The sequence below is a fragment of the Heloderma suspectum genome, chromosome 7 (genome assembly GCF_057233095.1).
Source record: "Heloderma suspectum isolate Gila_16-S chromosome 7, 16-S_ref, whole genome shotgun sequence".
NCBI classification, from domain to species: Eukaryota; Metazoa; Chordata; class Lepidosauria; order Squamata; family Helodermatidae; genus Heloderma; species Heloderma suspectum.
Window position 1 is genome coordinate 4,185,818 of NC_139464.1, and position 56,493 is coordinate 4,242,310.

General features: G+C 50.3%; 1 protein-coding gene and 1 non-coding gene across 6 annotated transcripts; both read right to left on the reverse strand.

Moving 5' to 3' along the window:
- Positions 1–488: 488 nt before the first annotated feature.
- Positions 489–44,748, reverse strand: CCDC136 (coiled-coil domain containing 136). 5 transcript variants are annotated; one of them, XM_084808909.1, is made up of 10 exons: positions 44,669–44,748; positions 36,980–37,204; positions 36,044–36,118; positions 21,174–21,551; positions 19,070–19,187; positions 12,930–13,212; positions 9,717–9,848; positions 9,291–9,434; positions 6,073–6,184; positions 1,421–1,620 (listed from the first exon to the last, which is right to left on the reverse strand). In XM_084808909.1, exons 1-9 carry the CDS (start codon positions 44,724–44,726, stop codon positions 6,083–6,085), a joined length of 1,515 nt encoding a protein of 504 aa, XP_084665035.1. In that variant the 5' UTR covers positions 44,727–44,748; the 3' UTR covers positions 1,421–1,620; positions 6,073–6,082. The 5 variants fall into 5 exon arrangements, with proteins under 5 accessions (XP_084665037.1, XP_084665039.1, XP_084665038.1 ...); XM_084808914.1 differs by lacking the exon at positions 44,669–44,748 and adding an exon at positions 38,328–38,613 and having other exon boundaries at positions 12,930–13,194; XM_084808911.1 differs by lacking the exon at positions 6,073–6,184 and having other exon boundaries at positions 489–1,620.
- Positions 44,749–54,207: 9,459 nt separating this feature from the next.
- On the reverse strand, positions 54,208–54,279 carry TRNAP-AGG (transfer RNA proline (anticodon AGG)). Its single transcript has one exon. It is a non-coding gene; the product is annotated as a tRNA-Pro (tRNA).
- Positions 54,280–56,493: the final 2,214 nt, after the last annotated feature.

The window sequence follows — 56,493 nt, forward strand, 5'->3', positions numbered from 1 at the left end:
GGACTGCAAGGAGGTCAAATCAGTCCATACTAAAGGAAATCAACCCTGAATGCTCATTGGAAGGACAGATACTGAAGCTGAAGCTCCAATATTTTGGCCACCTAATGCGAAGAGAAAACTCTCTGGAAAAGACCCTGATGCTGGGAAAGACTGAAGACAAAAGGAGAACGGGACGGCAGAGAATGAGATGGCTAGATAGCATCACTGATGCAATGAATATGAACTTGAGCACACTCCGGGAAAGAGCGCAGGACAGGAAGGCCTGGCGTGCTATGGTCCATGGGGTCACGAAGAGTCAGACACGACTGAACGACTGAACAACAACCACCACCTCTATTTGTGGGGACAGTTCCAGAAAGTAGCACTGGGTGACCATGCAATGGCACCCTGGCAGCTGTGCTGTGGGATACTGCAGGGCGCCGTCTTGTCCCCAGTGCTATTTGTCATCTATATGAAGCTGCTGGAGGTGGTCATGAGATCTGGGGTGACGCCCAGCTCTGTTTCTGAATCGGGAGCGGCCATGCATGTTCTGAACCGGAGCCTGGATGCAGTGATAGCTTGGACGAAGGCCAAGAAACTGAGACTGGATCCTGGCAAGACAGAGACTCTATGGGTGGCTGGCTCCTGGGTATGGGAACTGGGGGACTTGCCTGCCCTAGGCGGCTTGCACTCCCTCAGAAAGAACAAGCGCATGGTTTGGGGTGCTCCTGGTTTTATTGCTGTCATTAAACGTGAGGTCTGTGGAGAGGAGCACCTAGTACCAGCTTCGGTTGGTGTGCCAACTGTGCCCCTTCCTGGGCAGGGGCAGCTGGGCCACTGCAGTTCATGCACCGGTAACCTCATGTTTAGATTACTGCAATGCACTTGAAATGGGGCTGCCGTTGTGCGTGGCCTGGAAGCTGCAGCTGGTGCGGAATGCAGCAGCCAGGATGCTGAGTGGGGTGCCTGGCCGTGCAGGTATGACACCGGTGTGGAAGCAACTGCGCTAGCTCCCTATTGGCTACCGAGCCAGGGTCAAGGTCTTGTTGCTGGCATACGAAGCCCTGAACAGCTTGGGGCCGAGTTACCAGGCGGATCACCTTCCCCAATATAGTCCCTTACAATCACTAAGATGATCAATAAATCAACAAAGGAGGACTTGCTGGCTGAACCACAGCCAGCAGATTGCCATCTGGCGGCAACCCGGAAACAGGCCTTCTCTGTGGTGGTGCCCACCTTGCGCTGTTCCCTCCCCCTTGGTATGCAGGAGGTGCCAACTGTGACATGTCCTAGATGCCAGCTGGACTCATCTCTTCACCCAGAGCTTTCGTGATTGATTCTGCTGCCCAGTTTGTTTGCTGTTCCAATTTTAAATCTTTTAACTGGTTTGTATTATATTTTTTCTATGGTAAACCGCTATATATACCTTTTTAGACATGGTAAGCGGTCTAAAGGATTTATTGATTAAATAATGAAATAAAATAATAATATGTGGTCCTCTCTGCAAGGGGGCAGGGCAGGCAGGCAATCTCCTCCGGCCGACATCTAACTGCTGCTGAATCTTTTCAGCCATGGGTACAGAAGCAAGCCCCCGGCCAACGCGACAAACAAAGCAAAGGGCTTCATTCCTCCAACTGGAACCTGCATGAAAGTGGGGGTGGGGTGGGGAGAGAGACCGGGGTCAATGATGGAGTCCTGAAATCCTCTCCGCTCCATTCCCCTCTGTGCATTAGAGTTAACTGAACCACATTAACAGCCATTGAAGTGCATTGTGAAGTTATTTCTTTAACCATAGCTGTGCTCCTGAAAAGATGGTGGCGTTTAATCAGAAGGGGGCCTTCCCATTTTAGTTAGAACAGGTTGAGAAAGTTCTTCTCCAGTGGATTCATGCAAACTGAGCAACTGATCTTCCCACATATGTGCACACATACACAAACACAGGCCTTGAGCGAGTCTCTCTCTCTCTCTTTCTCTCTCTGCCTCGATTTCTCATCTGTAAGATAGGAAACCCATAAGAGCGCACAACTTGGGTGTGAGGAATTGGTCTTTTGCTGTGCGGTGACATGCCTCCAGTACCATGAGACCGGCCAAGCATTTTGGTTAGGGGATGGCTTTTGAAACCAGGCGTTTCCCAGTTCAAATCTCACCTCAGCCACCAACTCACCGGGCAGCCTTGCCCAGGCCAGCCTTTCTCAGACTTGGCTCCCCGCCTGCAAGATGAGGCCTGTCTTGCAGGACTGATCTCAGGATGACCGAGCCCATGTACAAGAAGCCATTGGAGCACTTCTGGCACCAGAGAAATACAACGCTATGAAGTTACGCATCCAAAATGTGACTCATCTACAGGAAGACCTTTGAAATGACCTCCTGGGTGCCAATGCCGGAGGGCAGGGCGGGCGGATGGGACACGTGTCTCCTTGGGCAACCCCACTGGTTCAACTCAGGCAATGCCTATTGTTCTGAACAATTCAGTGGGTCTCTGCACCATGAAAAGGCATAAATCCTTTTGCTCCTACGGCTGCTTGACCTGTGTCGTTGTCTATAGCGATGACAGAGGTATAAAAAGAGATATACCAACTTGTTGTAATCTCTTTCTGTACCTTTTTCTTAGATACTTCTGCACGTGGCCCTAAGCTATCTTGGATTCAATCTTAGATACATCTGCGTGTGACCCTTTAAACGTTGTCAAGGATCTACATCTTCTCTGCCTCCCGCCCTCATGACTGATATGGCACCTACTGTTTTGGGCCAATAAATTATTGGTTTAAGACAGGTTATGCACAAGATCAATGCACCAACACAGGGAAGCTTCTATTATGAAACCACCAGGTCAAGATCCATCACATGAACCAGCCCTAAGGCCACAACCTAACTGCCATTCAACTCCCTACTGGTTTGTCTCCTACCTATCCACAAGGAGCTATTTTAAATTTGCATGCATTTAAATTATGTTCTGCATGCTCCTGAAGAGACTGAGGACAAAACTAGATGTGATGTGGGCTCTGTGATAAGGGATCTCCTGCAGTTTCACAAAGTGCTGCTGGTGGCTGCTGGAGGGCTCAGACTGGATCAGGACCAAGGGTATGTCACTGGATAGGATTTCCATCCTATCCAATATCCAAAGCTCTCTGTGTGGACAACAAAAACTAAAACATGATAAACACAACCTATAGGATACCTGTATGTTTCCCCCGCAGGGCTAATAGCAGCTTTGGGAGGAGGGAGCAATTTTAAGCAAGGAAAACGGCATGGGGAGCAAAGGGTTAATCCCCTTGTGCCTCAAGGGGGAAGGAGCGTGGAAGGAGACGGTGGGAGCTTTTGGGTACTGCTGGGTGGCAGAGAAGGTCTCCCTTCTCTCCCTCACCGTGTATTTTACGCAGAGCCTGGGAGCTGCGGGCAAGCAGTTCTAGAGGCAAATGCTGCTTTCTTGAAAACAGGGGTCATTATTATGGGCTTTCCCAAAGGACTTAAAGAAACTTTCAAGAGAGATGAACAGAAGGAAGGGACCAAGGACAGTCTGTTTCAACCTCCTTTCTGAAAGGAGGGGCATCCACGGACCCATCAGCCTGTACCACCCATATCCCATGGGTGGCCCACAAAAAGCTGTCTCCAAAGCAAACAGCTCCAGAGGTCTCAGGCAAGCGAATCAAGCCACATGCTACAGGCCCTCAGAATCATCAATCAGTGGGGGGGACAACTCGTCCCTGACCTCAAACATGGCCTTGAAACAAGACCCAGGCACAAGCCAACCCTACACTGACCAATATCGGCAACAGAGGGCAGGGTTCAGCTGCCTTTGAGAATCAGGGGGAAGAGAACTAACCAGCTGTTGAAGGCAAAGAAGTACCAATCTTCAAACAGTACAGAGTTTAAATTATCATATATATTATCCTGTTGTGATCTTTACAAAGGTAGGTCAGTATTATTCCTAACGGGTAGGAAGCTGAGAGAGGGTGTGTGTGTTGCTGGTTAATTAACCCAAAATTTGCTGGGCACAGGCAAAGCGAGAGTGCTGCCTCCAGTGTGCTCCTCACGCCTGCTTTTGTTTTACAACCTACGATTGCCCCAATCATAGGTTGCTCTTGTGATGTCCGAACCCAGGCACTCTGGGTTGTTTGGGGCAATCATGGGTTAATTAACCCATCATTTGCCATTACATATAAACTGGGTCAGAGACAGGCTAAGAAAGGATGTTACCTAACACCAAATGGCCAAGGTGAGATTTGGATTGTCCTGATTTCCAACTCGGTCCCTTACCCACAACACTCCCCCTGCTGCTCTAGGATCCTGTTCCACCTCTGTTGCATCTGGTCACCCCAGCATAGCACCATACAGCCAGCCAGCCAGCCCCAAAGGAAACTGTATTGGGCCCAACTCTGTGCTATTCAACATCTGTCTCTAGTTCTGGAAGCTAATTAGAGGAATCTGAAGCACCTGGAAAACAAACAACACACCACATGCACAACTCCCTGGTCCCCACAGTAGTAGAGAATAGTCTGTCCAAAGGTTTCTGCTGAAGCTACAACCCAGACAGGGCCTGAGCGGGATTTGCAAGAGCTAGGAAGCAGGTCTCCTTCACCCTTCGCTCCTCTTCATGGCCCCTGAACTGCGGCTTCTACTCATTTGTTCTGCTTCAGCATTCTATGCTTTCAACCCTCCCCTGCTATTCCCAAAATACTAGTTTCCAAATGTGAAAATTATCCCACCCCCCATTGCCACCACAACTCCCACATTTTGAAACCAGAATAAAACATGCAGATTAACTACATGTGCAAATCTGCTGCATTTAAGATCAATCTGGTTGTGAAAGTAGATTTATTTTAAATAAACAGAATTCTAGAACCCACTAAGAAGTGTCAAGAACCCCACAGGTGGTAATAATAGGGGCAGCCCCTCTGCATCACAGAATGATGCACATAATGGAAGAATCCCTTCCTTCCTGCAAAGCTTCAAGGACCCTGGGAAATACTGATGCTTCCTCCAGAGCAATTTGCCCATTACTGGCCAACCTCTCTGATGTCATTCAAAGTGCATTAAGCATAACTGAACCACATTAAAGGCCATTTAAGTGCATGGTATAATTATTTCCACAGCACTCAGCAGGTGGCACTTATAACTTCATTTCAGTGCAGCATTCAAAAGCTCTACTTAAGAAATAGCAAGCCCTAGAGGCAGGGAGGGGAGGAATGCCCCATATGGGATGAAAAAATGGGGGAGACATGCTTAATCACACCTGCTCTATAGCAATAACGGCTACGAATACACTGACCCTCTTCAACAGTAAACATTTTCCTCTGCTAACGAGATGAAAAAGCATGTATATTTAAAACAGGTGCATTTGTTACATTTAAAGAAATATAATATTGTTTTGTTTTGTTTTTTAATCAGGATGCTGATTTTTTATTTTATATATTGGGTTGGATCCAAACTAGGTTACTTGAACTTACGTTCTAGTGAAATCAATGGGACAAATTAGTCATGACTTAAGTTAAATCCCTTTGATTTCTATAGGATCTAACCTGCTGTTTTTAACATCGGTTCTGTTAGCCTAGGCCTGAAAAGCAGAATATAAATATTTTAAATACAGTTAAATGGGTAGTTCTTAGCTCCCAGGGCAGATAGGGAGGGCCAGTCTGGGGCACAGTTCAGAATGCAGGGGGTCAGAGATGCTCTGGAATGCATCCAGTGAGGTTTTCAGATGCTGTCACTTGATCCCGGTAGGAGGGCGATTCCGGGCGTTAACTGACAGGTAGGCTGGCAAGCGCAGTACCCGAAGGAGGCTCTGTCACCTGTAAGGACAGTACAGAAGGTACCCAACCCATCCACACACTTCATTGCTTTTAGAAATTGGCTCATCCCTGCCCTGCCTCTGCCTCAGCCAGGAAGTTAATGCAACCGTCTACAAGTAATAATTGTGGGAAGGGGTGAGGCAGGAGGAGATTGGGGGGCGGGGTGAAAGATCACAGGAGCAGGGAGGACGTGACTGCAAGAGGTGGACAGAAAGCAACAAAAGTTGGGGAGAGGATAGGAGAAGTCTGGCATGCAAGTGGCCAAGGCAAAGCACAGCCCAGCGGAAGAAGCAGATATCAATACCTGATCAGGATTAGGAAGAGGTCTCGGCCCACCAGCACCAGAGCAGAGCCACTATAACAACCAGTCCTATGAGAGGGAGTGAGATCGTGGGAGGGTCAGGTGAATGTGGGACCTGGGAGGGGGGAAGCGTGGAATGGAGTGTGGAGGTGATGCCACAAATGCCACAAAAGGGAGATGAGCCGAGGCGGGGAAGGAGAAAAAAGAGAGAGAGAGATTAAATCACAGGGTCTCTCATCGGTTGCAAATTTAGGGGAGGGGCTCTCCAAGTTAGGACACACCCATGCTATAAACTGAGACCATTTTCAAACCTGCTTATGTGCTATGACTCCCAACTACAGAATTTGGGTGTTGTAGTTCTGGGAAGATGCCGACAGGGAATTCCCAGCACCCTCAGGATATGAAAATGCCCCAGGATTCTTTCGGACCATGTTTGGGAGCAATCACAGAAGTGCCCCTACATGAAAACATCTTGTAGCGACTGCAGTGTTTCCAAGCAGGATCCTAGATTCACAGGTCCAGCTCCAGAACGGCTGCATGCATGGCGTACCCTCATGTAATACCTCCATGCGGCAGCATGCACATGATCTGTTTTAAAAGCTCGTCTGGGAGCTTTTAATGTCATCTCTGAAGCAGCCTTGGGACATCTTCGCCCTGGCTCCTATTCCCCTTCCTGCCACAAGAGGGAGACACTAGGCACTCAGTAGATAGTGGGTATTCAATTTCCATATATCGGGAAAACAGAAGCTTTCCAAATGTTTAAAGATACAGCGATATTCCCTACTTTCATGTCACATCTTCCTTTTTGATTTCAAGAATGCAGGATAGGGCCTGCTAGATCAGACCTGCCCACTAGATGTTTTTGGGGAGCTCACAAGTGGGACTTGAAGGCAACAGAGCTCTCCTGTCTCTGCTCCTCAGCAAGTGGCATTCCGAGGCAGGCTGCTCCTAAACATCCAGGCTCCACGAAGCCTTCATCACCAGTAGCCAGCGACAGACCTTTGGTCCTCCGTGGATTTGCCTACTCCCCTTCTAAAGCCACCTGAGGTAGCTGCCACAGCCACGCCTTGTGGCAGCAAATGTCATAAAGGGATCATGCATTTTGCAAGCAGCGCAAATAAACTACACAAGAGTGCACCGTGCACAGATCTGTAGGTCATTCTATGGGAAACTGTAGCTCATCCCCACTTCTAGGTCTTTCAGTGACTGGCCATCTAATACAGTCAGGGCCAGAAATATTGGAACAAGGATAACTGTTTTGGCAGTTGGCCTCTGTACACCACCACATTGAAGTTGAAAGGAAACACACTCACATGAGAGCGAAGTCAGGACTTTCAGCTGTAATTCAAGGGGTGTGACAAAAGTGGGGCACTAACCATTCAGGAAGGACAGCCAGTGACATACACACGCCCCCATCATTGGTGGCTCATAAGTAATGGAACAAACCAACATCATTTCAAACTTAAGGATCACCTTTAATACCTGGATGAAAATCATTTGCTGTCAATGACTGCCTGAAGTCTGGAACCCATGGACATGACCAAATGCTGAGTTTCCTCCCTCAAGATGCTTTGCCAGGCCTTCACTGCAGTTGCTTTCAGCTGCTGCTTGTTTGTGGGTCTTTCTGCCTTCAGTCTTGTCTTCAGTAAGTGAGAAGCATGCTCTGTTGGGTTGAGATCAGGTGACTGACTTGGCCATTGGAGAACATCCCACTTCTTTGCCTTGAGAAACTCTTGGGTAGCTTTTGCTGTATGTTTTGGGTCATTATCCATCTGCAATATGAAGAGGTGTCCTGTCAGTTTGGCAGCATTTGGCTGAATATGAGCAGAAAGTATAGCCCTATGCACTTCAGAATTCATGCTGCTGCTTTTAGCAGCAGTCAGGTCATCAATAAACACCAGTGACCCGGTACCATTGGCAGCCATACATGCCCAGGCCATAACACTGCCTCCACCATGTTTGACCGATGAGGTGGTATGCTTTGGATCATGAGCTGTTCCTTTCCTTCTCCATACTTTTCCCATCATTCTGGCACAAGTTAATCTTGGTTTCATCAGTCCAAAGAATCTTATTCCAGAACTGGGCAGACTTTTTCAGGTATTTGCTGGCAAAGGCTAATCTGGCCTGTCTGTTCTTGAGCGTTACCAGTGGTTTGCACCTTGTTGTGAAGCCTCTGTATTTACATTCATAAAGCCGTCTCTTGACTGCAGATGTTGACAATGACATGCCTACCTCCGCAAGAGCATTTTTGACCTGGCTAGATGTTGTGAAAGGGTTCCTCTTCACTATGAGCAGCATTCTGCAGTCATCCACTTTAGTTGTCTTCTGTGGTCTTCCAGGCCTTTTGCTGTTGCTGAGCTTGCCAGGTGATTCCTTCTTTTTCAGGATGTTCCAAACTGTTGTGTTGGCCACTCCCACTGTTTTTGCTATCTTTCTGTTGGGTTTATGTTGTTTCCTCAGCCTAATGATGGCCTCCTTCACTCACATGGACAGCTCTTTGGACCTCATGTGGGGAGTTCCAGTGAACAGCTACCAAATGCAAATGTAACACTAAGAACCATCTCCAGGCCTTTTCTCTGCTTGCTTGGTCATGGGGTACCCAGGAAACAGGCCACCCCTGGCCATGCAGCTGCTTGTCAGCCATTCGTTCCATTACTTAGGAGCCCCCAACGATGGGTGTGTGTGTATGCCACTGGCTGTCCTTCCTGAATGGTTAGTGCCCCACTTTTGTCAAACCCCTTTAATTACAGCTGGAAGTCCTGACTTCGCTCCCATGTGGGTGTGTTTCCTTTCAACTTCAATGTGGTGGTGTACAGAGGCCAACTGCCAAAACAGTTATCCTTGTTCCAATATTTCTGGCCCTGACTGTAGGCCCTCCCGCTCCCTGGGCCCTCTGGACTTCATGGCACTCTGCTCCTGGACCAGCAGCTCACCCCCTTCAAGCTTTTGTTCTGGGCTTCTTCCTGTCCCCCTGTTCAACCAGTGTGATGACACCGAGACCAATTGATCTGGACTACCCTTGCCCAACTCTTGTGGCCCGACCCTGTGTGCACTCACGCAGAAGTGCGTCCTGCTCGGTTCAACAGGACACCTGTTCCAGTAGGGTTGCCCAGGATTGTAGCTGTGGTGAAATGGCCACCCAAGTCCCCCTGCCAGCTGCCTGCTGAGATGAGCAGCCTACGCCGCCTCCCGCCCCAGGCCGAACCGCTCTGTGGGATTACCCGTCCACCAGGCGGGATGTTGCCATTGAGCCTCCGGATCTCCTCCTTGCACAGACGCAGCTCCTCATGCAGCTCTTCCCACTCAGTGTGGCTGGTCTGGTCCTTGCTCTCTGTTTCGCGCAGATTGTGCTGGGATTCGTGGTACTGCCGGGGTGAGAAGAAGCCACAGAGGGTCAGCGTCAAGAAGTGCTCATTATCACCTTAGTCCAGCCGCCCCCAAGCTGGTACTCTCCAGTCGCCCCCAAGCTGGTACTCTGGGCTGCAACTTCCATCATCCCCAGCCAGCCCAGTCATGGGCGATGCTGGCTGTGAATGATGGGAGTTGCATCCAACACATCTGGAGGGCAGCAGGTTGGGGTCACTGAAGAACACCTCTTCCTTCTCCTAGGGCTTTTGCCCAATTCGTTATCAACAAAATGTTCATACCTCAATTCCATCTTTCTCCCCTGCTCTTGCAGTTTCTCCCACCTTTAGCTCACTTTCCCTATTTTCCCAGTCATTGTAGCTGGGCTGGTCCTTGCTCTCCGTTTCATGCAGGTTGCACGGGGCTTGCTTGCACTGCCAGGACAAGAAGAAGTCACAGAGGGTCAGCATCAGGCAGTCCCCATCATAAACATTCCTTGGCCCATCTTTCTGACACAGAGGAACCTCTCCTCTCGGGTCTCCTCTGCTACTACTCCTTTCTCTTTTCACCATGTTCCTTTATTCTTTCTGAGATCAACAGATCTGATTTACCTTACCTTCTCTGCCTCACATCTTTAAGCCCTCCTTCTGCCTGGGGTTTGTTTCCTTCCTGTTTTAAGCCTGCCCTTTTCCAATTTCTAATGGCAACAACATCTTTCCCTTGAGCGAGCCCCTTCAACTTGCTGATTATTGTCATCTCTCTTTCCTTCCTTTTCTTTCTAAAGTTCCTGAATGTTATCCTTTCTCCTTAAATGTATCTTGGATTTATCTCCTCAATCCCTAGCAGCATAGTTTGCAATCTGCTCATTCAACCAGATTTGATCTTCTATGATCCTCCAGGGTCCTTGACTTTTTCTTGCCATCACAATTATTTCATTGCTCTTTCTACATTTCTGTTCTCTTTCTTCCCTTTCCACTATCTGTCAGCATTCCACAAGTTTCATTGATCCCTCTTGGCTCTATCTATGATTAGCTCTTCTGATCTCAAGTATTGTTTCTGTGTTGGAGACCCTCAGCTCTACTGTTCTTCACCTGACCTTAGTCCTCCTTGCTTATCTAGGATTTCTCTGCTATTTCCTCCTGGATGATTTCTCATTTTTGAAGAAAGTAACAACTTGGATAAAACTGAGCTTCTGCCTATTCTCCTCTTCCCCTCTTTGTGCTAGGCAATTATATGGTTTCTTCACCCCTCAGTCTCATAACCTCACTGTTACACTTTCTTTCTCCCCATACCTCCACCCAATTTCACACCACCTCTTGTTCTTACCTTGGTAATATATAAATTTGCCCCTCTCTCCCTTTTGCTGCAACCCAACATCTTGTCCATCCTCTCATTATCTCTCCCATTGACTTTTGCATTGGCCTTCCTGCCTCTTCTCCCAACCATCTCCCCCTCCATCCTGAAGCCTGCAACTTGCCTCATCCGTTCTGTTCATCACTGTGACCAGGTTATTCCTCCTTTTTTCTGTTCCTGCCTTCATCTCATATGCTGTTTAAACTTTCCCTCCCCACATCTGCTCCCCTCTCTACCCTCTCTGCCCCTTGTGTTCTTTGGTCCTCTGGTCCCCCTTTCTTCCATATGCCCCTCCTCTGTCCACCCATTCTCCCGTTGCTGCTTCCTGCCATCAGAACTCGCTAGCTCCCAACTTCCATTGGGCTCCTTCTGCTGCAGTATTCTAAACTCACCTCTTCACACTGGCATTCTCCTCCAGTCAATCCCACACAGTTGCCTTTTCTCTCTGTTCCCCTTCCCCACCCCCTTTGTGGATCTTGCCCTACTTTGATTGTGAGCCTGAGCCAAGGTCCCTGTCTTATCTCTGATGGAGGAACCTAGTCCCAGCGGCAGGGCTGGCGTCAAGGGTAGGCATGGCTGGGCAATTGCCAAGGACTCGCACCCCAGCAAGGGGCCACTGACAAGAACTTCCTGGAGTTGCTCCTCCTCTTCCCCATGGCAAGCTGCTTATTCCCCTGCCTCTTGCTCTGGCCCAGACAATGGTGCTCAGGAGACGGAGGAGCAGGAGATGCCGCGGCCTCCTTGCTCCCTGGATCTCTGCTTGTCAAGCAAGCAAGCAGGAACCATGATGAGAAACAGGAGGAGGGCTTATGGAGTGTCTTGTCCAAGGGCCCTCAGAAACCTGGAGCTGGCACTGCTCAGTAGGGACTCTAGAAATCAGGGGTGCTCAACCTTTTTCGGGTGGGGGCCACATCAGCTGTTGGGATCTACTGGGGGCCACACATGAAAATGGAGCATGCCCAGCGACACGCAGGGTCTGGATTAAAATTCAGTTTGCAAATATACTTTTTCATTAGCATCCCTCCACCTTTAACTCTAATTAGCAGTTTGCATTTCATTTGAAAAGTTCTTTACTCTGAGAGCATTTCTACACCAGCCTAAAATCCCGCATTTAAAACGGGGCTTTCTGCTTCCATTTTAAATGCAGGATCACAATGGACTCCCTTTACACGTGCTTCCTTTCCCCCCCTTTCCCCCTTATCTGAGTCTTCCATATGTTTCAATATAGAGCTGCTAGATGGCGCTGTGGTCTAGCTCCTCTTATTGCGGGTTTTCCTTTTTCATGAGGGAACTCCAGCAGAACTCAAGCGCTGTAATTTGATAGCTCATTATCTCTGATCTTTTCGACAATGGAATAAAGGTCATTTAGTGTGGGAGACGCCCTGGAGGTTGACGGCATCATCTAAAGGACCCACAAACGTCTGTGAGTAATCAATCTCAATAGCAGGATAAAAGCTCTGTGTGAAGATGGCCTTAGTCATTCCATCCCTTATCTTTGTTATCATCTATGTTTTTTATCCCGTTTTATTTTTCTTTCTTTCTTTACGCCTTTCTCTCAGTTTGGAAAGCTGCATTTTGCTTTGCCTCCTGGTGGAAGCAGGAGCCGCAAGTGCCGGCAACTGCAGTCAGCCTGTGGCAGACTGTCTTCCAGAGACAATCTGGAAGATGCTTTTGGAGGGCTGTAGGGTTCCTGCCAGAGAAACCCTCTTCTGAGAGTGTTCCTAGAACCAAATGAGCCACACATGCGCCCCACAAATTAACCATCATATGCAGTCAGAAACGGATCCCTGGGGATGGCAGGGTTGCTAGGCAAGACTTGGGGGGCTGCTGGGGCCTCATAGCCCATGCTTTTTGCACCCCGGCTATAAATAATAACTGGGCTTTGAATTCAGGACATCCTGATTCACAGATCATGCCCTTAATGAGAGTGCTGAATGAGCTGTTAGAATTCCCCTGACCCTTCACAGGGCAGCCCTTCCCAGGTTCCTTGGAGGAAAACAGTTTAAAAACAGCTGAGGTTGGTGGTGCAGCAGAGCCCTGAGCCACTTCCCCAGGGAGTGTGAGAGCTCTCGATGGCACCCCATACCAGGCGACCTTAAGAAGGTGCCACCTTTATGGGGGCCTAAACATAATTTTAAATAAATTGAAATAAAAAATAATACTTGGGCCTGGTCCAGCTCCACCTCCTCCTCTTCCTCCTCCTCCTCCACCCTCTTCAGCTGGTCCCGCACTTCACATGCACTTTCTTCCATCAGCTTTTCCATCCTGTCATCTTCATAGTCGCAGGCCGTGCCCACGATCTCCACGGACTTGAAGGAGACGCTGCCGGTTGAGTGGAGGGTGTTTCGCCTTATGGAACAGCGGCGGTCTGTGCTCCACTCCACATCAAAGTCTAGGGACGGTGAATTATCCAACTTGCTTCTGGATCTGTCAGGGGGAAATGCACTGAGAGGGAGATGGATGCAAAACTGCTTAGGGAAGAGGGGTGATACAGGATACGTAGATGTGAGGGAGAAAGATTCAGGATTTGACCTTTAAAACCCTATATGGTTCCGGCCCAGCCTATCTCAAGGAGCGCCTCCAGCAACACCAGACAGGCCGCTTAACAAGATCAGCCTCAGATGGCCTTCTCTCTGTCCCATCAGCCAGGACAGCTAGACTGGTGGGGACGAGGGAGAGGGCCTTCTCTGTGGTGGCCCCCACTCTGTGGAACTCCCTCCCTAGGGAACTCCGTCATGCCCCCTCTTTAATGAGCTTCCGTCGTGCATTAAAAACGTGGTTGTTCAGGCAGGCATTTGGGGTGGGTTAGGGTATTTAAAAAAAAAAAATTATGGTAAAATTTTATTGTTTTAAATTGTTTTATGGTGGGTTGTACATCGCCCAGAGTGGCTGGGTGACCAGTCAGATGGGCGATTAATAAATTCAATAAATAAATAAATATAGGACATGTCAGGAACTGCTTTGTCTTGGAAAATCTGCTGCTGCCAGTCAGGGTGGGCACTACCAGACTCTCACAGAGCATCCACAGAACCTCACAGTTGGAAGGAGCTTATCTAATCTAACCCCCTGCTCAATGCAGACTGGTTGGATCTCACTTAGTAGAAGGCAGCTTCAGAGATGCCTGGAGACCCCAGAGAAGCTGCTGCAAGTCACAGCAGACTGACTGGGCTAGATGGACCAATGCTCTAAGGCAGCTTCACATGTCCCTACCCTCACATGTATCCTGCATTTTAACAAACTGAAGTTCTCCACTGAGAAAAGCTCAATCTTGCAACCTGTGTATATGATGCAACTCAGCCTTCCCCAACCTGTTGCCCTCCAGATGTTTTGGGCTACAACTCCCAGTGTTCCTGACCATTGGCCATGTTAGCTGGGGCTGATGGGAGTTGAATTAAGCAAGCTTACATAATTTTTCTTTTTTTGCACAATTTATTCTGCCATGTTTCTACAATGTTTTATATAATTTATTCTTGTTTTGCTAGTCATGGTGGAGGGGAAAACAAGGAGCTACGCAAGGAAATTTTGCCCTAACTAGTGGAAATTTTGTTTAGCTACCTCTCTGGCTTCTGAGATTTCAGCTTTGTATCCTTGAGGGCTAGAAACTTGCTCTTAAAAATAAAAATTTAAATAAGGAAAGCTTAGATTCTCAAGAAAGTGAATTCTGCACCCCATACCCCATTCTGCACATTTTTTGTGCTACCTGAAAATGAGACAAGCAAAATGGTTTCCACCCCTAGCTAGTATCCCAAAACACACACACATACCTCCAGGGGCCAGTTTGAGCCCAGTTTGAGAACATTAATCTGCCATTATCCCCCACCCCTCACAGCCTGCCTCCAAGTCATGCCAGTGCCTGACACCCAAGGAGCAAAGAAAGCCTGGGATCTCAGGAGGAGGGAAAAGGCTCAACCCGTTTCCTAAATCATCCAATCCCATTTTGAACCTAGTGAGGCTCTTTGCTCCCACAACTTATACAGCAGGGGTGGAGAACCTATATTTAATTAATTAATTAATTAATTAATTAATTACATTTCTTAATGGCCCATCTGGCTGGTCACCCAGCCACTCTGGGCAATTGTATCTAAATCTAATTGTTTTAGATTGTACAATAATTGTTTTAGATTGTACAAACAATCTAAAACAGTAACATTAAACATTAAAACATCATATTCTAAAAATACCCTAACCCACCCCAAATGCCTGCCTGAACAACCACGTTTTTAATGCACAACGGAAGCTCATTAAAGAGGGGGCATGGCGGAGTTCCCTAGGGAGGGAGTTGCACAGAGTGGGGGCTACCACAGAGAAGGCCCTCTCCCTCATCCTTACCAGCTTAGCTGTCCTGGCTGATGGGACAGAGAGAAGGCCATCCGAGGCTGATCTTGTTGAGCAGCCTGTCTGGTGTTGCTGGAGGCACTCCTTGAGATAGGCTGGGCCGGAACCATATAGGATTTTAAAGGTCAAAACCAACACCTTGAATTTGGCCCAGAAAACATCTGGTAGCCAGTGCAACTCCTTCAGTACCAGAGTGATGTGATCATGCCGGTGGCTGCCTTTAATCAGGCAAGCTGCCACGTTCTGTACCAGCTGCAGCTTCCCAACCATCTTCAAGGGTAACCCCACATAGAGTGCATTACAGTAGTCTAGACGAGAGGAGACCAGGGCATGTACTATCGATGGGAGCAGACGGTTGGGAAGGCAGGGGTGCAGCCGCCGTATCAGATGGAGTTGGTACAGCGCTGTCCGGCTCACAGCTGACACCTGAGCCTCCATGGACAGCTGGGAGTCTAAAATGACTCCCAAACTGCGGACCTGCTCTTTCAAGGGTATTCATACCCCATTCAACACCAGGTCAACATCCCCCAACCTCCTCTTGTCTCTCACCAAAAGTACCTCGGTCTTGTCAGGGTTCAGCTTCACCTTATTCCTCCCCATCCAGCCACTCACTGTCTCCGGACATTTGGACAGGGATTCTACGGCCAACCTTGATGAGGATGTGAATGAGAGGTAGAGCTGCGTGTCATCCGCATATTGATGACACTGCACCCCAAACCTCCTGATGATAGCCCCCAGCGGCTTCACATAGATGTTAAATAGCATCGGGAAGAGGATGGAACCCTGTGGCACCCCACAAGTGAGCGGGCATGGGTCCGAAACCTCCTCTCCCAGTGCTACCCTCTGGTACCTGCTGGAGAGGAAGGACCGGAACCACCGCAATACAGTCTCTCCAATGCCCAACCCCTCCAGGTGGTCCAGGAGGATACCGTGGTCAATGGTATCAAAAGCCGCTGAGGTCAGGAGAACAAGGAAGGAGCATTCGCCCCTATCCAGAGCCCTCCTCATGTCATCCACCAAGGCGACCAAGGCCATTTCTGTCCCATGCCCAGGCCTGAAGCCCGACTGAAATGGATCTAGATAATCGGCTTCTTCCAAGTGTGCCTTCAACTGCATCGCCACCACCCGCTCAATCATCTAGCCCCAAAATGGCAGATTTGAGACTGGGCGAAAGTTGTTCAAAACTTGGGGATCCAAGGAGGGCTTTTTTAAGAGCGGTCTTATCACTGCCCCTTGAGGGCTGATGGCATCACTCCCTCCTCAAGGGAGGCGTTCACCACTGCCCTGATCCCCTCACCCAAACTCTCTCTGCAGCTCATAATGAGCCAAGATGGGCAAGGATAAAGCAAGCAGATGGTCAGCTTTACAGGTGAAAGCCCTTGTCCACTTCATCAGAAGGAAGAAGCTGGAACCGATCCCACAAAACCGGTTTGCCACAGGCTGCCTCTCGATCACTAACTGTATCCACAGTGCACGGAATAATACTCCTGATCCGATCAATTTTATCTGCAAAGTGCCTTGCCAAGGCTTCACAGGAGGCCTTGCAATGCTCCAGCGGTTCCGCAGCAACTGGACCAACCAGGATCCGGACCACTTGGAACAGCCTCCTGGGACAGCACTCTGCAGACGCGATAGAGGCAGCATAATATCCCTTTTTTTGCTGCCTTCATCGCCACATGATGGGCTGAAGTTACAACTCTAGCCAGTGTCTGATTGTCTTTGGAGTGAGGCTTCCACCACTGGCCTTCTAAACGTCTCACCTCCTGTTTCAGAGCTCATAAGCGCGGATTGAACCATGGTGCAGTCTAAGCCCTGTTCAGGGGGAGTGGGCATTTCAGAGCCACACGATCTAATGCCCCAATGATTGCGGCATTCCAGCCACCCACCAGGATCTCAACCGAGTGGCCATTTGCGTGCTCCAGGGAATCCCCAAGCGCGTTCAGGAATCCATTTGGATCCATAAGACGCCTGGGGCAGACCATTTTAATGGGTCCTCCACCCCTGCAAAGGGGTTGTGGAACCAAGAAGTCCAACGTCACCAGATCTGACCATGACAAGGGGGTGCTGAATATACCCCCGACTTCCAGATCACTCCCCGCTTCTCCAGAAACCAACACAAGGTCTAGCACATGACTGGCTACATGGGTGGGCTCAGTTGGAATAGCGTACAGCTCCCCGGAAACCATGGTCTCCATGAAGTCCCAAGATGCCCCCATGAGGACAGCCTCTGAACATACATTGAAGTCCCCCAATATTGGTCCAGGGACCAAATTATCCCCCCAGACCAAGCTGGTGGGCCAGATGGTGTGAAGAGGGCAGGGCCCCACCCTGAAGCCCTGCCCATGACATCCTCCTTGCCCAACTGGGACATGAGCAGTACACAAAGAAGGGGTCCCCTTGTCATCTCCCACTTGCAACTGGAGTTAACAAAGGGATTCTTCTCCCCACTGCCGCCTTCTCAAGCACTCTGTTGCCTCCAGGTCAGGGGACAGGACATGGGGAGGGGCCCACAGATGGTGCCCAACCCTCTGGAGGCCAGATTGGGAACTTCTATGGGCCAGGGCAAGCCCATAGGTTGGTACAGCTCCTATGGACATTCAGGATTCAGAGCTCTTCATTTCACAGTTGTCATCCCAGGTTTGTTTTCTTAACATCACTTCCCTGCCTATGAGTACAAGGAACTTCAGCCCCCTTGATGACCACCAGAGTTGGTTTGTCTCGCTTCTTCACCACGGACCCATTTGCCTGGTGGGAGGGTCAAAGGCCCGATAGCAGAGCGCATGCTTCCCTGCAGCTTCAATATCTGGCATCCCCAGTTAAAAGAATCCACGCAGCAGGGCAAGAGAAGAGCTTGAACTGAGGGCCCACCTAGGCATGATGTTAAATGTGCCTTTGCCTTTAACATGCCCATTTTTAAAAAAGCAATCTGTTGGGCAGAGGCTCATAATTGTTTGGATTCCTGCAGGCAGAGGGGGGAATTAATCCTTTCCTCCCCTGCAGTGGCACTGAGGAAAATCCTTATCAGCACTCCCACACACGCACCAGATGTTATTTGCATTGTTTTAAAAATGGGCATGTTAAATGTGAAGATGATGAATTTAATGTCACGTCTAGACTACAGATGTATGGACTGTGTAAAATCCGCTCTGTCTGTGTTTTGCGGATTGTCAGGTGCCTTTTGTTCCGTTGTCCGCTCACAGAAGGATGCGAATATTTTTTTTCCATCATGCAGAAAAATACGCAAATAATTACATAAGTATTTACATAATTTACCTAAGTATGTAACATTTAGCATATCGTCCCCCATTCCATTCAACATTCCTCAGCAGAAACTTGCGTATTTTCCTACAAATTTATATGTGCAAATTTCGGGAAAGAAAAAAACTCATCCGAAAGTCCACAGACTCCACACAGCCTGAGGGGGTCATTCCGCAGCAGATTCCACAGGTCGGATGCTTAGAAATCCGAGCTCATTTTAGTCCATCTCGAATTTCTCCAGCATCCCTGGTCTAGACTGGCTTTGAGACTCTGGAGACCCTCTGCAAGCCAGAGTAGAACAGCCTTCCCAACCTGTTGCCCTCCAGATGTTTTGGACTACAACTCTCATGCCATGGCCATGCTGGTAGAGGATGATGGGAGTTGTAATCCAACAAATCTGGAAGGTAGCAGGTTGGGGAGACAATATTAGGATGGATGGACAGTATGAGGGAGCTCTGTGTGTCCATGTGACTTTCCCCCTTCCTATTTTCTGAAGGTAGAACAGTCTTTTGCAGGCTCCCCCAACCGGCTGCTCTCCAGATGTGTTGGCCTGCAACTCCCATCATTCCCAGCCTGAACTGCAGTCCAAGCCACCTGGAGGGCAGCCGGCTGAGGGAGGCATCCCTCTCCCGTCCAGAATGACTCTGTCTCGTCCAGCCCTGATGCAACCCAAGTGACACCCACACAAGCCCCAAACATTGAGACTCACCTATACTTTATGGCCTCAAGTCTCTCCAGCTGATGGACCATTGTCCTGTTGCTTTTCTGCAAGATCTGGTACTCGTCACTGAGGTCCTGGTACTGCTCTCGCAAGGTGCTGAGCTCCTCTGCAAAGCACACAAACGCAGGTGAAACACAGCGCCATTCGCTGAGAGCAAGTTCTAAGCCCTTTCCCCGGTGCTATAGCTGCGCATGCAGCTCCAGAGATTTCAAGATACATCCAACCTGGATGACTCAAGTCATGGAACAAAAGCTGCTTAGGCTTAGACTGTTGGATCTGTGCTCTGCAAAGCCCAACTGAGAGGCGGGCATCAAACAGTTCCTGCAGCCTGAAGTTCTTTTGCTTTTGCTTTGAAGACGAAAGCTGAGGACGCACTTCCTGCAGGGGGAGCACTCTGCTGGCTGAGTGGCGGTGTGTGCGGGGCTTGAACCCTCTCGCCCTCTGGAGAGCCCTCTGTGCTGCCTTTGCTGGAAAAGTAGTTGGTGCTTCTTGGATAGAAGAGAGGGAACAATGAGCAGCATCTACAGTGTCGGAGACCAGTGGGGCAGGGGTGTGTGGAAAATGTAGCCTGACTCCTATACCCCAACCTTCCTCAACCAGACATCTTGGACTGCAACTCCCAGCAGCCCTGACCATTGGCCATGCTGGTTGTGGCTGATGGGAGTTGTAATCCAAAGCACCTAGAGCAGGGGTAGGCAATCTGGTGCCCTCCAGACGTTTTGGACCAGAACTCCCATTAGCCTCACCCAGCATTGCCAGTAATCAGGGCTTATCAGTGTTATAGTCCAAAACATGTGGAGAGCACCAGATTGCCTACTCCTGCTCTAGAGGGACCCAGGTCAGGGAAGACTGCTATGCACTCTAACCTGATGGTAAGTCCCACTGGACCCAGTTGGGTTCAGAATCCTATACAGCATCCTACACACGCTGACTTGGGCGTAAGCCCTATTATTGAACATGCTGGGACTTATTTCTGAGTACAAATGCAGAGGATCACCGTACAAGAAACCAGTTACATGATGATGGGTGGCTTCCCTTTAAAAACCTTAAAAACGTATAGGATTCTTCGCAGCTGCTCTAAAGGCAGCACTTTGCATTCCCTGCAAGAACACGACACAATGCTGGCTGGGGCATGGAGAATTGTAGTCCAACACCTCCGGAGGGCACCAGGTTGGGGAAGGCTACAAGATGTCAAAGAGTCCCCTGTCCCCAGTTTAAAATGCGAACACAAAGACCATCCACCAGGCTACCTCCCACAGCTTGCATCCATTACATGTCAGGGGATTTCTCTAGGGCAGCCTTCCCCCAGCTGGTGCCCTCCAGGTGTCTTGGCTATAATGGACCTGCTGGCTGGGGATGAGGGAAATCGTTCCGTGCATCTGGAGGGCACCAGGTGGGGTAAGGGAGGGAACTCTGACCTCCTCCCACCTGCTTTTGGTTACAGGAGCACTTATGGAAGAAAGCGACCACAAAGCTTATGCCATAATAAATTTGTTAGCCTTTAAGATGCCACAAGGCAACCATTGCTTCCATACAGAGGGCTCCTAGAGCAACCAATCAAAAGGCCTCACACAGCTATTCCATCTTTTCCTCCTTAAGTGGTTGTTTTCTGGAAAGAAAAAAAGACGGAAGAAGCAATGGGAAAACATGCGAGGTACACATTGGAGACGTCATCACCTGGAACCCCGGTAAAATCCCATGAAAGAGGCAGGGCGATTGCATGCTAAAAGCCTCACCTGGAAGCACCCTCTGTATTGCTTTTCCTGCAGCAAACTGACACAGCTACCCCTCTGGAAATTATGGAAGAGGAGCGAGGTAAGAGCCCTGGGCCTGGGTTGTTGACTTTTTCAGCACATTTTAGCTCAATCTCCCCCGATCCTGGTGCCCTTCAGATGGGTTGGACTGAAATTCCCACTGTCCCCAGCCAGAGGATAATGGCAGTTGTAGCCCAACACATCCAAAGAGCCCCAGGTTGGGGAAGGCTGCTTTCAGCCTCCTTTTCACCCATTGGTCATTTCAACAAATCACAGGCAAGAGGGAGTCCAAGGGTGCTACCCCAGGATGACTGACTGCATAAAGAGGACCAAAGTACCTCGGAGCCTGAGCACCTCGTCTGAAGCACTGGAAAGCCGTTCGTCAAAGTGCGACACAGTGTGCACCTCCGGAGGGGGCTGGCTGTCTCCGGTGCCTGGTCCCTGCTTCATGCTGATCTCGGCGCGCAGGGCAGTGATCTCCATGTCATACTCGTTGCGGACATGCTGCACACGCTCCAGCTCTGCTTTCAGCCGGCAAATCTCCTCCTGCAGCCCTGCAACCTCGTTCTCGTGCAAGGCCGCAGCCTCCTCAGCATCCAAGCGCAGGCTGTGGATCTCCTCGTTGGCTTCCTGCAGCTCCTGCTGAAGATGGTCTACCTCGACATCCTTCTCATCTTCTAGTGCATCAAACTCATCCTTCAGAGAACGCATCTGAGCTGGACGGGGCAAGAGGGGTGTGAGGGTGAGAAGGCAGGGCCTTTGAAACGGGGAATATACTTACTTTCTAACCATGTTCCAGACAAGTCATGAGGCAGAACCTGGCCTACTCATTTAGATGAGCTCCAATGCCCTCTTAAAAAGCCCCAGATGAGGCCAGCCGTCTCTCTCTCAGGAGAAAATTCCAGAGAGCCACCACAGAGAAGGCCCACTTTCAACCGCCGGCCAACCTTACTGATTCTGGTGGCGGCCCAGTGAACAGAGCCTCTGAAGATGATCTTAAACACGGGCAGGTACATAGAGGTGTAGGTGGCCCTTCAAATAACCTGGACCCAAACCATTTAGGGCTTTAAGGTCAAAACTAGCACTTTGAATCGGGTCCAGAAATGCACTTGCAACCAGTACAGCTGGTACAGGGCTGGCGTAACATGATCTGACCATGTAGCCTCAACGAGGACTTGGGCAGCCACATCCTGTATAAGCTGAATCTTCCGCGTCATCTTCAAAGCCAGCCCCACACAGAGTGCAGTCCAGCAGTCCGGTCTGGATGTAATTAGGGCAGGGGGAGGCAACATGGTACCCGTGGGCACCCATGTGCCCTCAGACACATTTCTTGGTGCCTGCCAAGATGCCCTACCCCTCCCACTTTTATAAAAAATTTTAATACCACATTTTCACACTGACAGCTGGGATTGCTGTGAAATAGGTTTCTGTTGGTGCTGAAGACTGTGAATTCAAAGGAGTTGTTCAGTGTCTTGGGGCTCAGACCCCACCTTTGGCTTGTACTCAGTCTTTTGGGCAAGTTGCTTGTCCTTTGCCATGCCTCCCACGGCAGCCATTTTGTGGTCGTGCCCAGGAGAGTTTATCAAATTGCCACATATGCCCACAGCCCATAAAGGCTGCCTTTATTTTGGTACCAACCATAGTTGAGAAAAGGCACTGTGACTTGGCACTGTCACCTGGGCTTCCACAGTCAGTGACAAGTCCAGAAGGACCCTAAGCTACTAACTTCCTTCTTGTAGGGGAGTGCAACCATGTCTAGTGCCAGATAAATCCCTCAATCCAGATCAGGAAATTTCCCCCACCCAAAGTACTTGCGTCATGTTTGGATTAAGTTTCAGTCTAGATACAGGGAAATTCATCCAATGTGATTGACTGGCAATAGATTCAGAACTGACAAAAGGAAGTATGTCTATCCATCTATTTACAACGATAACTAAACGGAGCCTCCAAGTCCAGAGGCAGTATTACATATTATTTATTTACTGGTTTCTTTGTAATACTTGTATACCACTTAATATAATAAAATATCTAAGCAGGCAAAGCAAGTACCAGGTACTGGGAGGACAAAGAACAGGAGACAGTTATGAATTTGCCAAGAGTGTCTGGCTGGCTGCTTTTGGAAACAGAAAACTGGACTAGATGGGCCTGTGGTGATCCTGTCCATCAAAGCAATTCTTATGTTTATCCACACTTGTATTAATCGGGGAAATCCCACTAACTGCGGGGAGGGTGTCAAATAACAGCACAGACACACCAAAGTCAAAATACATTTTAACAGACTTTTTTTTTTACCAATTTCGAACTGGGATTTATTCAGCATTATAGGGAATAACCAGCACCTTGAAATAAACCTGGAAACTAACTAGAAGCCCCTGCAGACTGAAAAAAGCAGTGTTGTCTAGTGGTTAGAGTACCAGACTAGAGCCATGAAACCCAGCGTCATATCCCTACTGAGGCAGAGAAATCTAAGCCACAGTAGTAAAAATGTAAGAAAATGGCAAAAGGCTGCTAAAGCTGGTCTATTTCTCATTTTGTATATACATCCAACAACACCACTCGACTGCAAAGTCAGGATTATCTCAGGTTATTTGGAGTTTGTTATCCTGCACCATTAAGCCTTTCTGCATTGGAAAGGAATTCTAGAGTGCTTCAACTGCACCTGGTCACTCTCACTCTCACAGCTTTGTGTCTCCTTGAAAAACTCTATAATTCAACCACTTACCGCTGTATGGCAATGATGATAAGCCCTTTTACTATGTATGTGGTCCCCATCACCACCAAGATCAACTCCCCCACCCCCAAAGCAGAGCACGGGGGAGGCTGCCTCTCTTTGGGAGGGGTGCATGATGGAAGAGTGACCCACTGCTGGGATGGAACTGGATGGAGATGGGTAAGGACTCCCTGAATTGGTCAGTGTGGTGGAGTTGGTGACTCCAGGAACACTGAGTGAAGGCAGAGCTGCGTGGTTAATGGGGGGGGGGGGAGAGCAGAGTGCTGAGCAAGAGGCTCCTGGAAAGGATGAGGCACCTTTTGGTGTGGCCAGAGGCATATGGCAACAGCAGGGCTGAGTGGAATGTAACCCAAGGATTGCGCTTGACACCCCAAACCCCACTGTTTGTAAAACACCCCAATAAAGATGAGTTGCTGCCCACCCACTTTCACCCGGTAACCTTTCAAATGGAGGTTAAGGCTATCAACGGCTACTAGTCCTGATGCCTCTATGCTACCACCAGTATCAGAGGCAGTCTGCCTAGGTACACCAGTTGCAGGGGAACATGGGCTAGAACATGGGTGCTGTTGCACTTGTGTCCTGCTTGTGGGTTTCCTGTGAGCAGCTGGTCGGCCGCTGTGGGAACCAAATGCTGGACTAGATGGACCCTGGGTCTGATCCAGCAGGGCTCTTCTTATGAGCGGAGCAGAGAATCCCCTTTTACCCCATTTCAACCAACTCTGCGAAAAGGTGTACAGTTGTGCTGAGCTATCTTGTAGGTGCCTTTTGGGACCACAGTGTGGTTTGGGGCCTGAGGTTTGGCAAGTGACCAGGACAGGGGAGCCTGTTAAGTGGCTGGACGTGCAAAAATCTTTTCTTTTCCATAGTGGGGCGGGGGGGATGTCTGCAGATCAAGCTATTATTAAAAGCACAGGAGCACGGGGCAGTAAAAAAAAAAGTTGGCAACCATAGCCGGGGCAGATACTGACAGGCAGGAAAAAATTGGGTAGAGCAAAGGCTGTTACAGCTGAGTTGACCTGGAGGGTCATGTTGGGTACTAGGAAGGTCGTTCCTTTTGGCCCGGAGCTGGGGGCAACCCCAGTCACCTTTGCGGCATGAAGCCCAAGGGTAGCCACTGGGTGAGCGGAGGGGGGTGGGAACGGGTACTTCAGGGGGGATGTCAGATTGGTGGGGTGTGGGGAGGGGGGCTACCTTGCCAGTCATGCTGTGCTAGAACAGGTTTCCTGGGCCTAGTTGCCATGGCAATGGCCTGGGCCTAGTGGTCTGGGGCTACCTGGCCCAGCCCCTGTGGGTGGTGAAGGGGCTTTCACCCTTAAAGTGCCTCGGAAACCCCCGGGCTAGGCCGAGGCCTGCTTTCTTTGCTAGGCCTTGGCGTGACTCTTGAGCGGAGGTCGAAGGCTCAGGGCTGGGCCTGCTGCGTGTGCAACGGTGGTGGGGTGTCTCCGAGTCCAAATTGGAGACGCCCAGGGCAGCCTGAGAACGCAGAGGAGAAACAGGTACCGTACCCATGGAGCAGCCTGTCCCGCGTCTGGAGATCTCCGGAACCAGGAAGGGAGTGGCGGGAAGGCCGAACGGAGGGCCTCTAAAAATGGCCGCGGGGCCTGACAGGCCCTGCAGGGGCAGCCGCTGCGGTGTCTGTCGCACGCCAGGCCTCTAGGGGGCGGCTTCTGCGGCTCTCTGAGCGGGCCAGGGCAGGCAACGCGCGCAGGCCGGCGAGCGCCATGACTGCCCGGCCGAGAAGGGGAAGCCACCGCAGCGCCCTGCCCGGGAGCGATCGGGGGGCACGCGGACGTGACGGCTGCCCCCGCCTGTGCTTTTCACCGGACTCTGGTCCTGATGAAAGGCAACAGTTTAATCCAACAGTTTGGGCTGGTGGGCACACTTGGGATTTGAGAGCTCCCAAACATGGCTGCCATGCAGAGTGGGTGGGGTGGGGTGGGGGTCCGGGCTATTCACAAAACGGCTGCCGTGGTGGGCCATGGCCGCTCACAAAACACCCATTTCCCAGGAGGCAAACTGGCTCAGAAATAAGTAACTTGGCTGAGGAGCTGTGCACGAGGCCAAGGTGGGGGCTGAACCCCAAGCACCAAATCACATATTTGCCCCTACAAAGCACAACGAAATACCTGTTTCACAGAAGGATAACTGGTGATGCTCAGAGATACACGCACATGGGCGAAGCACAGTCACACCACACACCCCTACAGACACCCCCACAAACCAAACAAAACACACATACACAACCCAGGTAAAATAACACACCAAAAGAAAAGAAACAAATCAGCTAACACACTCCATAAAAAGCAAACTGGCAACTTCTCCCCACATATACACAGCAGAGGCAACACACACCCCTGGCTGCCCACCACCCCTTTAGCCCCCTAGAATGCGACCTAGCACCCTACCATCAGCTCAGGGGCGCAGCTAGGTCAATGCAGACCCTGGCAGTTGGTCCTATCAGGGCCCCTTTAGATGGCCATCTGTATCACTCCAGTGGTAAAGCAAACAAACATTTCTCTCCCCCGCCCCCGCACAAACCATCTTTCAAACTGCTTCTACATTCCTAATATGTTAGAATAACAACAACACTGTTTGCCAACCCTGATTTTCTTAAAAAAAAAATACCCTGAGCATGTGCAGTTTTGCATTTTAAACTCACTTAAATCATTTTAAACTCACTCACCATCATGATTACAGGAATAAAATGGACTTTGCTTCTGCACCTGCCGCTTTTTAAGTGGTCATTTGAGGACCCCCTGAGCTGCAGGACTTTGGCCCCACGGTGCAGCCCTAGCTGCACCATGGCGCCCAGCTTCTGTTTTTCATTTTCTCTTGCTGGGCATGCTTTACAACAAAGCACTGGGTTGCAGTCACCCACCATTTTTATTTTCTGAGGATGCCTCTGGGGCCAACACTGTGCCCAGAGGCCTTCATGGAAATAAAGATGGTGCAGTGCTGGAGGCTGGTACTTCGCTTTGCAGCATGCCATCCTCCCACTTAAAGTTTAATTTAAAAACATTTTTAAATGTTTTAATCAGAGATTACATCTTTGGGAAGGTGGGACAGGCAGGATGCATTCTTACCTGCAGGGTACATCTATGTAAATGCATGTGCATTAATTCTGAGTCACCATGTAGCATAGCTTGCCATTGCAAACACTGCAGCTGCTGGGGTATATTCGAAATGAATAATAACATTGTATGTATGTATGTATGTATTTGTGAACTGACCAGGGAGCCTCGGCTGTTGGGCAGTATAGAAACGTAATAATGAATGAATAAATGTATTCAGGGCTGGTGTCAAGGGTAGGCACGGTTGGGCACCTGCCGAGGGCCCACTCTCCAGTAGGGGGCCACTGACAAGAGCCCCCTGGAGTTGCCCCTCCTCTTCACCATTCCACCTGCTTGTTCACCTGCCTCTCGCTCTGGCCCAGACACTGGTGATGGTGAGAAGGAGGAGCAGTAGTTTCCAGTGCCTACTTGCTCACTCACTCTCTGTGTCTCAAGCAAGCAAGTGGTAGCAATAATGAGAAAGGACAAGGAGCAACAGGAGCTGCTAACATTTGTGGCAAGCAGGTAGACTCATTGGCCAGGTTCGCGCAATCAGCGAGGGAAAGTGCACAGTATGGGTTGTTTCCCCCGCCCCCGTGTGTGCCCGCCATTCCCTTAATTACTCATGCTGCATCGTGGGTTGCCATGCCGTCTGAACCCGGCACAGGGCTCAGTGGGGGTGGCTTCTAACCCACCCCACAACCCATGGCTTGTGGTAGGGGTTCTGGGGTGGGTTAGAAGCCACCGTTGTGGCACTGCACCGCACCGTTGGTAATTAAGGAAATGCCAAGCGCACAAGTGGCATGTGCAGGGGCGGGGGAAACAAACCATACCCAAGGGCTCTTAAACTCCTGGAACCATCACTGCATGTATTTATTTAAGGGTGGTTATAGGTTGTCTATAGGACAAAAGAGCCCTCTCAAGGCAGCCTACAAAATTCAGAACCCATCAATAATACACACTTAAAATCCAATTCACAACTTAATAATGAATAAAATCCAAGCAGTAGGACTAAAGCCAACCAAATGCAAACATTAAAATCAACCACATGCGAAATCCTTCCATCAAGCAGGCCCAGAAAACCCCCAGGGGCAGGCCAGCTGAGAATCACAAATGCCCCTTTGCTTTCAAGTGAGTGCATTGCAAGGCTATGGCAAAGTAAGTGAATACAACAGGTGGAGCAGAGCCCTCAGCAGCACGTAACAGTGGGGGAGGAAAGCTCACACACTGATCCTTGCTAAGAGAACAGGAATGTTCACAAATGCATCTCCATTTTCATCTGCGAAATATTGGAGGGCACAAATGCTACATAACCCTGGTGGGCAGGTTTCACTCCACACAAATGGTGCCCCCTTATCAACTGCGTGATAGAGAGGGGTTCAGCTATCTCGGCAGATTTGGGTATATAGTGTGACACCAATAGCTGGCAACTTTGCACTTGTGTTGGCCAAGCCCATGCTGCTCCCATTTCCCTAGGAACACTGGAAGTGGCCGTTTACTGCATGAGACCAGGGGCCCATCTAGCTTGCTACAGTCTACCCTGACTGGCAGCAAAGGCTCCCCGGGCTTTCAGGAAGGGGACATTCCCAGCCCTAAGATTGAAACTGGTACTTTCTGCACACCACGCAAGTGCTCTACCACTGAGCCATGGCCCTTTCTCGGGATCTGCTGCCATTCTCTGTGAGGAAACAACGTGCCCTAAATACTGAACTAGAACAATTGACATTTTGACGGCTTCACTCACGGCCCAGCCCTCTCTGTCTGAAAACCTACCCCAGTCATATTCTGTGTTGTGCCAAAGAGAGTCAATACACTTATGTCATCTAAGTGCGTGACAAACGAAATCCATTACAAGACTGGCTCCATTATGCTTTGGAACGTGCCGGCTGAATGACAAAACCCTAAAGGGCTTCCAATGGATCCAAAGACACCCTTGTGTGCAATAAATTCAGCTTTCTTTTTGTCTTCCGAGTGCATTTGCCAGTAAACTTAGCTATGCTTAATGTAGAGAACCAGGGTGACTTATGCAATAGGTCCAGGTTATGATCCACTCCAGTAAATGGATGAGCCCATTTTTGGTCTATAATTGGCCAAAAATCAGACCCCACTGTCTTTGTCAAGAAGTACTTCTTGGCAGTCTTAACAGCTGACAAATCGCTGGATTACATCAGAGGTGGGGAACCTCTTTCACCCTGAGGAATTCCACTCTGGAGAAGCGGGGGGGTGGGCCTGCAGGCTGCGTTCCAGTGATGGGCGGAGCCAAAGACAAAGCGGGGCTTTTCCCCCTTAACCCAGCACATTCTAGCTTAAAGCTCTCACTGCCAGTAACTAGGAGAGGCATGTCACCCTTTTGGGATGGGGAAAAGGCTGCACAAAAGCTGGTGTTCACTCCTGGCCCTGAGCCCCCTGCCCCTCCCCCTCCTTGCTGTTGCCCCTGTTCATCTAAGTCAGGGGTCCCCAGTGTATGAGTCCCTGTGGCCACCCTCATTTAAATCTTTTAAATTTTAAATGTGTCCCATTTTTTAATATACATAAATGGATTTGTATGAAATGTACTTTCTAGCAACTGTACATGGACTGCAACCAAAGTAGACTAAATAACCGTATGCCACCCTTTCAAATACTGAAAGTACTGCAAGGTCCTCAATCCATTACATTATAGGAGGTGAGTCTATGTCCTTCCAGTGTAGCGATATCAGTCTTTTAGCTGTCAAAAGCATGCAGAGAATCCATTTACACTGACTATTTGTTAATTTCCATGAAGTAGGTAAATAATTTAAAAGAGCACGTACATCAGTGAATGTTAAAGACTGTTCCAGTATAAAATTTTACTGTGTAATAACCTCCCCACAAAAAGAAGCAACTACTGGACATTGCCAAAACATATGTTTAAAAGAAGGATTAGCTCTATTGCCCTCCCTGCAATTAGCTGAATTAGACAATTCCTTATTGAAGAGACGTTGCAGTGTCTGATACACATGAAGCAACAGCTTTTGGTGAATAAGATGCAGCCTAAGATCCATAGACGCCAAAGACAGATGCTAAAGTGGCGACCCGCGGATTAGGCATTTTGTGTTGGTGCCCACAGCGGTTCCTCAGCTTTCCAAATGTGCCCACGGGTCCAAAACGGTTGGGGACCCCTGAACTGAGTGTGTGAGTGGTGACAAGAACAAGGATCAGTGGTGTAGTGGAGGCAGGGCTCACAGGGTCAAAGCGACGGTACTTTTTGATTAGCAGGGACAGGATTTTCTCTGCCATTCCACTCAGGCATCCCTGTTCTTTGTGAGCTTAGCTGTGATCCTTACAGTAGCTGGGGTAGGGGATGGATTTTCCCAGCAACAAACTATTGTTGTGAACTCTCTCTTATGTAATGCGAACTGTTTTGGGGTCCAGCTCAGTCTTGAATGGGCAGTTAAGCCCCACTAGCTTTGCAAAAGACCTGCTCCTGGTGGAGATGAAAACTGCTAGAACTTCTTTGTTGAACTGAATCAACACAGCTGCCTGCAATTTTGGACTCTCCTTCTCCATGGGGGCATGGCTACAGGGGCTGTCATGATGAGCACCTGCATTTCAGAATTTATCACTACACCACTGGTAAGTGTGAAGGTTTGATGCCTACAGAGGCAAGAAAAAAAGGTCAAGCTTAGAGGCCTGGGTTTTTTTGTTGGGAGGGGGTATCCCTGAGAGGAGTCGTTTCATTTCCCTGGTTATTTTCATTTCCCCTGTCAAGTTTCATTTCTTCAGACTTGAAGCAGTACTTTCGGTTTTGGGGGAGGGGGTATAAAAAGAGAGAGTCAGAAAGAACAGGGCAGTAAGAGCAGAGTTGGGGAGACAAGAGCCTGAAGAAGGAGCAGGAAGAAGCAGACTGGAGAAGTCTAACTACAACTAGGGTAAAGGAACTTGCGTTTTGCAACTTTTATTTTCTCTTAATGCCTTTGTATCAGAATAGCTCTATTCTGTAAATACCTGTAGTCGTAATTTGCTTGCTTTAATTTACCAGTAAACTGTTGTTAAACCCTGCGTCGGGAGTGTCAATCACTCCACACCTACAACCTAAACCCCATGTTACTGGGAAGGGGAAGTTTAAAAGAAGGAAGGTGGGACTCTTAAGGAGGCAAGAGATCCTTAAGGAGTTGCTCAGGGGGTCCAGATTATATGGGGAACCTTGACAGCAAGGATCAGTAAAGTCGAGCCGACTTCACTTGTCTTGCCCTCTTCTTTCTGGGAAGTCGTGTGGATTGGCACCAGAGCATGTGGGCAAGTGGATGAGTGGTAAGGAGGAGGGTGGCATCTTCCCAGGGGAGCCTACACTGCTCCTGATATGTAAAAGGTTTGTTGTCTCCTTGCTGGGGCAGATGGTTCTACTTGGGCTGCTAGATGGAGGTTTATGCGATTTCTTTGCGTGGGAGTTTTTAACCCTACCACTGTGTCATTCTGAAGACCTGAATAAAGAGAATGGTTTGAAAGAAATAAAGGAGCTTTGCAATTTTGCAGATGTGTATTAATGTTGCATTTCTTCTTTACTGTCTATTTTACTGTCATAAAAGCAAAAAGTATTACAAGTATGGAAAAGGAGGAATTCTGTGATCATCAAAATGCACCAATATATAAATGGGAATACGGGGTTACAGGGAAAAGCCTATTTCGATCTCAACTCATCACATTCTTTGACAAAGCATATGAAAGACCCAATAATATGGATGCCTATTTTCTTGCTCTCTAGCATACCATGAGGATAGAAATAAAAGAGCATAGGAAATGGCCTTCCACCAAGTCATTGTCTATATGTAAACTGGTAGTAGCTTTTTCAGGCAGGTGTTTTTCCCAGTCCTACCTTGAAGAAGCCAGGAGTTTCTTCACTTCGCATAATGCAAAACCACTAAAGTGTTTTGACCAATGTTGGAGGGGAAACAAAACATTACAGCCCCACAGTACATCTGCTTCTCTTGCTGTTGTTTTGATATATTATACTTTTAAGCTTCCAGTGCTGTTATCATTAGTATTTTTAAATGGTTGCAAACCACCGTGTGAACAGCCCTACGTTGAAAGGTGACCTAGAAATATCGTTCATAAAAGAAGTTATACATTTCAGAAAACTGCAGTAATGTTTAAAGTTTTGCCTTGCCAACTTAAAGAGAGCCTTTTTAACTCAATGTCTGCCAAGGAGAAAGTTCTTAGGGGCTGGTTTCATGATGCATGGTTTCCCCTTTTCTTGATTTATTCAGGGGGCTCCACACCTCCCCAAAGCAGCTGATTGTGGGACAGCCATTATACATGGTTGGTGGAATAAAGTGGTAGAATTTGAGCTGTACCACTTCAGAGGCAGGTGGGAGTCATATTTTGAATGCTCCCCCATGTAAAATAAATAACCCTACCTGCATTTTGCAGACTAGCACATCAGGCTTAGTGTAGCCCTCTCTTTGATGTACAAGTTTACTACATGGTGGGATGTGTGTGTTTTTTAAGTGCGGGGAGGGGGTCATCCTAAAAATATTATTTTCCACCCATGGTTTGAAGTGGAACATCCCCGAATTCTACCACTTCAGTCCGCCACCTCATTGTGCTTGGCCTTGCTCTGCGCATGCCAAAGAATGAGGTGGTAGAATAGATGGTACCATTTCGGTATATGATGGGGGGTGCGATTGTTTTAATTTGCCCCCCACACTTAAAAATCCACTGCAGGTTGAAATCAAATCAGGGAGGAAAGCTCTAACCTAGCCTGATTCTTGCCTGGAGCTGATTTTTATGTTTGTTTTTAATGTGGAGGAGCGTGCAGAACAGGATTCCTCATTTGCAGTCTGAAGTGGAAAAGTTAATTCTACCACTGTCAGGATTCTAGCACCTCATTCTGCTGCATGAAGAACGACTCTGAGAGAGTGGCTGCTGTTCTATCCAGTCTTCGGTCCAAAGTAAGAGTATTCCCTAAGATCAAGAAGCCAGCCTAGAGCAGTGTATGAACTGAGAGAGAGAGAGAGAGAGAGAGATTGTCTTGCCCTGTTGTAGGTGTACACAGATGTGAGTGAATGTGGTTGTCTGTATCTCTGTCGTTCTGCGTCACACTAGCTCCATCTGGTGCAGGTCCGCACTGCTTCCCTCAGCATCCTGCCCAGCACTTCATCACAAAGGGTTTGTTCAGGCGGAAAGATTTCAGAGGTCGCAGTTCGTCTTGCCTTCCCAGCCAGCAGCAGCACTTTGGCGACCAGCACAACATGGAGTTTAAAATGCCCTCCTGGAAGGAACGAATTAATCATCCCTTCCAAACCCTGCCCTACGTCTGAAGTCAGCCCCATATGTCCCCTGCCAGCCATCCCTGCCCCGGCCCCGCAAAGCCGGCTTCCCTGCCCCCTGTCCCTCCTCGGTTTGCTCAGACCCCGGGCAACATCGCCACATATAGACTCACCACCTGCTGCTGCCAAGACATGTGGGCGTGCGGCGTACAGCGGGCGCCCTATTTATAGCCGCATTAGGCACAGATTAGCACTCCCTCGATGAGAGGGGACTGAGCTATGGTCCTATAAAGACATCAAAAGGCAGTGGGAACACTAGCAAGCTGACTGGGGGAAACTGACGGTGAGAGACAACCTTACAGAAGGGCATTAGGAACACATCTCTCTCTCTTTTTGCATTTGAAAAGATATAAAAGATTAAATTCCTATCAGAGGAAAACAATGAATATGAATAAATATTGATGCATCAGGGCCACGCAGAGGAGGAGCCCGGGGAAGAGACTCGGGCCCTACTCCCTCCACCCACGCTTTCCCGGCGCTGAAGGAGGAAACAGCTTCCTCGAAAGAAGAGCGAGTACGCCTGGCGTAGCTTTACACTGAGTCAAACCACTGGCCCACTCAGCGCGCTGGCGGTGGGGCTGCTTCCCATGAGAGTTCCCTCAGCACTTCTGAGGGACTGCTTTGCTTTTCCACAGCTAGCTGGAAGCGGGATTAAAATGGAGGTGCCACGGGCGACAGGGCCGGCGTCAGGGGCAGGCAGGCACAGCTGGGCGCCTGCCGAGGGCCCACACCCAGCAGGGGCCTGTTGACAGGAGCCCCCTGGAGTTGCCCCTCTCTTCACCATGGCAACCTGCATGCTTTCTTTCCCCATAACCAAGACCCTCCTGTAATGTTTACTTCCCAAGGAGTTCCCATTCAGGAAAGATTCACAGCAAGATTAATTAAATCTTCCCTCCTGTAGGTTCTGTCTGTTTAATTAATTCCTGGCGAGCATGGCTGGGGGATGAGCGATGCATGGCTTTTGCAAGCTTCCTGGGAACAGTTCAGCCGAGAAGCATTGCACCTCGGCGTATGAGAGTCGCATGTCTCCCCCTTCTTGGCGCAATTTCGACTCGCATGCCCTCCATCCCCTGGAGTGCTGGGAAGCAGCGTAGGGAAGGCCTTTCAAGGAATTGTGGTGGTGGTGGGCAGGCCCCAGCATCTGCCCAATCTAGCCAACTGCTGGCGCCACACATCTGGAACTGCTGACCAGTGACCCCTATGGTGAGCTGTGGCACCACAGCTTCTCCGTGAAGAACCTTCCGGAGTGACTCCGCCCAGACTAGCCATTGGCTCCTCTTGGGCAGGGAGGAGTGTAAGAGGCCTTCCTGTCTCACGGGAACTTTCCTTGAGGAACAAGGTCCACCCAAGCTCTGGCGTGTCTTGTGTTTCTGGTCTTGTTCTTCAGTCCCGACTTCTCTCTTGCTCCACCCGTTGCCCACGGCCCAGCCTGGCCTCGCGCTTTTGGATTTCCCTTCCCTAGGGATGTCATGCTCCCTCATGAGTGACTTTTGAGTGGACATTAAACACTGCTTTGTGCTGCCTAACTTTTAAGCTTAATCTCATGGTTACAGACTAACCTCATGTTTTAGCTGCTGCTGTTTTTAGTTGCTTTTAATTGATTGCTTTGGTTTTAATTTCTGTAGTTCAATATCTTGTATTGATTGGTTGTTTGTAAGTCCAGTTGCAAGGGTTTGCACCTAAAAGGGTGAGATGAATACATCACATAAATGTTTGAATTAAATGTCTGACATGTGGCGGGTGGGCGCAGGAGACCAAAGCGGCGAGCCACCACGGTCCTCCATGCATTTATTTTACACGCAAGAATGCATGAACAGCCCTAATATGTACTTAAGTTTCCTAACATATTCTGCCGCTAAGGTTTTCTAATAATGTAAGTTAAAAAATTAATTATGACCTAATTAACACCCAGAGAAAAACACGTTGATTCACTCTAGCTAGTCTCCTCTGAGTTAATTAGGTGGGAGTTGAACAGTATTTGTGTGAAGTGTCCCATCTGGGGGAGAATCAGTGCAGCTCACCATTACTGTGCACAGTGGAAGTGGCCTGCGCAGAATGCTCCTCTGGAAGCTATAGAAACCTTCAGCCTTTTTCAGTGACGTGTTTGGGTGAACGCTGTCAGGGCAGGGAACTCGCCTGGAGCACCATTTCCTCGGTGGAAAGGTGGGGAATAATTAAATAAATGAATAAATAAAACTATGAACAATCCCAAGAACACATTGTCGGTTCTCCCCTGGTGTCTGGGAAACTCCCATGTGTAAAGCTTATCCCCCACTTGTACATATAATCTTACGACTTTGCTTTTGTTCAGACTGGATCACTCAGGTTTCCTGAATGGCAGTTAAAATGAGCTCCTAAGACCTACACTTGCCAGATGAAAACCTAATGTACAGCTAGCCTTGCAAAGCATGTGCTGCTAAATCAAACCAGAGCTCTTTGCATGACCTCAGCTCCTCTGCACATCATTAAATTCCATAAACCCGAGTTGCCAAATTGCTCAAATAATTCAGTCCCCTGGGAGAAGGCACTGCAAGTCTTTTGCTCGCTTGCCAGCGAGTAAACAAGAGATTCCTACATCATAAGTTACAAAGGATATACACGTTTAAACATAGCTCAAGTACAATTTAAGCACATTATTTAATAGCCTATTTTAACATAGCATAGGAATAGGCTCTGGATGAATTTGCCAAAATACCTACCCAGATATTCTCAGTTTTACTATTATCAAGGCTCAGTAGCATGGGGTGAAAGCATCTAGGCCGGGGTGCAGGACCTCAGGCCCAGGGGCCAAACCTGGCCCTCCTGGGGGGTCAATCTGGGTTCCCGACCTCCCTCCCCCAACCACCGATCCTTTGGTGGTTTCCCGGCTTTTGTGCAGTTTCCACCCTACTGTAAAAGGTCAAAATACCCCTCCTAAGGCTGAGTTCCTGGCAGGAAGAGCTTTAGCTAAAATGTGATGGCATTTTGGCCCCACCCACCAATGGAATGCAGCCCCTGAGAGCTTCTCTGAAATAGAATTCAGCCTATCTGCACCTCTGTTCTAGTTCAAGAGAGGAGATTCCGGTGGATCTCTCAACTGTCAGCAGTTCTGAGCAAGCCTGGGCCCAAACACAATACCCCCACCCCACCCCAGGACTGACCTTGGAGCCTCTGGATCTCCTTCGTAAAGTTTTCTGCCTGCAGGGCGCTCGCCAGTCGCTCATCCTCCAGGAAACCTAACACAGAGACCCCAGAATGAATGACTGGCACATCGAGGAGGCAAAACGGAGGAAGGGGAGCCCTAGGGTTGCCAGGTGTCCTACTTTACAGAGAACAGTCCTCTGTTTCAAAGGCCATCACAGGGCAGTCCTCTATTTGAACGTGCCCTGTATTTGGAGGGCCGCTCAGTCCAATTCCAGTTTGAAGATGAAGAGCCCCAGGCGCGGCTGCCCGTCCACAGCAAGCACCTGGCAGCAGGCGGAGCAGGCAGACCTGGTCACGGACTTCCACACTGCAGTGAGAGGTACTGGATCTGGTCCCACCCACCTTGGGCTCTTGCCACACCCACTGCTGGAATGCGGTCAACATGTTTTGACTGACGTAACGAGGACCGCAGCAGGATGCAGGTGCTGTACCTGGACTCTCTAGGGCAGCCTCCCCAACCCGGTGCTCGGCAGGTCTCTCAGGATCCAGCTCCCATCATTCTAGCAGGGGCTGGTGGCTCCGACATCATGGGGTGGCAAATCTGCTCCAGGTTTCAGTCAGAACCAGTCGGAACTCTAAGGGGACTCTCCAAGGTGCGGAGTAAAGACTCCAAGGTGTCATGACGTGAATGGTTTTATACGTTAGATCATGTATTTTAATGGTTTTTTAATTTTTGTGAACCGCCCAGAGAGCTTGGCTATGGCACAGTATAGAAATATAATAAATGAAATGAACTTCAGAGTGCTGACGGGTTCTGACTGAAACCCGGGGCGGATTCACCACCCCGCTGACGTCGGAGCCACCGGCCTCCACTGCATCGTTCCCGCCAGCATTGAACAGCCACCAGTGGGCACGCGTGGCTCAGCCTCTCTGGCGAAGGGGCCCTTTCTGACCTCGCAACTCCAGCGACTCGTCCTCGTACTTGAGGGCCATCTCCTGGGCCTCTTCCACCTTGTCCAGGAGCAGCAGCACCTGAGCCTGTAAGTCTTGGTCCAACTCTTGGTCTGCCAGGTCCAGCTCTTTCTCAGCATCCAAAGAGCCCAGGTTGCCAGTCTCATCGTCTTCTTCCTCCTCCTCCTCCTCTTCCTCCATGTCAGCGCTGGGGGAGTCCACCTCACCTGGCAGAAAACACATCTCTGTCAGCAAAGCCCAGCATGCCAGGGAGACCACCATCGGCAGGGGGCTCAGCTGCATGCCAGGGGCGCTGTGAGGCCCTTAAAGAGCCACATACCCCAAGCAGTAAAACAGGATTGCTTCAGTTCATCAGGGTGCTAAACGGGAATGGGAGGCTGCTACAGCTGCCGGGAAGGCAAGTCACTTTTCGATCTAAATCAAGGACGTTCCCTTGCCTTTGGCCTCTTGGGTGTTTGGCCTTTGATCTGGTTTATTCCCACCTCCCTCCTCTTTGGTTCCTTATTTTATTACCACCTAGCTTGATGCGGAGATCTGGAGAACTTGAAAGCTTGCACACATTTGTAGCAGTTTGGTTGGTTCTAATAAAGGCATTGCCCAGCTATGGATTTTGGATCCCGCCCCCCCGCTTGTTCGTTTGCATTGCGATGTTTAATTTTTGTATTGTTATTTTTATTGGGTTGGTTTTTTTCTTTTAATGGAATGTAACCTCTCTAAACTGAGGCAGAAAGGCAGGGCGCAAGCATTTGTCATCAAGAAATAAATAATAATAATAGTAATAATAATTAATAATTTTATTAATCGCCCATCTGGCTGGTCACCCAGCCACTCTGGGCAATGTACAGTGTACAATAAAACAGTTTATAACAATAAAATTCTACAGTAAAAACATTTTCTAAAATACCCTAACCCGCCCCAAATGCCTGCCTGAACAACAACGTTTTTAATGTACGACGGAAGCTCGTTAAAGAGGGGGCATGGCGGAGTTCCCTAGGGAGGGAGTTCCACAGAGTGGGGGCCACCACAGAAAAGGCCCTCTCCCTCGTCCCCACCAGCCTAGCTGTCCTGGCTGATGGGACAGAGAGAAGGCCATCTGAGGCTGATCTTGTTAAGCGGCCTGCCTGGTGCTGCTGGAGGCGCTCCTTGAGATAGGCTGGGCCGGAACCATATAGGGCAAAAGAATTGCCATAGGAATTTTAATAGCTGCCCACTCAGCTTGTCTTCCGCGATGGGATTGCTTCGGCCCAGGACTGCTCTACCCCATCACTGCTCTGCAGCCTGTACATTCATAAGCAAGCATTCACAGACATCTCGAAATTCCCCACTCACAGCTTCGTTCCTAGAATCATCGAACTGCAGGGAGATGCCAGCTGGTCATCTAATTTATTTGCCTACTCAGAGGAAAGATCATCTACCCAGACGGATGGATACATAGCTTGAGCCAGAGGTTCATCCCGTGAACACAGAAAAAATGCCTCTAAACATGTACGGAGCCTGTTTCCATCACCGCTGAGTGCGCGATTGTCTTCGTTTGCACACAAGGGGTTCCCAATCACAGGGTGAACTACAGTCCAGGACACACACACCCCAACTGAAACAAAATGGCATTTTGCACAAACACGCAGTCCCGCTGAACTGGCGCCTGAGCTGTGGCACACTGCCGCCCCCTGGGGCATTAAATGTCATTCAGTCAGCTGCTCCTGATTCAAAGCCGGAGCGCATAACTCAAAGTGCAGGAGGCATTCAGGGAAAGGCAGCATCTCTTGTACCCCTCAGGACACCCCTTCATGACTGCACAGTTGCCAGCTGTTCTTTTCTTGCAAGGCTCCCATGCCTTTAATAACTGCATGGCAGGCAGAGCTGTTTCTCCACAAAAAGGGAAAAATATAAGGATTTGCATTTCCCCTCTCCAGCACTAGAATACAGTGTTTCCGTTGGTGATTTTAAAAGACGCAGCAAATAGATAATATCCCCCTGCAACAAGGCTGCCTGCTTCTTTGGGTGAGTGCGCAGAGGGAGCGAAGGGTGAAGTCTTGGCGGTTTTGTGTTTTTCTTTTAATTCCTTGGATGTCAGTTTTATTGATGAGGCCCTTTATACTTCCAGCGCAAGCAGCTGGCGCCATCTCCTGGCAGACAGGCAGAACTCCCCCAGGAGGCTGAAGGCTAGATTAATTTTGACCCTCATCATCTTACAGCACAGAACCACAAATGGACCACAGGCCCGTCTGTGAACTTCTCAGAGATCCTGAATGTGAAAAGTGTATCTTTCTTGATTCCTGACCTCGGCTCTTTGAAATAAAGGAACCCAGCTTGATGGCAAGAAATGCAGTCACTCAAGAATCCTATAGACTGCGCAGCTCAGGTCTCGGCAGTGGCAAAGCCATGCAACCCTGATCCTGCCATATCTGATGAGTTTGGGGGTTCTGCTGCACAATCGGGTGAGGAACGCTTCCCCGTTCGAGAGCCCCCTCCCCCATTCATTGCAGGGAGGCGAGACCTTTATTCCTGCCATGGGTCATGCGCTTTCCTGCCCCTTTGGAGTGAACGGGGAAGTCTATTCATGCGGGTGCTCTGGGGGCACAATGTGGTTAACAAGAAGTATGCCAAACCTTCAGCACCTTTCCTTCTGGTCTGATGAACGGATCTGTATAACCCATAGATATAAGGAACTGCCATAACCACATCAGACCATGGCCAGGTGTCCTCTTACACAGGACAGTCCTCTATTTGCAGGGCTGCCAGAGGACTGCCCTCTATTTTGAAGGTGTCCTCTATTTGAAGGGCTGCCCAGCCCAACTCCATAATCACACATGGTGATGTGTGATTATCGTTTAAACTGGAAGTACCAAGGACAGAGCTGGACCTGTTCTTCGTGCAAAGCTGCTCTCCTTTAATACGGAGATTGATGGTTGGTCCATGTAGCCTGGTACCGCCTGCTCTGCTGAGCACGGGCTAAGTTCTCAGCCAAGCCAGTCTTGCTATCCTCCTAACAGGAGATGCCGAGGACTAAACCTGAGACCTTTCACCAGAGGAGGCCGGTGGCTCCGATGTCAGTGGGGCAGTGAATCCGCTCCGGGTTTCAGTCACAACCAGCCAGAACTCTAAAGGAGCCCTCCAAGGCTGACATCGGAGCCACCAGCCTCCACTGCCTTTCACACATGCCAGGTTTGTCTTATACCACCACGGCTCCTTTCCTCTGCAGGCAGCCCACTTCAAACTAACCTTCCTCCAGCACTGGAAACCCTGGAAGAGCCAACCATGTCACTGCTGCAAAAAATGAAGCCAATTTGCGAGTTCAGAGTTGCAGCAGCTCTGAGGTTACGTTTTTTACATGTGTGAATCGCTGTATGCACACAAGTAAATCCCAAAGGGATGAGACTCTCAAGCGCTCCCATGGGAGCAAAAGGCCAGGCCTTCTTCAAGGCATTCCAGACGAATGCCAGAAAATTATCATCATGACAATGATTTCATATTTGGATTGTACTTTCAAGTGCTCAAAGCAGTTCACATGCATTATGTAGTTGTAATCCTTACAACCCTATGAAGCAGCCTTCTCCAACTTGGTGGTCTCCAGATGTTTTGGATGACCGCTCCCAGAATTCCTGTCCATTAGCCATGCCGGAGGGAATCGCAGTCCAAAACACGTGGAGAACATCAACGGGAGGATGCTCTTGCACTCATATCCTACTTGTGGGTTTCCCACAAGCTGCTGGTTGGCCACTGTGTGGACAGGGTGCTAGACTGTTTGGAATAACAACAACAACATCTAACAATTTTTGCTCCTTTTTATGGCGCCAAAATCAGCTGCTTGAGGTCGCTGCCTTGCTCTGACAAACGGTAGGGCCGCTAAAAATATCAGAGATAAATGAAATAAGCAACATGATAGTTTTACTGTCATCCTGCCTTGCAACAGGTCATGTGCTGCCCCCCTAGACCCCCCTGCCGACATTGGATGTGGCCCCGGGGCCAAAAAGGTTGTGCATCCCTGGTCTTCTATCACCTGCTTCCTGGTTCTCTTTTTAATTGGCAGTGCCGGGTTCTGAACCCAGAGCCTTCTCCATGCAAAGCAGGGGCTCTGCCAACGAGCCACCAGTCCTCACCCAAACCTTGCAAGTGTCTGACTTTAAAAGCGTGTTCAGATTCCACGCTGGGAAGAGATCAGAGCAACCGGAGCAGTACAGTGACCCTTCTCTTCCCCCTCTGTCTTCAACATAGAAGACAGAACTAATTGCCAAATGCCTCTCTCCCCGCTTCCTCACCTTGTCGCTTCCCTCAGCTTGTCATACCAGCAGAACTGCTAACCGGGGCAGTGCTGGGGTCAGGGGGTGGGAGGGCAGCTGGCAGCAGGAGGATGGGAACGCAGGAGGGCTGTAGGAGAGCATGAGCATCGGTACACATAATTGGTGCAGTGGGGGAAACCTGCTTTTTCTCTCTCTCCGGCCACTGGGCTGGGTCTCCCGTTGCCTGGATCTAGCCGCCAGGGAAGGACAGGGCCGGAACTGGACTGCCAAGCTACTGGGTTCCAGAAGAGGTGGCCCTTTCGCCTATAGCAGCAGGAACAACAGAGTCCTGTGGCGCATGGAAAGACAACCACATTGTGTGTGGAAAGGAATGGGGAAAGTAGCCATCCACTACCTGGGGCCCTCCAAATGTGTTGGACTGCAACTCCCATCATGTGCCCCGGGGATGGCTGTTGGCCATGCTGGCTGGGGATGATGGGAGTTGCAGTCCAACACATTGAGGGGGCAGGTTGGAGAAAGCTGTGGCAAGGTATTGCCTGAAGACAGAGGCCACATAGTCAGGGGCTCCTGCGGTGACTCAGGAAACAGATAGGAGACAACCCACCAGGCTCAGAATACACAAGCCTGTACATCAGGCAGCCTTTCCTGGGCGGCGCCTCATTGCCCCAGGCACGGATTAAGTGCCAGAAGAGGTGTGCAGCTGTGTGGATGCCATCCTCGGACATCGCATCCCCAGGGGCGCATGGCTTCCTAGCGCCTTTGCGCCACCGGTGAAGCAGCTCTCAACACATCTAGAGGGCACCAGGTTGAGGAAGGCTAATCTAGTGCCACTTGCCTGGTATCACGATGGCACAATATTCCATGTTCCCCCCTGCATGGGATGCTGTAACATCATGAGGCAAGGGAAACTGTACCAGATCTTACACAGTGGATGAAGAGGGAAACTAGGCACAGCATTGCCATTTTCAGCGGCAGCCACATGGTCAGCACAACAGCCCACACTTTCTAAGTTGGAATCCAATGCGCCTTTACGTGGAAGTCACATCCTGTGAGGTGAGTGGGACGTACCTTCATGTAAAGAGGCATGGATCCATTTGCATGGCTGCAGACTGATGCACATTGTTTGGGAATATGCCCCCTGAAACTCAATGACCTAGAACCCAGGCCTCCCATCCACCCCACAACATGGCTAATAGCAGCTTTGGGGGGAGATTTTGGTCAGGGAAATGGCAGGGGAATTTTGAACCCCTGTTCCTCCAATACTACAACTCTGATTCCATTTGGGGCTTCCAGCGGCAGCTATCATGCAAAGTAAAGGAAATCAGGAGATCCAGTCACAGACCTCCTGCATCTAGATTGGCCTTCAGGCTGCTGATTTCTGGGTCGAAGTACAACAGTTCTACTTATGCTTCTGCAATACCAATTTCTGCATGCGCATGTGCGCACGCATGTCACACACAGAGATTTCTGCAGTAGCACAGGGCGATCAAAAAATCCCCACAACTCTGTACCCACGACAGCACAGAGCAGCACAACACGGAATCGTTAAAGCACAGATGTCTTGCTAAAGGAAGTTCCTCCTCTTCACAGGTATCCCGTGGGCCACATTAGACCTGCCAAGCAAATCCTCTACCTCCCCCCAGCACACACATCCAGGTTTTCTTCTTCTTCCAGACCGTCTTTTTTCTATGCAGCTTGCAAGCCTAGAGGAAGACTAAGAACCCCATGACCCCTTTGCTGGATCAGACCAAAACTTCATCTAGCCCAGTATACTGTCTCCAAGAGGGGACAGCCAGATTCCCTCTAGCAGTGCATAAAGCAGGGGCCTTTCGCCTCTTGTTTGGGTCCAGAACCTGGAAGTTAGAGGCATGCTGGCTCTGAACCTGGAGGTTAAATTTGGCTACCACAAACCAAGTGAATACAATGAACTGGTCTCAGACGTGAACCTTGGCTCAGATTAAACCCCAGAGGAGAAAGAGGTCTAGCAAGGACAAAGGGGGATGGGGGTGGAATACTGGATCCCCGAATTTACTCTGGAGTGGAGAAGCTGAGAGCCAGGACACCTGGGTTCCATTAGAGAAAGGAAGAACTTCGTGTGTGGGGGGGAGGACTTGTTGGGGTTGTCAGTGGAGCTGAGAACTTGGATTCCTCTGTCTTGTGGGGCAGACGCTACAGAGTTTGGGGAGTGGGGTAAAATCCTTGTGTCGAGGGGTGGTGGAGAGACCCAGGCTTCTCTCCTCAGCCTGGCTCTGCTGTGCAGATGTCAACCTCCTCCTCCCATGCATTCCAAATGGGAGCCCTTCTTTCTCCCTCCCTCCCCTGCCCAGTCTCCAAAGATCGTGCCCCAGCTCTCCCCTGGAGCTTGCTAAATGAGCATTGCGTAACTGGGTCATCTGCCATTTGGAAAAGGAGAGTGGCCGCGCGGGCACGTGGGCTGGGGGGAGCAGGCAACAATTCCACTGGCGACGCGGAGAAGCCACTTCCCGGCCGCACCTCTTATGGGCGCACTCGCAAGGGAAGAGGGGGGAATGTTTCCCATATCCAGTGGGGCAGGGGTTTCTTTCTTCCTCCATGATCGCTCAGAACAGAAGAGAGCAGCCTGCCCCGACCCAGTGCCCGCCTGATGTGTGGGACTACAGCTCCTATCATCCCCCAACAGCCCGCGTAGTCCCACACATGGGGGGGCACCAGGTTGCGGGGGAAGCTGGGATAGAGCATCGCACGATGGTTCCAAGCACCTCCAGCAGGGGGTGCCACGGCTGGGCCGGACATGCATGCCCACACAGCCCCCTGGCCCCTCCCCTTTGTGCCCCCAATACCCCATTTGGATCCTTGGTTTTCCTCGCTGCCAGTGCTGTTCGCCCAGCAGCCCAGAAACACCGAACGGAGCCCATAAGGCAGCCTTCCTCGCAGCCTGATGCCCTCCGGAGGGGATGGACTACATCTCCCTGCATCCCCCACCCCAGGCAAGGAGGCCTGGCTGGGGGATGCTGGGAGATGTAGTCCAACCCATCTGGAGGCCCCCAGGCTGGGGAGAAGGGTGGCATGGGGGGGTGGCTTAGCCTGCCAGATGACATCACCCCTGCCTATGATGTCATCAACACAAGGCGTGACGATTCACCAAGGGGGGTCGGGGAAGGGACCAGAGAAAGGGTGGCGGGGTGCGGTGCATCCTGATGATGGGACACGAGCAGAGAGGATGCCCTCTGGAATCGCGATGGGGGCGGGCAGCTACAGGTGGAGGAGAGCACAACGCCTAAGGAGGCTGGGGGCGGAGGACCCAGAGGCGGAGGGGGAAGGCGGCGGAGGGGCTGCGCCGGGGGGCCGTGCTGGGTCATGCAAGGGAGGACGGCGGAGGAGAGCGGGCACTGGGTGCAGGGAGTGGGGCTTCGCGGGAGTGCGCTGGCTCAATCCGCCCCCCGCGCTGACCTGCTCTTTCCTTCCTCCTCCCCGGCGGCGGCGGCAGCTGCATCCCGACCGCTTCCATGGCCGCTCCTCCTGGGGCAAGCAGCAGACGGGGGGGCGGGGAGGCAGGCGGGGCCCACCCCGGCCGGCGGGAGGCGCGCGCGCACCGGCCGGGCGATGCCGAGGGCGCCCCGCCCGGCGCCCCACCCGGGCTGGGCGAGCCGACGCTGAGGCGCGCTGCCGGCCGCGCTCGCCCTGGCGCACGGGCGCGTGCAGGCGCCCCCTCTGCCCGCGCCGCGCCCGATGCCGCTCGGGTGCCCGCCGCGTGCCGGTCCGCAGCCCGGCAGGTGCGCGGGCAGAGGCCGGCGCTCCCGCAGGCGCGCGCGGAGGCGCAGGCTCGCGCACGGACGTCGCCGCCCGCGCGCTCTCCGGAGCCTCTGGGGCCTGCGCCTTTCTGGGCGGCGCCCGCGCCCGGCCCGGCCCGGCCCGCGGGGCGTCCCTGCAGCGAGCGTCAGCGCCCCTTCTCCGCCAGCTTGGCGGCCAGGCCCGCGCCCCGCCCGTGCGCGGGAAGCGCGCTCGGCGCCCGGTGGCCGGGCATCGCCGGCCCGTGCGCGTGCCCAGTCGCACGCACAGGCGGGGGCCCTCTGCCTGGCCCCCCCCCACAAGCGCAGAAGGGCGTGCGCGGGCCCCGGGGAGCGTTGCGCCCCGAGGGCCCCGCCCCGCCCCGCCCCCCTGGCGCTTCAGCGGCCCCCCTGACCCGCCGCGAGCACGGCTGCCCTCGTGGAGGCGCGCGGGCACGTGCTGGCGGGCGCTCCCGCTTCACCCGCTCCCCGGTCACGCGGTGGGGGGCCGCGCTGCGGGCACGCAACAAGCCGCAGCAGCGCGGGCGCTGCTCGGGGCTCGGCCGCCAGGGGCGCGTCCGCAGCGGTGCCGCGCTGCTCGCTCCGCGGCCCCCGGCGCGCTGTCGGCCCCCGGGGGTGCTGCTTGCGCTCAGCAGCGGCGCGCTCGGGGAGGATTTTGGGCAGGCGGCCTGCGCGGCACGCGCCCGCAGTCTGGAGCGGGCGCACATTTCCGACTGAGCCCGCGCAGCTGGGTTTTTTTCTTCGCAACAGAAGTGGCCAGATTAAGAAGGCTTTTTAAAAAGTGTGTTTATTGGAACACGCAGTTTGGCCCCAGAATACATTTCTTGAGTGAACAGAGATATTTGGTGGCTGCTTACTAGCACGCGCCCTGCATGTGGGGTGGAAGGGTGGCCATTTATGAATTGCCCGCCCAAAGAGGACATCAGAACATCCGAAGAGCCCTGCTGGATCAGACCCAGGGTCCATCCAGTCCAGCGTTCTGTTCACACAGGGGCCAACCAGCTGCCCACGGGAAACCCGCAAGCAGGGCATGAGCACAGCAGCACCCTCCCAGCCATGTTCCCCAGCAACTGATGTACATAGGCTCACTGCCTCTGGTACTGGAGGTAGCACACAGCCATCAGGACTAATAGCCGTTGATAGCTGTGTACTACACGAATTTGTCTAACCCCCTTTTAAAGCTATCCAAATGGGTGGCCATCACTATATCTTGTGGAAGTGAGTTCCATAACTTACCTATGCATTGTGTGTGAAGAAGTCCTTCCTTTTCTCTGTCCTGAGTCTTCTCTCCCAAGTCAGCTTCAAGGGATGAGCCCTTTGGGTTCTAGTATTATGAGAGAAAGCTTATGCAAATAGGTGTCCTCTTCTGGTGTTGAGCAAGTGGAAGGGACTTTCTCCAGCCTTTTGTTTGGTCTCTGCCATTCCCACCAGCCTTGTCGGGGTACACGGAAGGAACCTCCTCGGAGATTGTTGTACAATCGGGCGTACCCTGGTAACGGTGCATTGCGCCGGCTGACCCTTCTACCACCTGATCGAACCACAGCTCGGCAGTGTGGCGGTGGCTCCATTTTGGCGGAGCGGAGTTTGGTCTGGACACGACACGACGACAACCAGCCTTGTCCACAGAATGCATCTTGCTGCTTCTAGGTAATTCATTTCAGGTACCCAGGGCCAGCCAGAACTGCACAAGCAGCTGGTAACATTTTGAAAAGAGCAACGGGCAATCCAAGAGGTACTCTTTTGCAATGCGCCCACATTGGAGGGCACACCAGGATGCCATGTGACACAATGGCACCCAGCAGATGCCAAGGTTCCTTCTCTCATACTTTCTTTCTGATTCAGTGGTTGTTGTTGTTGTTCAGTCGTTCAGTCGTGTCTGACTCTTCGTGACCCCATGGACCATAGCACGCCAGGCCTTCCTGTCCTGCGCTCTCTCCCGGAGCGTGCTCAAGTTCATATTCATATTCAGTGATTCAGTGGTAGATTCAGTGGTAGAGACTAACAAAACCATTAATGTCTTACACATCTTCCCCAAACTGGCACCCTCCAGAAGTGTTAGACTACAACTCCCAGCCTGGCTGGGGATGCTGGGAGTTGTAGTCCAACACCAGGAAGGTGCCAGGTTCGGGGAGGCTGTGCTAATATTGACAGAGCTCTTTTGACTGTTCTGAGTGCTTCACATAAGATTATGTTCTTGAAATCTTCACCACAAACAACTGTATGAGGTCGGACAGCATCATTATCTCCCGTATTGCAGACAGCAAGGCTGAAGTGGAGAGAAAACAGCTTGCCCAAGGCCACCAAGTGAGCTCCACATGGCAGGAAAGATCCCAAACAGGGAATTCACAGGCCAGGCAGCTTTCTCCGTCACTTTATCTCCACGCCAGGAAAAATTTAGCCTGCACAATTTCTGCAGGCCAAACTGCTGTTTTAAAGCACTGCACCTGAGTCAGTTTGGGGCTGAGTAGGGAAGAAGCGATAACCCTGCCACTAAACGGAGCAGGGGGACACCCCCCCACACACTCTTTCTCCATTGAATCAGCAGACCTCATGCACTGAAGAATTTGCATCAGGAAATCCTAAATCTTCTGGACTCCCACAGCCTCAGCTGTCCAATCTGGAATGTTTTCTAGATCTTTGGTAAACAAACAAACAACCTCATACCATTCCCTTTCCAAGCACCTTACTCCAACAGAGAATCTCTGACCCAAACTGGCAGATCGTCTTCGCTAAAAAGAGGCACGGGGCTTGCCTGGGATTTGAACCCGGGACCTCTTGCACCCTAAGCAAGAACCATACCCCAAGACCAGCTGTAGTTGTGGCCTGCCAGATGTTTTGTTTGGAGGGAGGGAAGAGAAGCACTGGCAAGCCTGGAAACCATAAGCTATCACGTTACTTTCCTGGACCTGCATTAAGACACAAGGAGCTGCAAACAGGGCTGAGTTTCAACCACATTTCCCATATGTCAGTCTACGTGGCACACAAGCAAACTCCTCACGCCCACTTCGATGGCCTGCTGGATTCTGGAGTGCAGACCCAGGACCGAAACTCAGCCTCTTAACTAGCAAAATATGGATTAAATCTGTGTGCCCTCAGCTTCTTCCCAGACTGGGGCCGGCGGGAGGGAAGAGTGCTTTGAGTTCCCTCAGAACTGAAGAGATGGGAGGGAGGTTTTCTCATTTATTTATTTAATATATTTATTTGCCGCCTTTCAGGGCAGAAGCCCTCCCAAGGCGGCTTACAATATCAAAATACATAAAACAATTAAAATATTAAAAGTGATAAAAATATAAACACAATAAAAACAATAAAAGCCAACAATAACACCAACAATGATAACAGCAGCAACAGTGACAATAGCAGTCATATCAAGAGAAGGCCAAGGTAAAATAATGTGTTTTCAAGGCCTTCTTAAAAGTCTGCAATGACGGAGCATGGCAGATCTCTGATGACAGCTTGTTCCAAAGGTGTGGGGCCACTGCAGAGAAGGCCCTCTCACGTATACTCACCCACCTGACTGCTCTCACAGGTGGGCAAATGAGAAGGGCCTCTCCTTCTGATCTTAAAGTATGGGCAGGCTGATATGGGTGTAGGTGGCCCTTCAAGTAGGGCCACGGAGGCTTAGTGGCCCTTCAAGTAACTTGGTCCCAAACCGTTTAAGGCTTTAAAGGTCAAAAACAGCACTTAATTGGGCTCAGAAATGCACTGGTAACCAGTGTAGTTGGTGCCGTATAGGCGTTATGTGATTGAATCACCTCGCCCCCACCAATACTCAGGCGGCCGCATTCTGCACAAGCTGAAGTTTCTGAACCATCTTCAAAGGGAGCCCCACGTACATCACATTACAGTAGTCCAGCCCGGACATGACTAGTGCATGGATAACTGAGGCAAGGTCCGCCCTCTCCAGATAGGGCCGCAGTTAGCGTACCAGCCTAAACTGGTAAAAAGCACTCCTGGACACCATAGCCACCCGGGCGTCCCCAGTTAGCTCAGAGTCCAGGAGGACTCCCAGGCTGCGCACTTGGTCTTTCAGGGGGAGTGCAACCCCATCTAAGGCCAGCTGTAATCCTCCATCCGAAGTAGTTGGTTTCCCAACTCATAGTACCTCCGTCTTGTCTGGAGTAAGTTTCAGCTTGTTCACCCTCATCCATCTTAAAACAGCCTCCAGATGTTGGTTAAAAAGTTCCGCAGCTCCCTGGGATGTGCAGATGGAAACGAGAGGTAGAGCTGAGTATCATCTGCATACTGATGACATTTCTGCCCAAACCTCCTGATGACTTCCCCCCCCCCCACCTTCTGAGACCACTCCTCCAGGAAGGACCGGAACCACTTTAAAACTGTGCCTCCCAAGCCCAATCCAGATAAACAACCCAGAAGGATACCATGGTCAGTGGTATCAAAAGCCGCTGAGAAGTCCAGAAGAACCAACAGGGATGCACTCCCCCCATCCATTCCCTGGCGTAAGTCATGAACCAGGGCGACCAAGGCTGTTTCTGTCCCATAACCAGGCCTGAAACCTGATTGGAATGGATCTCAGTAATCAGTTTCATCCAGAACGGCTTGGAGTTGTGGGGCCACCACACGCTCCACAACTTTCCCCAAAATAGCAAATTTGACACAGGGCAGTAATTATCTGGAACCGCAGGATCTAAAGTTGGCTTCTTCAGCAAGGACCTCACCACAGCTTCTTTCAAAGCTGCGGGGACCTTGCCGTCCCTCGAGGCATTTACCACCTCCGAGGTCCAGATATCCAGCCCAGCTCTGGCAGATTTCACAAGCCAGGATGGGCAAGGATCTAAAGGGCAAGTAGTAGACCTCAGCCCTCCAAGCAGTTTGTCCACATCCTCAGGTTGCAGAAGCCGAAAGGCATCCATAACATGGCTAGATGGTGCACCAGCCCCATCCATATCAGACTCTGTCAAAACAGTGGCATCCAAGCCAGCGCGAATACGAGCGATTTTATCTGCGAAGAGTCTGGCAAATTGCTCACAGCGGGCCTTTGAGGGCTCGAGTTCTTGTGTTCCAAGGCCTACTCCCAAAAGGCCTTCAACCACATGAAAGAGCTCCGCTGGACGACACTGAGCAGATGCAATGGTGGCGGAGAAGTAGGATTCCTTTGCCGCCATCACTGCCACAGAATAAGATCGCAAGTGGATTCTTACCTGTGTTCGATCGTATTCGCTCCGAGTCTTCTGCCATTTGTGCTCTAATCGTCGACGGATTCGTTTAATTGCCCTCAGCTCCTCAGAATACCAAGAAGCTGACACAGTTCTACGACTAGACCCCACCACAGCCTTGTATGCAGTTCCTTGGATCCCTGAGCCTCATCGGTTTGCCTTCTGTGAAACGGGTATTGTGTAGGCACTAGGAAAATAGGCAGTTTAAAGGCAATGGTAATTTCAGGCATATCAAAGAGGCACAGCTAAAATGGCTGTATGAACCAAAATTTGCTTTTGGCGTATTACTGGCACGAAGCTTGACTTGGGGCATTTCTACATGAGGCTTTTATCCCACACCTTTACTGGAGCTTCTGCTTCTGGATTCTTTGCACCTCCTTTACATGCGCTTTTTTCCAGGGGGTTTCTTTCTCTGCCATTCTATATTTTTAATTACACTGCCACTAGATGGCACTGTGGTATAGTGGAATTGCACAACTACATGGAGCATTTCATAGTGCCATTGAGGATATACCAGACTTTCCTCGATCTAAAAAACCCTGTGACAATGGTTGCAAAGCCTGGGAGAGGCCCTGGAGGATTGTGCAAAGGACCTGCAAACTACCGTGAATGAGCAATCATGACCGCACAATAAAAGCCTTGTGTAGAAAAGCTCCTGGGGAAAAGGGAACGTTATGGGAAACATTCTTCCTCAATAAGATCCATGTCCCAGATAGGGCAAAACCACAGAGAACAAGTGGAGAAATTTGGAGTATTTCCATAAAGCAAGAGAGTGTGAACATCACTTACACATTACGCCACAATTACTCACACCAGGAAGGACTTTAAGGGTCTTCAAGAGGGCTAGACCATTATAAGGGACCAATCAGCAAGTTTAAAGTATTAAGGTTGTCATATATAGTAACGGGTGTGAATTTTAGGTTAACAGGCAAAGGAAAAGAGTATAAAGTCTGACCTCACCTTAGCTTCGGGGTCTACTTCTTCCAAAATCATGGTGAGAGGAGATTCTCGAGGGAAGTAGCCCTTTTGTCGGCAAAATATGTGTGTAAGTGTGAAATCTAAATCTTCTTGTATGTATCTTTGATATATCTTCAGTGTCTTTTTAGTTAAGAGCGTCTAGTGTGTGTATTAGTTTGAACTTGTTTTCTTTCTATAACTTAATAAAAAATAAGCTTTAAAATTTATTTTGTTGTGTAATTGAAGTTTACTTGTGTAACTGAATTTTATTTCATTGCTAAAGACAAACAACTTGAAAAATCATTTGCTAGACATTACAAAGCAACGTGAAACTAAATGCTTGAACTGTAGAAATACTTGTTAAATTGGGCAAGTAAGGGTATCTAGGATACTTTTTGAACTGGTTAGAGACCAAATTGGGCAAGGGACATTTTAGAACAGTCCTTTCAAATCAAATCATAAAGATCAATTGGGCAAGGATCTGAGGATCTTTCAAATTATTTCTGTATCCCCTATACACACTATACCCTATACACTACCCTATACAGACTACCCCAAATCGCCTTAGTTTGCGCAATCACATCCTACCTCACATTATCCACACCTTCCCTACCATAACACTTTTCCCCAGAGAGAGGGAAATAGTGCCTATAATTGGAGTAGAAATCTGGGTTCAAAGGCGTGGAATTTTAAAAATTATTTTGAAGCTCAGACCTCGACCTCAGACCTCCTGGGCAAGTTGATTTTCCTTTTGCTTCACCAAGCTGCCTTTGGGGAAATGGGTGTTTTATCCACTCCCACCACAGCAGCCATTTTGTGAATGCCCCCACTCCATGGGTGGCACCTGGGACCTTCTTCTTGAAGAAAGCACTGTTGAGGGCCTCCTGTACACCCTTGTGAACCATTGTGAGCAATTGCAATAATGGGCAATAAAACACAGAAGCAAGACAATTTAAAATTGCATGCAAAATTAGAGCAGTGGTGGGTCAATGTCTGAATTATGGACACTGAAATGCAGACATAAAAACTGCCTATAGCACTACATTAGCCTTCTGCAACCTGGTGCCCTCCAGATGTGTTGAACTGCAACTCCCATCATCCTCAGCCAGCATGGCCATGGGGATGATGTGAGTTGCAGTTCAACACATCTGGAGGGCACTAGGTTGCAGAAAGGTTCTCTACACCAGTGCTACAAAGGTACTCTCCCCTGCCCCACCGCACCCTTCCCTAGGAATCCTGGGAATGGGAGTTTCATGAAAGTGCAGAGGATTATGGGAGATAACTCTAGCTGTTTTGTGGAGCTCCAGTTTCCAGGGTTGCCTGGTGTGCAACTGTGAAAGCTAAGCTGCTGTATGCCTCCAGTGTCCAGGGGAAAAAATACTGGCGCTGTAGAAAAAGTGATATCATGGTTCTAGAAGGGGTGTGGAGAAAAAATCAAGATTAAAGGGGGAAGGAAACAAACAAGAAAAGGTCAAAAAGCAGCCCCTGGAAAAGGAGAGCCCAGCCCATGGGGAGTTGCCGGCTCTCTGCTGTTTGCTTGGCAAAATGTTCTTTACAAGACCGTTTTTCATGTTGGGAGAGGAGAGAGGAAGCAGCCCATGCTCCAAAGTGCTTCCATACCACATGTGCAGTCACTGTGCAGCCCCAAGGTACCCACAAGAAGCTGCTTTCTACGGCGCCAGACCCTGGGTCATCTCGCCCAGTATTGTCAACATTGACTGGCAGCAGCGGCTCTCCAGGGTTTCAGGCAGGATTCTTTCCTAGCCCTACCTGGGGATGGAACCCAGCACCTTCTGCATGCAAAGCAGGGGCTCTGTCACTGAGCCACGGCCCCTCCCAGTCTCTTTCTTCCTTGCTTCCTCTCTCTTTACAAAAGCTGGTCTAAGTACTTGACTGAGAAAAGTAAATAAAATGGGGGCAGTACAAAGAACATTGCTGCAGAAAGGTTACAGCTGGAAGATGTACTATACAACAGGGGTGGGCAGCCTGTGGCCCTCCAGATGTTTTGGCCTATGAATGCCATTGGGTGTGCTGGCTAGGGTCATAGGGCGACACATGTGGAGGCCTCAAGGTGCCCACCCCTGCTCTGCAATATTTAGGATGCAATCGTATGCATGTTTAGACAGGAAAACGTCCTACAATTCCAGGCATACATAGGACTGCACCCCTAATATTTCTGGGCAAACTCTTTTAGGATATCAAGAAGTGTCGCCAACTATCCATGAGTGTTGAGATTACCTGTTTCCCCAAAGTCTTTTGAAATAAGTAATTTTTATCATCACCAAAATTTGCCAAGGACTTCAAAGCCGGTCACAGGTAGTGGTTGGGTTCAGATCTTTGTGCTATTCCCCCAATCTGGTTCATTCTCTCCCTCTACACCCCCCCCCCCCACACACACCCCATTATGGTTAACTTTGTAAAAAGTGGAATCCCCTGCGTTACGTCTCATTTGAGCCTAAGTGTGCGTAGGGTTGCAGCCACGGAGCCCTGATCCTGTGCGCGTGTTATCCGAGGCAAGTCCCATCAGTGGAGGCTGGTGGCTCTGATGTGAGTGGCATGGTGAATCCACTCTGGGTTTCAGTCGGAACCAGCCAGAACTCTGAAAAGGCTCTCTAACCTTGGAGAGCTCTTTTAGCGCTCTGACTGAAACCTGGAGCAGGTGCGCAGCCCCACTGACACTGGGGCTACCAGCCTTCCCTTACCCCATTGATCTGAATGGCAAGGATTGCCCGGTGCCAGGCTGCAGCCAGTAGGAATCCTGGCGTAGGTGGCATTTTGCGTGAATCAGTTTGCACAAGCGGGGAGCTACCGGAGACTTCTAGCCCGGAACCTCAAGCAGAAAGTGACAGAGACAAACGAGGACAAATTAAAATTCCACCTGCAGTTCCTGTTTCTGAAAATCCATATCTACCACTGCAGATTACACAAGCAATAAGATATTTTTTTTTGATCTGTGCGTTCTGCAGTGGTAAATCTGGATTTTCAGAAATGGGAAATGCATGTTGAATTTTAATTTGTCCTCGTTTGTCTCTGCTTCCCGGCATACTATCACAGAGGGAAAAAAGTAGGGCTCGTCCGGGATTTGAACCCGGGACCTCTCGCACCCTAAGCGAGAATCATACCCCTAGACCAACGAGCCAGCTGTTACATTTGCCTTCCAGATGTTTTCTTCAGACAGGCAGGTTCAAATTACATTCTCTGCTTCTGGCAGGCAAAAGGCTGCCTTCTGGGCCAGTCCCACATGGCCGCCTCGCTCACACATTATCTGAGAGCAAAACACTTAACCCTTTCTTCACCGGGACTGGAACCAGCAAGCACCCAAGCCCCATAGAAATGAATGGGAATTACGCATCCATTTCAGTGCAGCAGCTGCACTTACCCCTCTGGTTGGGAGTAAGACCCGCTGAACTCAGTGGGACATCCCGCCCCCGCCCAAATTGAGAAGATGAGGTTGCCATCCTAAGTGTGGCCGCGAGCAATGAGGGCGCCCACTGCTCAACCGGCCCTTGTCTTTGTCCCGTCGCTTTTTGGCAGCGCGACTTGACGTGCCAGCACAAGCAGGGGCTCGCATGTATGTATTTCCACGCAGGGAAAAGTTTCAGCAGAGACAAACCACTGCTAAAGGCAAAGAGGGGGCTGCCCGCTGTCCTTGCCCTGGCAACCCTAAATGGCAGGCGAGTCTCACGGGGCACCTCTACACCAGCCTAAAATCCTGCATTTAAAGTGGGGCTTTCTGCTTCCGTTTTAAATGCAGGATCACAACTCCCTTTTTCATGTGCTTCCTTCTCCCCCACCCCTTCCCCCTTCTTCTCCCTGCATCTGAGTCTTCCATTATCTTTCACTGATCTCGCTCCTCTTCTGGCTGCTTTTACTCTTTTCATGGAGGAAACTGAAGCGGAACACAGTGGGGTAATTTGATAGCTCATTATCTGCGATCTATTTAAAAACGGAACAAAGGGCATTTAGTGCAGGAGATGCCCCGAATGATCACAGCGTCATGTAAAGAGCCCGCAAACTTCCGTGAAGGAGCCATCTCAATCGCAGGATAAAAGCCCGGTGTGAAGGAGCCCACGGAACTCAGTGGAGATTTACTTCCACATCACTTGGTTTGGGACTGGCTTGCAAGTCACTCTGCCTTCCGCTTAGGTATGCCTAATTCATTCTGGATGCGTCCCCCTTCGCTTCGGTCAAATCAGAGGTGGAGTTAGGAAATTTTAGACTCTGGACTTAATGGTCTTACTGGGCGGGGGCCCTGTGGGAAAGCTTTAGATGGCCATGTGGATAACTTCACTTGCAAAGTGCACCACTCATATTTCTCTTCTCACCACCAGCACCACCACCACGCCATATTTAACAACTGTTTCTACATTCCTGACATCAGGGCTGGCGTCAGGGGTAGGCCTGGTCGGGCACCTGCTGAGAGCCCACACTCCCGCAGGGGCCCGCTGGAAAGAGCGCCCGGAGTGGCCCCTCCTCTCCCCCACTGCAGCCTGCTCGTTCCCCTGCCTCTCGCTCCGGCCCAGACGACAGTGCGGGTGAGGAGGAGGCCCCCCGCCTGCTTCTGCCCTGGCTGTCCGCCTGTCAAGCGAGCGAGCGGGAGCGAGGAGGAGGAGGAGGAAGAGCAAGAGCAAGAGAAAGAGCAGCGGGTGACCAGGGCGGGGAGAAGGTGGACTCACCACGGGAGGGCCCCCCTCGGAGGGTGTCTTGCCCAAGGGCCCCCCCAAGCCTGGATCCGGCACTGCCTGACATGTTAGAGCAAAACAGCAAAAGCCAACAAACAAACAACACTGTTTACCAACCCTGATGATGATTTAAAAGCATGTGAAGTTTTGCATTTTAAACTCACTTAAATCACGGCTCTGACATGACTACAAGAATAAAATGGAGTTTCCTTCTGCTGTCCTGATGCTGAACAGATTTATTTGGGAATAAGCACCATTTTGTAGTAGACAGGGATAATATATTTTTAAAGTAAAAATAATACCATGAGCATCTGCATCTATGTCACAGTCTGGCTAGCCTCCCCCGACTATAAAATGTTCATAACAATAAGAAAAAAGCAAGGATGGTGCCGGAAGAAGCACGGGCCTCAGAGAGCCCCAGCAGGTCCAGGGCCGAGGTTGGGCCTGTTTGCCACTGCGTGGTCACCTGCCACTCTCGGGGTGGTCATCTGGGGGCCTCCTCTGCTTTGGTCCAGCCATACTGGCACCACTGTGTCAAACAACATTACAGAGCACGGAACAACGTTTGCAGAAATCAGGTTTCGGATACTCGTGGCGCTGGGGGGCGGGGTGCCGAGGGTTCCCTGACCTCGGCCCCCTTGGGAGAGGCTTCCTGAGAAGATCAGCATGGA

Excerpts from the sequence above, each read along its gene's own strand:
- CCDC136 (XM_084808909.1), bottom strand. The coding sequence starts at position 44,726 with ATGGAAGCGGTCGGGATGCAGCTGCCGCCGCCGCCGGGGAGGAGGAAG. Across the intron at positions 9,435-9,716 it reads GGGAGAAAGATGGAATTGAG|TACCACGAATCCCAGCACAA; the intron begins GTATGAACATTT and ends TCACCCCGGCAG. Across the intron at positions 6,185-9,290 it reads ACATCCCGCCTGGTGGACGG|GTCCCACATTCACCTGACCC; the intron begins GTAATCCCACAG and ends CCCCCCTCCCAG.